This window comes from Siphateles boraxobius, unplaced genomic scaffold (assembly GCF_051911475.1).
Source record: "Siphateles boraxobius isolate OS27281-9 unplaced genomic scaffold, OSU_SipBor_1 9, whole genome shotgun sequence".
Taxonomy (NCBI): domain Eukaryota; kingdom Metazoa; phylum Chordata; class Actinopteri; order Cypriniformes; family Leuciscidae; genus Siphateles; species Siphateles boraxobius.
In genome coordinates, this window is record NW_027509219.1 from 12787928 (window position 1) to 12859071 (window position 71144).

Below are 71144 nucleotides of genomic sequence, written 5' to 3' on the forward strand. Positions count from 1 at the left end.
ATGCTGTATGCCCTTTTTTTTTTTTTTTTTTTACCACAAAAAGAGAAAAATGGTCCTTGTCCATAAAATGGCAGTGAATCAACCAGCATCAAGCTCTGTCAGCTGTGCCAATCAGACACAATTATTCATTATATTTAAAAAATAGTCCAGCAAACCTCCTGTTTAGTGTCCCGGAACATGAGTTGCCCTGATGGATGAAAGCCGTGTGTTGCACCTCACAATCAGCTATTTTATTTTATTTTTTTAGATTTTGTTTTTGGGTAACTAAACCTTCAATTTTTAAAGATTTGAAAACTGAATCTTTAAAATAATACAAGAAATGAAATGAAAACAGGCTGACATTTTTTATATATATATAAACAACCATGGAGATGGTTTTCATGCACCTAATTTTTCTATTCTTTGAAAGCATTTCTTTAAAGGGATCATGTCATACTTTTTTTTTATAATACCGCTAAGATCCACTTAAAATGTTTCTCAAGATTTTTTTTAGCTGAATGATGACATCACTGTTTTGTGCAAAGCTGCTTTACAGCTGATTTGAACTCATTACATAATTGATGAACTTTACAAAATTACTGAATCAACTATGAACTGACCGCAGCTGAATAATGACACAACTGTCTTTAGAGCTGAATCTTAGAGAATTGAATTGTGTTTGCATCATTGAACATTATCTTCCAGTTAATATGTAAAGCTGCTTTGAAACAATCTTGTATAAAGTGCTATATAAATAAAGATGATTGTCTTCACTTTTAAAAACAAATTTTGCTTTTATTTTATTGTATTTCTGTACATTTTTATATTAACAAGACATGGCTGCTTTATACAAAGTAAGAGACCAATGACATACTGTATATATATACCTGTATATATATATATACACACACACATAAGTACAAATAAAGGGGAGAAAAAAACAGCAAAATATATAGATGTTTATATATAGAAGTGTTAAATCATACTACTAAGCAAAAAATGCTTTTAAAACAAAGCAAATATGGCTGTGCTGACGTCTTGCAGTCTCTCATGTTTACTTTATTTCACTTGTTTACAGGGGCAGTGTACATTAATAAACATAGATGCAGAATTAGCCAAAAAGACCATTTTCATCTGTAGACCCTTGACAGAATGTAAAAAGTCACCCTAAAAACAAAGCATCTTACATTAATAATACAAAACAAAAAAACAATCACATTATCAAATTAAAAAATACAAGTTCACGATTCCACGCGGAAATCATGCAAAAATACACTAACAGAAAATTTTGTCAAAACATATAAGAGGTAACAAAAAAAAGTAGTGACAGGAAAAAGCAAATAACTCAGAACAATTATTACAAAGATGCTAAAATCAGAATATTAAGATACTAATGTTGACAGTGCTGACTAGTAAGTAACCATTTTTTTAGATGAATCTTAAAAGAACCAAATGTATATCCAGTCTTCTAATTATTGATGGGATGGAGTTCCATATTCCCTTGTGGCTTTGACTGAAAATACAGACTGACTAAATTGACTTTTTCTGAGAGGAATAATACAGTCCCTCTTTCTCCAGCCCTTGTGGACCGATGTGCAGTTGTTCTAACATTAACATACAGTTTTAACAGCGACGACAGGCTATGTATAATCTTAAACATAAGACAAACATCTACATCAGATTATCCCAATTTATCAAATTGTACTTTTTTAGTATTAAACAATGATCAAAATTAACTCTTTTTAATAAAAAAAAAATTGTGATTGTTTATACAGAGAGTCCAGTGTTTTTAGAGTAGTTGTACTCGCTTGTGACCGGGTTGTTAAGACAAAAAGTGATATGAGAGATACTAATGAAATACATACAACATAGCGGCCTCTGTTGACATATATCTAAATTTTGACAGACAGAATTTGACCCAGTTACAGGCCTTTTTAACCTGAGCCTTAAAAGAAAGTCTGGAATCAAGATCAATTCAGATACAACTTGTAGCCTTTCCCCTCAAACAACAACATCTGGCACTACACTTGAACTATTTGTTTTGGTTAAAAAAAAAACACTGTTTTACAGATATTTAACTGTAAACCGCTTTGTTCTAGCCAAAATGTCACATTAACTAGGGATTGTGTAAGTTCATTTGCGACTTGTGACGCACTGCTTCCGTGTATATAAATAACGGTGCCTTCCGCATTCATTCGGTGTCGGGACAAACGGATGGAAGATCATTGATAACGTAAATAGCAATGGACCCAGAATAGACACATAGGGAACACCTGTGGATATACATTAGGGAGCTGATTTATAATTCTGAACTCGGACATTCTGTGTGTGACCGGACAAATATGATTTGAATATGATAAGTCTCTGGAGAAAAATACTAATAATTTAGAAATAAGACTCCTGTGGTTTACAGTGTCAAAAGCCTTCGTGAGGTCAAGAAACACCGCCCGAAAACCCCACCTTTGTCTAAGAGAGACTTCACTTTTTCAGTGGAATAACAATTTGCCACCTAGTTGAAGTTTACTCTGAAGCCAAATTGCATTGGATGAACTAATAAAAATGAACTAGTATTTAGATAATCAGTGATTTGCAGCACCATTCATTTCTCTGCAACCTTTGAGACTATTGGTAAAATACTAATAGGTCTGTAATTACTAACAGCATGAGAATCTGCACTTTTAGATATAGGCACTACAGCAGATGATGACTTCCAAGCACACGGGAACGTCCCATGAGAAAGTGAAAAGTTGATCATTTTGGTGATGGTTTTAACTAGTGACTCATTGAGCTCTTTAAGCATTACTACATCAATACCAAATATATCCTTTGCTCTGGATGGTTTATGAGATGTAAATGGTCTAAAAATGTCCAATTCATTGACTGCTTTTAAAGGCTTGTTCCACTGTATTAGCTAGACAAACTTTTGTATAACTAATGTATAAAAATGAATATAAAAAAAGTTTCAAATTTCATAACTACTGTTTGAAGAGTGAGGACGATAAATTACAATTAATACAAAGATTCAGAGTCTGAATTTCAAACCAATACATTCCAAATCCAAACAATTTGACCAAGCGATTTCATTAGACTGGAAACCAGTTTTCTCATAGATCATAACTTGTTTGATCATAACTCCTCTTAGAACAAACTCTATCTTTCTTATAGAGTTTAAAAGCAGGCACTTCTAATGCTGCTGACGGGGAGTTTACATGAAGCCATGTCTCGGATAAACAAAAAAATCTAAATTAGAGTTCAGTAAAATATGATGAATTTGATCACTTTTTGATATAATACTTTGTGTTCAAATGATCACCTAAGAGACCCTTTGGCTTAACTTTAGGATCCCAAATTGTTCTTGATTGATTTCCAGTCCGAAAGATCCCCCATGATGCCAGGCTCTGAGCTCTCTGGAGTGGCGGCTTGACTTCCCTGTCGAGTTGAAGTTGGATTTCGGGCTTCGGGTCACGTCACGAGCTCAAGACCTCCACCAAGGACAGCAAGTATGTTATTTCCTATCCAAAACAAAGATTATATGAACATGTCAACTCATAAATGTCTTACAGCAGAATTGAATTCTGTTTGCATCACAGATTCTGTTATTTTTCTGTTTATTATCATAAAGCTGCTTCAAAACAATCTGTATCGTATAAAACACTATATAAATGAAGGTGACTAGACTATGACAACAACATTAAAATGAACTCTGTTCAATACACAAATTTGAAAATAGATAAATGATAATAACAAATGATTATAATCCTACTCTGTCCATCTGTTACACTTCCTCACACCTGAAATCACTGATCGAGTGAATCTCCTGAACTTCTCCAATCTACAAGAAGATCATTTCTAATCCATTCATGTTGTAACATCTGCTCTAACGTCGGTCGTTTAGTTGGATCCTTTGTTAGGCACTGGCTAATCAGATCACTGCATTCTGTACCAATATTAATAAGAAGAGAGCTGGTTAGTCATGACCATGTGACATCTAAACATGATTCATTTAAGGTAAAATGTTCGTTATCTTTACTTTAAAGGTGAAGTATGCAGTTTCTGTGACAAAAAGAGCATATTTTCAAAAGACTTTGCGTGCTTCACGCCTTTTTCCAACTCAAACATCACAAATGCAACTGGTTAAAAAAAAATCTTACATAGAGTACTTCACCTTTAACTGTCTCTGTACAGAGCCTTTGCTTTATGTGTGCGTTTAACAAAGATATCAATATTATTCACCTTTGGATAAGTTGGCGTTCCTAAATGTAACTTTGGCTTGTGTGATTTCCATTCTATTGCCAAAAGGAGAACATGCGTTCACCATCTCATATAACAACACTCCTAGAGCCCAGACGTTTGTTGGGACGGCGTGGAACCTCGTATCTGTGAAGACTTCAGGTGGGCAGTAAGTCATTAATCCTGTAAGAAAGACATTCGCGCATTGTTGAGCTTTCTTATTTAAAGTGTCAAATAATCAGTAAGTCACACATTCAGGTTTCCACACTGCCAAAATGCTCACCAAGGTATATTCTGCTCTCGTAGCCGTCACTACTAAGTAGCTGACCGCAGCCAAAGTCTATCAGCTTGAGCTCTAACGTGTTTTTCTTCATCAGGAAGTTTTCCGCATGAATGTCATTATGAAAAACGCCATGTTCGATGCAGTGTTGTACTGCCAGCACAGCCCGTCTCATGATGACCCGTGCCGTTGGTTCATCCAGTTCAGGGTTACGGATGATGAAGTCCAGCAAGCTCTCGCAGGGTTCGGGGTACTCCATGACGAGAGTGAACTTTCGAGGGTGTTCAAACCACTCGTAGAGCTGTATGACGTAGGGGCTTCTGGGTTCTTGCCTCATCATTAGAAGCAGCGCCACTTCTGTTACGAGAGGTTCGGGATGCCCAGGCTAGAGAAAAGTAGCAGACAGAAGATTAGCTGGGTACAAATCTCATTTTTGAATGTACTTTTCTTTGATCTTTGTAGATACAGAGCCTTTTCAGCTCAAAGTTATTTGTTGCTTCTAGGCTTATTTGTCGATAACATTAACAGCTAATGCTTCCTACAGGTGTATTGACTACAGTAATCAGCACTTAAACAACTAAATACACATTCAGGTTTTAAACAACTTACAATATCAAGATAACGATTGTTGTCAATCTTGCTGATCTGCTTGATGGCAACCTGCAAAAAAAAACAAAAAAAATGTTTCAATAACAGTAACAGTATTCAGGCACCTGACCTTGCACTAGGTATTAAACCATCTGTAAATTGTTTTAAATATGTATTTGTTTCAAAATGTTTGTACAGTTGGGTAATATTTACCTTTTTGCCATCAAATTTCCGTGTTCCCTCGTACACCCTGCCGAATCCTCCGGATCCAATCATCTTTCCTACGTTGAAGAAAGACGCAAAGGACTCTGAAAAACAGAAACAATATGATAAATATATGAGCTTGCTGGATCCTTTGAATTAATAATAAAAGGTTACACTTTATTTTAAGGTGAAGTACTTACATTGTACTTACTCAGATAAGAACTGGGTAATATTGATTAACTACATGTACTTACTATAGAGATACGGTTGGTTACTTGTAATTATTTATAATTTACTGTTATCCCTATAGTAAGTACAGTAGATGTACTAACGTGTAACTACGTCACCTTACAATAAAGTGTTACCGGTAGCACTTTATCTTACAGTCCTGTTTCCCATGTGCATACTATGTACTTATTACAGTTATTACAATAACTGGGTAATAACTAGGTACTAACCCTGAACCTTGACCTAAACCTAGGGAGAATAATATTATTATTCTCAGAAAACAAGCCTTAAGATATTTTTAGTGGAAAACAAGACGACAATACTGTTTAAAATAATGTTCAAGAAATAATGACTGTGTATTTACCATTATTTGGCTTGACGGCTGAGTGATCTGGATCAGGCTCTGGGTCCAGATCTGGTGGAGGGACGAAAGGCTCCACAACATCCACAGCACTACTGTGGCAACAGCAGCCGAAATGATGTTTCATAGCCTTCCACACGCTCACGAGGAAAGTACAAATTCCTCTCCTCTTCCTACATTCTGTAGGTTTTTTTGAAAAGAAGAAAAACAATTGAAAAGACAACTATTAGAAACATCTCTGACCTCAAACTAAACAATGACACACTTACACATTTTACTGTTCCATTCTTATTTGTAATGTTACAAAATCAAGTAAAGCAAATATTATACGAAGGCCGTGCTTCTACTTCATGCCTGCATAAATGTCCCAAAGTCTTATTTCACAATAATGCGTATTAACGTCCAGTTTTTTTCAATGTTTCAAAAATGTTTTTTTCTTGGTTATACAGATGTTAAGGGAACAGTCTGTTTTATAATTTTGCAAACATTATGGGAACGTTACTTTTGAATGTTCTGAAAAATATGTTTTTTGAAAAACAAACGTCCAACTAAAATATTTTGGAAAAACTTTCGGTAAGAAAATTTCAGCTAAATTATGCTGAGCAACGGTAAATATGACTAGACCATAACCTGTTAAAAACTTGAAGCAGTCTTATGCACAAAATAGCAAAATCTCTATCAGAGCACTTTACACCCCTCAGCCTTATTTCAATCTCACCTGTTGAGCTCTTGTTCGCAGGAGACACCTCCACGGCACCCTGAGCTGTTAGGCCATTGGAAGTCACTGTTGGCTCCACAGGAACTTGACCTGGCAGCGGAGAACACATCATCTCTTGGAGGCTGTCGGACCTGGACAACCTCCAGTCGCCACAACTGTCCTGTTCACCTGGGCCGTCCGATCCGTCGCCACTCCACCTCCACTCAACGATGTACGTCCCTCTGCTGCTGAGACTCAACTCTCCACATGACCGCCTGGACGCACATCCATCATCTGGGCTCTGCTGGCTGCCGTTCTGCCTCTTCCTCGTCCTGTGATCCTGACCTGTGAACACAGAACCAGAAAACTCAGAAGACAGAGGAGCTAAATCATCAGAACTGAGACTCCAAACCTCCAGACCAGCCGTCTGAGTGGAAGCAGCTCTCCTGGATCTGGAGCGGCCTGAGGCTGGAATATTTCAGACATCACATAGTTAGTTATGTTTTAATAATAATCAATGATCAATGTCAGTGGTCAATTACAAATTGTTACAATAGTTACTCAAATTGAAAGGTTTATTGCACATTCAAGGAATCAAATACATGTGATCACTTAGTTAGCTGGGAAAATTGGCGGATCAAATGGTTATCATAACATACCATAAACAAATGAAAAACTAGAACAATCACCTCCTTTTTCACCCATGTGAGCCATCAACGTCCTCCTCCAAACCTGCAATAGAAACAATACAAAATACAACACACAAAAAATAATACAAACCCTCCTCAGAAATACTACCAAAAGAAATCAAATAAATAAAAAAATAAACAAATAAATAAAACAAAAATAATAAAATTAAATACAAAATTAAATTAAACTACAAACTCCTAGTTTAACTCCCAGATAATAACAATTAACAGTTAGATAAAAGCTTCCTCAGAAATAATATGAAAATGAAAAGAAAAAAGGAAAGGATATATCCTCCGATCTACTCCTTGTAGAATATAATAAGTTTTCTCTCAGGAATCCTCCAAATAGCTTCAAAATCACAAGATCTGCGCAGAAAATACTCGGCAAAAATCTCTGAATTCGCCTCGTCTCTCAAACAACAGATAGCGATGTTTGAGTGTACAAACAAAAAAATCATATCACGCGTCTCTATAGCAACTAAAATTCGAATCATCATCGCACCAGACCTGAAGTCGGCATCGATTGATCTACTTATATACTTGCAAAACACCCCGATGTACATGCGAAAATGTCATCAAAACTAATAAAACTGTCTGGACATAAATACAAAAGATGAAGTGCATGCTGATGATGACTAGTGACTTTTTATGTCCGCGCTTCTGAAAGGCTTGTGTGTGTGAGAGTCGTGTGCGGCCTAGAGATTGTGCTTTCCGCATCCCGTGAGACTGCCTTTATGTCGAAGTAGTATTAATAGTGTGGAAGATTGTTTCAGCCACAAAATACAATACAATTAAAACAGGCATCCTTGTCTGTCAATCATACCTTACGAAAAATAATTTTAGTCAAGTGTTCTATTAGTATACGTTGTTTAAACTAAAAATAAGAAAGTATACTTTCAGTCTAGATTTTATATACTTCTCAGAAATATACTTAAAATTACACTTAAAATTACACTTAAGTGTACTTGACTTATACTGAGAGAAAAGTCCAATTAAATTAAATTATTTGGCCTGTACTTGTACTTTTGATCGAGATATACTTAAAGTATAATTAAGTATTCAAAGTATACTTGGCTTGTAGTTGTGTTAACTCTTTTGATCGAGTAGCCTATTAAATATACTTTTTTTACATAGTTTTTCATATACAGACTTATGAAACTCAGATTGTTTGAAAATATTGATTAGAATATTGATATAAAACGGATATGTTTCTAATTCTGTGTATCTGAATTTTTGTGTAGGCTAGTCCAATGTTAGTGTACATAGGAATTTACTTTAATTCTACTTTACCGTGTTTTCACTGTTATACGGCAGGGGCGCTGTGATACATCTAGTACAGAATCTCCTGATCAAAACACAGGAGAAGAAGAAGCTGAAGCAAGTGATAGAAGATTACTCAAAAAATAAATAAATAGAAGATTACTCACTCAAATGTAAAATAACGTGATCATCAAACATTAAACAGCGTGTAAGTCAAAACTGCTTAATGTTACCAAATGAAATGAAGCATAACCCATGAAGAGAAAACGACTGTGAAGCTTTGAGGGTGTTGGATCTCGATCTACTCCATCTGTGTTTCAATTTTATCATCGTTCTGAATCTGATCAAGGCGTAAGTTAGTCTTTGACAACAATGCGGTTTTTCACCTTTTTTTGTTTTAAATGTTGCCTTCCTTTATGAAACTTACCGACATTTAAGTGTTGATAAAAAGGGATGCATGAAGCTAATAAAATGTTTTTAAAATGTAAGTACAGTCAAAGGTATTTTTCAAGTATAAAAAAACATTTTGAACATAGAAGTATACGGCAAATGCAAAAATAATATATAAATAGTAAACTAGTAAGTTTTCTTTAAGTGAACATAACATTATACTTAAAGTATACTTGCAGTATAACTACTAAACTTCAGTGTGTACTTTCATGAAAAAAAAATGTACTACCAGTACTTGTATTAAAATATTAAACTACTACTTATAAGTTCACTTGTAGTACAGATGCATTACAAATGAGATCTTTTACTTAAAGTTTACTATTACACTTATAGTACACTTAAATGTATACTTTTATATACTATAAGTGGACCAATTTAGTCCCAAGCAGTATTGAAATAGTACACTTACAAGTTTACTTCAGGTACACATTGATATTAGTATACTTACTACATAAAGTAAACTTAAAAATATATTTGAACATTACTCAAAAATATATTTGAACATTACTCAAGTATACTTCATAAAATGAACTTGAAGTATACTTCTTTTTCGTAAGGGATTTCAGGGCAGTTATGTTCATATGCGAAACTGGAATCCGAGAGCGCCATAGAAGTTATGAAATTATTATCTGTCAACCGTAAACATAACCAAATGTCCTAAAAGAAATAAGAATGCAAGACATCGGTAAAGCTTTTTCCTCGCTGGATGGAGCTGAGAGCGCTTGAAAACGGATGCAGAGCTCGCTTAGCTTGACAGGTCGGCTAAATGTCGTTGTCACAAAGAAGTTAAAATTCAGTGTCTAAATCTGGCAAAAGTTCAAAAACAGTGCGTACCTTTTCCTGGGAGTCTCACTGGCCACGTACAAACTGCAGTTAAAGGGATAGTTCGCCCTAAAATGAGCATCAAGCATCATTTACTCACCCTGGTATTGTTTTAATGCTGTATGCCCTTTTTTTTTTCTTTTTTTTTTGGAAGCACAAAAAGATAAAAAAGGTCCTTCTTGTCCATATAATGGCAGTGAATCAACCAGCATCAAGCTCTGTCAGCTGTGCCAATCAGACACAATTATTCATTATATTTAAAAAATAGTCCAGCAAACCTCCTGTTTAGTGTCCCGGAACATGAGTTGCCCTGATGGATGAAAGCTGTGTGTTGCACCTCACAATCAGCTATTTTATTACTGATGCAATTGAAGGAACATGTGCCTCTCTGCCGGTTGATATAAGAAACCACTGTAGAATTGTCTGTTTTCACTAAAACATGCTGTCAACAATATTTTACTGCAACATTTTAAACGTGGCTGCAATGACTTTTCAGAGCTTCCGTCTATGGAAATCCTATCAGTGAATAAAAACAAGCTTTTCTCATTAAAAGCTCCAGAAGTCTTGGAATATACAGTATATATGGCTATATAATACATATGTGTCACCTATACCTTTTTGGAGCTTTACAGACATGGTGACTATATGAAAATGCATTGTATGGAAAAGAGCTGCGTAACGATTCTCCACAATTGCCCTCCCAAAACTGTAAAAATAGTGGTAGACCTATATGACTTTAGAGTAAATTTGGAGTAAATAATGATGATAGAATTTGTTTTTGAGTAACTCTTCCAATAAGCTTCAAGATTGAACTAAAATTTTCTAATAATACAATAATAGGTTCTTTCACCTAAATAACCAGTGATGATGTCATGCACCAAAAATTGTTGTATTATTATTTTTCAACAGGCTCTAGTCTCATTTATTGTAGGGTTATGTTTTAAACGGTCTACAGTGCATTGAAGTTTGCAGCAAGTAGATTGAGATTTTATTTCAGGAAACAAAAATAGGTCTTTGCCTTTCATTTAAAAACAACAACAACAACAACCGTATACGAGTTTGGAACAACATGAGGCTTAGTAAATAATGATGATAGATTTTTTTTTTTTTTTTGATTTTTAGATTTTGTGTTTGGGTAACTAAACCTTCAATTTTAAAGATTTGAAAACTGAATCTTTAAAATAATACAAGAAATGAAATGAAAACAGAGGCTGACATTTTTTTTATATATATATAAAAAACCATGGAGATGGTTTTGATGCACCTAATTTTTCTATTCTTTGAAAGCATTTCTTTGAAGTTCAAGTTCATTTTATTTATATAGCACATTTTATAGCACACACTGACTGACCAAAGTGCTTTACAGAACTACAAAATTAGAAGACACCAGCACCATGAGTAGTAGCACATCATAGAACAGTACAAAAAGGTTAAGAACAGCTTAAAACTGTAGACGTCCAAGCAGTCTCAGAGATTATCAGTAATAGAAAATAAAAACAGAAAAGACAGTAACAGGTTTAATACTAGTATCATACTCAAAGGAGAGAAATATAAAAATAGACAGAAAGGAATATATAAGTATATATATATCTACCCATACGCACACGTACACACATACATATGTGCATATACATACACACACACACACACACATACATACACACACATATGTACACATATGCACATATATATACATGTACATGCACCTTATTTATAGGCCAAAGAGAACAAGTGCGTTTTTAAAATTGACTTAAAGGAATTCACAGTAGGGGCTATCCGAAACGTCCAAGGGCAAATTGTTCCATAGCCGAGGCCCAACCACAGAAAAAGCTCGATTCCCTCTACGTTTAAGTCTGCATTGAGGGACTTGTAACAGATTTTTTTCACCTGATCTCAGACTTCTTGACGGCGTGTAAGGTTGTAACAGTTCAGTTAGATAGCTAGGCGCTTGGTTGCATAGGGCTTTGTACACAAATAACAGGATTTTAAACTCGATTCTGAGATTAATGGGCAGCCAGTGAAGAGACCTCAGAATTGGGGTGATGTGGTCACTTTTCCGACTATTTGTGAGGAATCTTGCGGCGGCATTTTGCACCAGTTGAAGACGAGCAGTTTGCGTTTTCGAGATACCGCAGTAGAGTGAATTGTAGTAATCTACACGTGTGGTGATGAAAGCATGAACAGCCATCTCAAGGGTTTTGTGATTAAGAAAAGGTTTGACTTTTGACAACAGCCGCAGGTGATAAAAACTAGAGCTTATTACAGAAGAGATTTGCTTGTCAAAATTTAAAGACTCACCCAGACAAACGCCCAAGTTCCGCACACTTGCAGAACTAAATGCCGCTAGTCTGCCTAGATCAAAGGAAGCAGCCTGGGGATTACCAGTTGACCCGAAAACAATGATCTCTGTTTTGTTTTCATTTAAAAACAAAAAATTTTGGTCCAACCAAACTTTTACTTCATCCAGACAACCTAACAATGATGAAAGGGTAGAGGGATCATTTCTCTTGATTGGAACATACAATTGGGTGTCGTCTGCATAACAGTGAAAACATACCCCATGCCTTCTTAGAATGGTGCCCAGTGGTAAGATGTAGAGGGAAAAGAGAGAAGGCGCTAAAATAGAACCTTGAGGAAGGCCACAGGTTAGATGCGCAACAGAGGAAGAGCAATTTCCTAGCTTGACTCTGAAAGTACGACCCGAGAGATAAGATTGGAACCACTGGAGGACGACACCTTTTAGCCCCACATCATATTCTAGTTTGGATAACAGGATAGAGTGGTCGATAGTATCAAAAGCTGCCGACAGATCAAGAAGGACAAGAGCCACAGAGTCACCAGTGTCAGTGGAGCGATAGATGTCATTTAACACTCTCAGCAGAGCAGATTCAGTACTGTGAGCAGACTTAAAACCAGATTGAAATTTTTCAGAGATATCATTGCGTTTTAGAAAGAGCTGGAGTTGGTCAAGAACAACTTTTTCCAACACCTTAGTGACAAAAGGCAAAACAGAGATAGGACGGAAATTATTTAACACAGTAGTATCCAGTGAAGGCTTCTTGAGCAAAGGAGTGACAGTGGCCTCCTTGAGGGCAGCAGGGATAGAACCGGTAAGGAGGCATTTATTAACAAAGGATACCAATCCTGCTCCTACTGTATCGATAATCAATTTAAGAAACTTAGGAGAGATGATGTCTAGAGAGCAGTACAAAGGTTTTATCTTTGTGATAATTTCTTTGAGGAGATTCAGAGTGATTGGCTCGAAAGCATCCCAGGTAACAGGGTTCATCAACTGACTAATTGCAGAGCGGCTGGCATTGCATCTCAAGTTAGATATTTTGTCAGTAAAAAATCTCAAGAAACGTTCACATAGCTCATCCGAAACATCATTCCATACATTTACCGGAGGATTTAAAACCAAGTTTATAACAGAAAATAAAACCTTTGGTCTAGAGTGGTTAGCCATAATCATGTTAGAGAAGTGCGCAGCTTTTGCCGTCTTTACAGCATTTTGATAGGTTGACAGACTGTCTTTAAATAACTGAAGTGAAATATGTAGCTTGTCCTTCTTCCATTTGCGCTCAGCCTTTCTGCTAGCTTGTCTTATTCGCCGAATATCCAAGTTGAGCCATGGTTCAGATTTCGGTTTAGGTTTGAAGGGCTTAAGCGGAGCAGTTTCATTTAAGGCATTTAACCAAGTGGAGTATAGCAGACCGAGATGTTAGTCAGCATCTTGTTCCAATAGTGGAGAGTTCAGCAGCAAGTGTGTGGAGGAATTCATAAAATGCTCGTTAAAATTTAAGTCAAAAAGAGGAGAGTATGATCTAGATAGTCTTACATCTTCACTGGTGGTTTGAGCAATGCAAGGAAGAGATGTAGAAAATAAAATTGGCTTATGATCCGAAAGCATAAAATCAGATATTACAACCTCACTAATCACCATCGACCATCCCATATGAAAGCACAAGGTCCAATGTGTGACCCTTCATGTGAGTGGAATCATTTATCCACTGGACTAGGTTAAAAGATTATTATAATATTACCAATGAGTTCTGTAAATTGCTGAATGAAGTCCTTGAGTGAATGTGGCGGACGGTAAATCACCCCTAATAAAATAGGGCCATTCCAGTCTAAGTGAAGTAGTTGCGCTTCAAAGCTTGAAAAAGCACTGACAGGAACCGGCCGGCATCGCACAGAAAATGAGTCTTTAAAAATAGTCACGATCCGGCCCCCTCGTCTTTCGGACGGGGGGTGTTGAAAAACGAACAGTCATTAGGAACTAGTTCAGAAAAAGGGGTTAGGTCACCAACCGTAGTCCAGGATTCAGTGATGAACATGAAATCCAAACAGTGAGAGGAAAAGAAGTCGTTGAGCAGGAAGGTTTTATTGAACAAGGATCTGGCGTTGATCAGTGCCATTTTGGGAGGATGAATCACATCGGGGAAAGCTCCGCCTTTCTTCAAAGAACGTAGATTACCGGGATTCACACCGTTTTGCTGATGACAGCTGCCAACCCGAGGTAAGCCAACCAAATGGACAGGCGAAGATCGCAGGGGAGTGATAGATAGGAGCCACCGATGAGCCAGCGCTCGCGATCGCCGGGCAACGAAATCGCCGTCCGACATATGATTTGCATCGACCCAGAGTCTTTCAGTAGCTTTCAATCTGATGGTGCGTCCACCCCGACTCCCGCGTTTCCTTCTGCGTTTCCTTTGTAAAATGATAGGCGGCCACTGGCGAATACATTCCAATGTATGCGTAGTGGTGTTTCTGTGTGATTGATTAAAAGCGTGCACTACATCCTGCTTATAAAAGTCCATAAAAGAGGTGCGAATGTTCAAGAGAGACTGTCGGTCATAGACCAGACGTGTGCAGCAATTAGAGGCCCAGATAGACATCCATAAAAATATCCAAAACAATAAGTACAAGAGAGACCGACGGCCAGCCGAACACACAGGCGCCATCTTGAATCCCTGTATCATTGAAGTAGAGGTCTGCGCGGGACACAATTTTCAGACCCGCTCCCGCCCGCTTCCGCAGTGTTCAGTCCCGCTCCCGCCCGCTCCCGCAAAGATTTGTCATTTTTAGTACCGCTCCCGCCCGCATCTGTGATATAATGTCCCGCTCCCGCCCGCACTTTCTGTCTGACGAAAGGTCTTGGGGAAAAAAATGCGTGCACACAAAATTCCTTACCAATACTTGGTAACATATTTATTGGTCCCATATTACGAACAGCATAATATTCACAACTGTACTTTATCTGAAGCACTAGAGGCGCTCTGTTCCTCGTCCATGCTGTCTATTTTGAACTTGAACTAGCTTTCGAATTCGAACTCGGAGCAGCGGGAAAGGAATTGTCTCTAAACAAGTGTGCGTGAGATTGTGCCCCGCCCTACCCGACAACATTCACAAGTTTAGGCTGCTTAAAACGTTTTTATTGCTGCCAATCAGAATCTCCCTCACAACTACAAATTATGTACGCTACTTAAAACATTTATATATTTTACTTTACACTCATATTTAATTTGCGGGAGTGCAGCGTATCATCCCTCCCGCCCGCACCCGCAAGTGCACCTCATCATCCCGCCCGCTCCCGCAATGACCTTTAAAAATTTGTCCCGCGCCGCACTGTTTTGCGTCGGGACCCGCGGGTCCCGCGGGACTCCCGCGGGAGTGCAGACCTCTACATTGAAGGGATCATGTCATAATACTTTTTTATAATACCGCTAAGATCCACTTAAAATGTTTGTCAAGATTGTTTTTTAGCTGAATGATGACATCACTGTTTTGTGCAAAGCTGCTTTACAGCTGATTTGAACTCATTACATAATTGATGAACTTTACAAAATTACTGAATCAACTATGAACTGACTGCAGCTGAATAATGACACAACTGTCTTTAGAGCTGAATCTTAGAGAACTGAATTGTGTTTGCATCATTGAACATTATCTTCCAGTTAATATGTAAAGCTGCTTTGAAACAATCTTGTATAAAGTGCTATATAAATAAAGATGATTGTCTTCACTTTTAAAAACAAATTTTGCTTTTATTTTATTGTATTTCTGTACGTTTTTATATTAGCAAGACATAGCTGCTTTATACAAAGAGACCAATGACATACTGTATATATATACCTGTGTATATATATATATATATATATATATATATATATACACACACATAAGTACAAATAAAGGGGAGAAAAAACAGCAAAATATATGGATGTTTATATATAGAAGTGTTAAATCATACTACTAAGCAAAAATTGCTTTTAAAACAAAGCAAATATGGCTGTGCTGACGTCTTGCAGTCTCTCATGTTTACTTTATTTCACTTGTTTACAGGGGCAGTGCACATTAATAAACATAGATACAGAATTAGCCAAAAAGACCATTTTCATTTGTAGACCCTTGACAGAATGTAAAAAGTCACCCTAAAAACAAAGCATCTTACATTAATAATACAAAACAACAAAACAATCACATTATCAAATTGCAAAATACAAGTACACGATTCCACGCGGAAATCATGCAAAAATACACTAACAGAAAATTTTGTCAAAACATATTGTGCTACATAAGAGGTAAAAAAAAAAAGTAGTGACAGGAAAAAGCAAATAACTCAGAACCATTATTACAAAGATGCTAAAATCAGAATATTAAGATACTAATGTTGACAGTGCTGACTAGTAAGTAACCATTTTTTTAGATGAATCTTAAAAGAACCAAATGTATATCCAGTCTTCTAATTATTGATGGGATGGAGTTCCATATTCCCTTGTGGCTTTGACTGAAAATACAGACTGACTAAATTGACTTTTTCTGAGAGGAATAATACAGTCCCTCTTTCTCCAGCCCTTGTGGACCGATGTGCAGTTGTTCTAACATTAACATACAGTTTTAACAGCGACGACAGGCTATGTATAATCTTAAACATAAGACAAACATCTACATCAGATTATCCCAATTTAGCAAATTGTACTTTTTTAGTATTAAAAAATGATGAAAAAAAACTCTTTTTAATAAATAAAAATTTTTTGATTGTTTATACAGAGAGTCCAGTGTTTTTAGAGTAGTTGTACTCGCTTGTGACCGGGTTGTTAAGACAAAAAGTGATATGAGAGATACTAATGAAATACATACAACATAGCGGCCTCTGTTGACATATATCTAAATTTTGACAGACAGAATTTGACCCAGTTACAGACCTTTTTAACCTGAGCCTTAAAAGAAAGTCTGGAATCAAGATCAATTCAGATACAACTTGTAGCCTTTCCCCTGAAACAACAACATCTGGCACTACACTTGAACTATTTGTTTTGGTAAAAAAAACAAAAACAAAAAAAACACTGTTTTACAGATATTTAACTGTAAACCGCTTTGTTCTAGCCAAAATGTCACATTGACTAGGGATTGTGTAAGTTCATTTGCGACTTGTGACGCACTGCTTCCGTGTATATAAATAACGGTGCCTTCCGCATTCATTCGGTGTCGGGACAAACGGATGGAAGATCATTGATAACGTAAATAGCAATGGACCCAGAATAGACCCATAGGGAACACCTGTGGATATACATTAGGGAGCTGATTTATAATTCTGAACTCTGACATTCTTTGTGTGACCGGACAAATATGATTTGAATATGATAAGTCTCTGGAGAAAAATACTAATAATTTAGAAATAAGACTCCTGTGGTTTACAGTGTCAAAAGCCTTCGTGAGGTCAAGAAACACCGCCCGAAAACCCCACCTTTGTCTAAGAGAGACTTCACTTTTTCAGTGGAATAACAATTTGCCACCTAGTTGAAGTTTACTCTGAAGCCAAATTGCATTGGATGAACTAATAAAAATGAACTAGTATTTAGATAATCAGTGATTTGCAGCACCATTCATTTCTCTGCAACCTTTGAGACTATTGGTAAAATACTAATAGGTCTGTAATTACTAACAGCATGAGAATCTGCACTTTTAGATATAGGCACTACAGCAGATGATGACTTCCAAGCACACGGGAACGTCCCATGAGAAAGTGAACAGTTGATCATTTTGGTGATGGTTTTAACTAGTGACTCATTGAGCTCTTTAAGCATTACTACATCAATACCAAATATATCCTTTGCTCTGGATGGTTTATGAGATGGAAATGGTCTAAAAATGTCCAATTCATTGACTGCTTTTAAAGGCTTGTTCCACTGTATTAGCTAGACAAACTTTTGTATAACTAATGTATAAAAATGAATGTAAAAAAAGTTTCAAATTTCATAACTTCTGTTTGAAGAGTGAGGACGATAAATTACAATTAATACAAAGATTCAGAGTCTGAATTTCAAACCAATACATTCCAAATCCAAACAATTTGACCAAGCGATTTCATTAGACTGGAAACCAGTTTTCTCATAGATCATAACTTGTTTGATCATAACTCCTCTTAGAACAAACTCTATCTTTCTTATAGAGTTTAAAAGCAGGCACTTCTAATGCTGCTGACGGGGAGTTTACATGAAGCCATGTCTCGGATAAACAAAGAAAATCTAAATTAGAGTTCAGTAAAATATGATGAATTTGATCACTTTTTGATATAATACTTTGTGTTCAAATGATCACCTAAGAGACCCTTTGGCTTAACTTTAGGATCCCAAATTGTTCTTGATTGATTTCCAGTCCGAAAGATCCCCCATGATGCCAGGCTCTGAGCTCTCTGGAGTGGCGGCTTGACTTCCCTGTCGAGTTGAAGTTGGATTTCCGGCTTCGGGTCACGTCACGAGCTCAAGACCTCCACCAAGGACAGCAAGTATGTTATTTCCTATCCAAAACAAAGATTATATGAACATGTCAACTCATAAATGTCTTACAGCAGAATTGAATTCTGTTTGCATCACAGATTCTGTTATTTTTCTGTTTATTATCATAAAGCTGCTTCAAAACAATCTGTATCGTATAAAACACTATATAAATGAAGGTGACTAGACTATGACAACAACATTAAAATGAACTCTGTTCAATACACAAATTTGAAAATAGATAAATGATAATAACAAATGATTATAATCCTACTCTGTCCATCTGTTACACTTCCTCACACCTGAAATCACTGATCGAGTGAATCTCCTGAACTTCTCCAATCTACAAGAAGATCATTTCTAATCCATTCATGTTGTAACATCTGCTCTAACGTCGGCCGTTTAGTTGGATCCTTTGTTAGGCACTGGCTAATCAGATCACTGCATTCTGTACCAATATTAAGAAGAAGAGAGCTGGTTAGTCATGACCATGTGACATCTAAACATGATTCATTTAAGGTAAAATGTTCGTTATCTTTACTTTAAAGGTGAAGTATGCAGTTTCTGTGACAAAAAGAGCATATTTTCAAAAGACTTTGCGTGCTTCACGCCTTTTTCCAACTCAAACATCACAAATGCAACTGGTTAAAAAAAAATCTCACATAGAGTACTTCACCTTTAACTGTCTCTGTACAGAGCCTTTGCTTTATGTGTGCGTTTAACAAAGATATCAATGTTATTCACCTTTGGATAAGTTGGCGTTCCTAAATGTAACTTTGGCTTGTGTGATTTCCATTCTATTGCCAAAAGGAGAACATGCGTTCACCATCTCATATAACAACACTCCTAGAGCCCAGACGTTTGTTGGGACGGCGTGGAACCTCGTATCTGTGAAGACTTCAGGTGGGCAGTAAGTCATTAATCCTGTAAGAAAGACATTCGCGCATTGTTGAGCTTTCTTATTTAAAGTGTCAAATAATCAGTAAGTCACACATTCAGGTTTCCACACTGCCAAAATGCTCACCAAGGTATATTCTGCTCTCGTAGCCGTCACTACTAAGTAGCTGACCGCAGCCAAAGTCTATCAGCTTGAGCTCGAACGTGTTTTTCTTCATCAGGAAGTTTTCCGCATGAATGTCATTATGAAAAACGCCATGTTCGATGCAGTGTTGTACTGCCAGCACAGCCCGTCTCATGATGACCCGTGCCGTTGGTTCATCCAGTTCAGGGTTACGGATGATGAAGTCCAGCAAGCTCTCGCAGGGTTCGGGGTACTCCATGACGAGAGTGAACTTTCGAGGGTGTTCAAACCACTCGTAGAGCTGTATGACGTAGGGGCTTCTGGGTTCTTGCCTCATCATTAGAAGCAGCGCCACTTCTGTTACGAGAGGTTCGGGATGCCCAGGCTAGAGAAAAGTAGCAGACAGAAGATTAGCTGGGTACAAATCTCATTTTTGAATGTACTTTTCTTTGATCTTTGTAGATACAGAGCCTTTTCAGCTCAAAGTTATTTGTTGCTTCTAGGCTTATTTGTCGATAACATTAACAGCTAATGCTTCCTACAGGTGTATTGACTACAGTAATCAGCACTTAAACAACTAAATACACATTCAGGTTTTAAACAACTTACAATATCAAGATAACGATTGTTGTCAATCTTGCTGATCTGCTTGATGGCAACCTGCAAAAAAAAAAAAAAAAAATGTTTCAATAACAGTAACAGTATTCATGCACCTGACCTTGCACTAGGTATTAAACCATCTGTAAATTGTTTTAAATATTTATTTGTTTCAAAATGTTTGTACAGTTGGGTAATATTTACCTTTTTGCCATCAAATTTCCGTGTTCCCTCGTACACCCTGCCGAATCCTCCGGATCCAATCATCTTTCCTACGTTGAAGAAAGACGCAAAGGACTCTGAAAAACAGAAACAATATGATAAATATATGAGCTTGCTGGATCCTTTGAATTAATAATAAAAGGTTACACTTTATTTTAAGGTGAAGTACTTACATTGTACTTACTCAGATAAGAACTGGGTAATATTAATTAACTACATGTACTTACTATAGAGATACGGTTGGTTACTTGTAATTATTTATAATTTACTGTTATCCCTATAGTAAGTACAGTAGATGTACTAACGTGTAACTACGTCACCTTACAATAAAGTATTACCGGTAGCACTTTATCTTACAGTCCTGTTTCCCATGTGCATACTATGCACTTATTACAGTTATTACAATAACTGGGTAATAACTAGGTACTATCCCTGAACCTTCACCTAAACCTAGGGAGAATAATATTATTATTCTCAGAAAACAAGCCTTAAGATATTTTTAGTGGAAAACAAGACGACAATACTGTTTAAAATAATGTTCAAGAAATAATGACTGTGTATTTACCATTATTTGGCTTGACGGCTGAGTGATCTGGATCAGGCTCTGGGTCCAGATCTGGTGGAGGGACGAAAGGCTCCACAACATCCACAGCACTACTGTGGCAACAGCAGCCGAAATGATGTTTCATAGCCTTCCACACGCTCACGAGGAAAGTACAAATTCCTCTCCTCTTCCTACATTCTGTAGGTTTTTTTTAAAAGAAGAAAAACAATTGAAAAGACAACTATTAGAAACATCTCTGACCTCAAACTAAACAATGACACACTTACACATTTTACTGTTCCATTCTTATTTGTAATGTTACAAAATCAAGTAAAGCAAATATTATACGAAGGCCGTGCTTCTGCTTAATGCCTGCATAAATGTCCCAAAGTCTTATTTCACAATAATGCGTATTAACGTCCAGTTTATTTCAATGTTTCAAAAATGTTTTTTTCTTGGTTATACAGATGTTAAGGGAACAGTCTGTTTTATAATTTTGCAAACATGGGAACGTTACTTTTGAATGTTCTGAAAAATATGTTTTTTGAAAAACAAACGTCCAACTAAAATATTTTGGAAAAACTTTCGGTAAGAAAATTTCAGCTAAATTATGCTGAGCAACGGTAAATATGACTAGACCATAACCTGTTAAAAACTTGAAGCAGTCTTATGCACAAAATAGCAAAATCTCTATCAGAGCACTTTACACCCCTCAGCCTTATTTCAATCTCACCTGTTGAGCTCTTGTTCGCAGGAGACACCTCCACGGCACCCTGAGCTGTTAGGCCATTGGAAGTCACTGTTGGCTCCACAGGAACTTGACCTGGCAGCGGAGAACACATCATCTCTTGGAGGCTGTCGGACCTTGACAACCTCCAGTCGCCACAACTGTCCTGTTCACCTGGGCCGTCCGATCCGTCGCCACTCCACCTCCACTCAACGATGTACGTCCCTCTGCTGCTGAGACTCAACTCTCCACATGACCGCCTGGACGCACATCCATCATCTGGGCTCTGCTGGCTGCCGTTCTGCCTCTTCCTCGTCCTGTGATCCTGACCTGTGAACACAGAACCAGAAAACTCAGAAGACAGAGGAGCTAAATCATCAGAACTGAGACTCCAAACCTCCAGACCAGCCGTCTGAGTGGAAGCAGCTCTCCTGGATCTGGAGCGGCCTGAGGCTGGAATATTTCAGACATCACATAGTTAGTTATGTTTTAATAATAATCAATGATCAATGTCAGTGGTCAATTACAAATTGTTACAATAGTTACTCAAATTGAAAGGTTTATTGCACATGCAAGGAATCAAATACATGTGATCACTTAGTTAGCTGGGAAAATTGGCGGATCAAATGGTTATCATAAAATACCATAAACAAATGAAAAACTAGAACAATCACCTCCTTTTTCACCCATGTGAGCCATCAACGTCCTCCTCCAACCTGCAATAGAAAAATACAAAATACAACACACAAAAAATAATACAAACCCTCCTCAGAAATACTACCAAAAGAAATCAAATAAATAAAATAATAAACAAATAAATAAAACAAAAATAATACAATTAAATACAATATTAAATTAAACTACAAACTCCTAGTTTAACTCCCAGATAATAACAATTAACAGTTCGATAAAAGCTTCCTCCGAAATAATATGAAATAATATGAAAATGAAAAGAAAAAAGGAAAGGATATATCCTCCGATCTACTCCTTGTAGAATATAATAAGTTTTCTCTCAGGAATCCTCCAAATAGCTTCAAAATCACAAGATCTGCGCAGAAAATACTCGGCAAAAATCTCTGAATTCGCCTCGTCTCTCAAACAACAGATAGCGATGTTTGAGTGTACAAACAAAAAAATCATATCACGCGTCTCTATAGCAACTAAAATTCGAATCATCATCGCACCAGACCTGAAGTCGGCATCGATTGATCTACTCACCGCCGCCGCTCCCACCACGCGCATCACGCGCTGTGCGTAGGGCACCAAGTGCTGAGGGGGGCACCAAAAATAGCCTAATGAAAAATCAATCATCATATCATAGTCATAATAATTATAGTGCCGATATTATTTCATTATAGAAATATTATTAGGCACTTTTTAGGGATGTATATAACAAGACAGGCGGAACAAGAGTATTTAATTGCTCTAGAAAGTAACGATGGTGCCGCCGCCGCCTCATTGTTCCGTTGGATTGCGCGTTAAAAAGTTAAAGTTAAACCGGCAAAAATAAACGTTTTTTTTTTTCCCGGGGGCGGGGGGCACCATAAAGGAATTATGCTTAGGGCACCAAAATGTCTAGCAGCGGTATCTACTTATATACTCAGGGCTGCCAACTCTCACGAGACACACGCAATTGACCCAATTCTCACGCTCTCACGCCACACCCCCGATTTCTCACGCTTAAGTGTAACCCGGTAGGTAAAATGCCTGAAAGATGAGTTTATCTATATATCTACCTGTTGAGCCACTCGCGATCGACTAGTTATACCGCAAATTAGTTAAATATCCCGTAATCTAGAGCAGTGTTTCCCAAACGGGGTGCCGCGGCACCCTGGGGTGCCTTCTGGCGAGAGCAGGGGTGCCGTGTAAAAACTCCATTAAACATTTTAAAATTGCTAAAATGTGTAAAAATAAATAATAAATGTATCATCAATCTCGCATCGTCGGAAGCGTCTAATAACAACAAATAATGCACACAAATTCATAATAAAAAATGCAAATCATACGTTTTCTGCGTTCGTTGAATTGCGGGGGTTCCTCATGATTTCATTCTCGTGCTTCATTCCCAGCGTCCACACATAAAGCTGGCTCTTTTTCATGGCTTGTTGCGCTTACGGTCAAATACACACGAAACATTGTCACAACGTCCGTCTTGCCGAATATTCACAAACACATCGGTTATGTCCGTGCTGCTGTCAACGGTAACGCGTGCGATTAATGTTTTTCAGTTTAACGCGTTAAAAAACATTTAAACACAATTAACGCAGCATCCGTTTTTTTCTGTCATCCTTTGGCTAGCGTTACATTATATAATCACGTTCTTATTCATGCAAATGCTTTTAAACCATGCAACCGCGAAAAGACAAAAGAGAACGCGCTGTCTGTGAGTGTCCTGCTGACACAGGACGACGCGCATCGCGTGCCAGAATCGACTTCTCTTTCGTGCTTGAACGAATAATAACACACAGTTATGCCAAAATGTCCGTTTTGTTGAGTATCCTCATGAGAGCAGTCCTAAATTAGTTAAAGTCTTAAATTAGAGTTGTGAGAAGATGGGACGCGTGTGAGATAAACAAGTGCAGCAGTGACAACAGAATCAAAGAACAGGTAACAGAGAAAATTACTCACTGTTCTTGACTTAAGAACGCTTGTAGCTTTAATAAGGATTCATCTATATTTCATTTATAATTTATGCAGTGAAGACTGTAAAGTGTTTGATAACTTCATTCAATTTCTGTGTATTTCCTGACATCAGTAGCAGTATTGGTATCAGTGATACTGGGCTTCATTCATAAAAAAAGATGCCATTAAACAATTATTTAATATATACTTCTTTATGTTGTTTATACATTAATTTGGAGATTAACTGTGAAATTATTACATTATAAAATATATTAAAAACAAGCTATCTTGTGCAATTATAACAAAGTTAGCCCAATATAAAACACAAATAGGCCTACACTGAGTGAGCAAACATTTTGGTGAGATTTGAAATGGTAATTGAGCAATGTTTTGCTGAATTATGAATAAAGCCTTAATTAAATATGTCATCATGTAAAGTGATCTCTGGAGAAGAAATTAATGATTGCCTAGACTTTAAATGGATGGACAAAAAAATTGATAATATTAAAAAATATCTATATGACAGTAGGCATATATACGGCAGTTATTCCCTGTGGTATTGAAAATCAATACATTTCAAGGTATAGTATCAAAGTAGTATCGTGACAACACTAGTGTAGGGTGCCACAAATTTTTTACAATTTTCAAAGGGTGCCTCGACTGAAAAAAGTTTGGGAAACACTGATCTAGAGTAAAGATATTGTGCTCCAAACCGCGCGCACGGCAGAGGTAAGCGAGCGAGAGACCTTGCGTGTGCAGACCCCCCCCCCCCCCCCCCCCCCCGTTGGAATAGTCTCACGCCAAGCTAAACTCAAAAGTTGGCAGCCCTGTATACTTGCAAAACACCCCGATGTACATGCGAAAATGTCATCAAAACTAATAAAACTGTCTGGACATAAATACAAAAGATGAAGTGCATGCTGATGATGACTAGTGACTTTTTATGTCCGCGCTTCTGAAAGGCTTGTTGTGTGTGAGAGTCGTGTGCGGCCTAGAGATTGTGCTTTCCGCATCCCGTGAGACTGCCTTTATGTCGAAGTAGTATTAATAGTGTGGAAGATTGTTTCAGCCACAAAATACAATACAATTAAAACAGGCATCCTTGTCTGTCAATCATACCTTACGAAAAATAATTTTAGTCAAGTGTTCTATTAGTATACTTCTTTTAAACTAAAAATAAGAAAGTATACTTTCAGTCTAGATTTTATATACTTCTCAGAAATATACTTAAAATTACACTTAAGTGTACTTGACTTATACTGAGAGAAAAATCCAATTAAATTAAATTAAATTATTTGGCCTGTACTTGTACTTTTGATCGAGATATACTTAAAGTATAATTAAGTATTCAAAGTATACTTGGCTTGTAGTTGTGTTAACTCTTTTGATCGAGTAGCCTATTAAATATACTTTTTTTACATAGTTTTTCATATACAGACTTATGAAACTCAGATTGTTTGAAAATATTGATTAGAATATTGATATAAAACGGATATGTTTCTAATTCTGTGTATCTGAATTTTTGTGTAGGCTAGTCCAATGTTAGTGTACATAGGAATTTACTTTAATTCTACTTTACCGTGTTTTCACTGTTATACGGCAGGGGCGCTGTGATACATCTAGTACAGAATCTCCTGATCAAAACACAGGAGAAGAAGAAGCTGAAGCAAGTGATAGAAGATTACTCAAAAAAAAAATAGGAAGATTACTCACTCAAATGTAAAATAACGTGATCATCAAACATTAAACAGCGTGTAAGTCAAAACTGCTTAATGTTACCAAATGAAATGAAGCATAACCCATGAAGAGAAAACGACTGTGAAGCTTTGAGGGTGTTGGATCTCGATCTACTCCATCTGTGTTTCAATTTTATCATCGTTCTGAATCTGATCAAGGCGTAAGTTAGTCTTTGACAACAATGCGGTTTTTCACCTTTTTTAGTTTTAAATGTTGCCTTCCTTTATGAAACTTACCGACATTTAAGTGTTGATAAAGAAGGATGCATGGATTTAATAAAATGTTTTTAAAATTAAAGTACAATCAAATATATTTTTTTAAGTAGGCCTTTAAAAAATATATACATGTGAACATAGCAGTATACTGCAAGTGCAAAAATAATATATAAATAGTAAACTATAAGTATACTGTTATGTTCACTTAAAGAAAACTTTGCTTGCAGTATAAACTACTAAACTAGTAGTTTGCTGAGTAAACCAGTGTGTTCATAAACAAATGATGTACTACTTGTATTAAAATAGTAAACTACTACTTATAAGTTCACTTGTAGTACAGATGCATTACAAATGAGATCTTGTACTTAGTTTACTATTACACTTATAGTACACTTAAATGTATACTTTTATATACTATAAGTGGACCAATTTAGTCCCAAACAGTATTGATATAGTACACTTACAAGTTTACTTCAGGTACACATTGATATTAGTATACTTACTACATAAAGTAAATTTAAAAATATATTTGAACATTACTCAAGTATACTTCATAAAATGAACTTGAAGTATACTTCTCTTTCGTAAGGGATTTCAGGGCAGTCATGTTCATATGCGAAACCGGAAGCCGAGAGCGCCATAGAAGTTATGAAATTATTATCTGTCAACCGTAAACATAACCAAATGTCCTAAAAGAAATAAGAATGCAAGACATCGGTAAAGCTTTTTCCTCGCTGGATGGAGCTGAGAGCGCTTGAAAACGGATGCAGAGCTCGCTTAGCTTGACAGGTCGGCTAAATGTCGTTGTCACAAAGAAGTTTAAATTCGGTGTCTAAATCTGGCAAAAGTTCCAAAACAGTGCATACCTTTTCCTGGGAGTCTATTTGTTGTCGTCTCCCGTTCACTGCTATAGAAGTTTACACAACCTATGACTTCCACTTCTGAGAACCCTGGAAATGTAAAAAGTGTCCATATAGTCTTCACAGTTATTACAATAGAAGTAGAAGGCAGATTTGAAATATTTATGAATTACACATGATGAGCTTTTTTCTCTTTAAGGTTATATATTAATACTCTCTCATAAAGTGCAGTTTAAAAAAAATTGTGATGTGTAGCCTATATGGCGAAACTAAAACAAATATATACATTTTTTAATAAGAATTAGCTATTATGAACTAACTAAAACTAATATATATGAATTCTTTGCAAATTGTATTTATACATTATACATACAGACAGCTGCATCAAACAATACAAATCTTAACACTCTTAAAGGGATAGTTCACCCAAAAAAGAAAATTTGGTTATTATTTACTCAACCTCAAGCTGTTCCAAGCCTGCATGAGTTTCTTTCTTCTGTTGAGCACACGCAAAAAATATATTTTGAAGAATGTTGGTAACCCGAGAGTTGACGGTAGCCATTGACTTCAATAGTAAAAAAAATAAATAAATACAAAGGAAGTCTATTTTGACCCAGGAGGGGTAAAAAAGTCTTTTTTAAACTCCATACTTTTTGGTACGAAAATGAAACATTTAAAAAATTACACCTCATTTATTTTTTTCAGATTTTTTAAATAAAGAAATGTAAGAAATATAATCATTTAAACAACATTGTTACACCTTTTGCCTTCAGGTCCGTTTTGAGTGAACTGTGGTTTTACATGTGAAATTATGCTGATTATCCATCTATTAGTTGGATTTGTCTCAAATTACTTCTGTAAAATACATTTAGACTCTTTCTTACACTCACATGCACATTTCTTCCTTCCCACTGAGCCTGTATTTTGTTTCTAAACATGCTTACACACACACACACACACACACACACACACACACACACACACACACACACACACACACACACACACACACACACACACACACACACACACACACACACACACACAATAATGCTTAAATTAAAGTAAAATGATAAATAAAATGAATGTCTGTTTGTATATAAAAAGTTCATACCAAATAGTCTAAATTTAAAAAAGGAAAGAGTGACAACATTTCACTCTGCTGCCACCTAAGGATGAACTATTGCAGCATGAAAAGAAGATTCAGGCTGTTCTTTGTCTTCTTTTTTTTCCATTTATGCAAGTAAAATAAATATATTGTTTGAAAACAAATCGGAGTAGTACTGATGTTGGTTTGTTAGCAAAAGTTGTTAGGAATTTTTTTTTTTGATGCTCAATGAAAAAGTTTCCAGTATTCCAAAGCATTCTTTTTTTTGTTATTTTGTGTTTGAAAAATAACAGATTTGAGGGTTAGATACACTTCCCATGAACCAGTGCCATATAGGACAAAGGTTTACATAGTCGTCCTTCAGGAATATCAGTTAAAGCAACTGGATAAGGTAGCTTCAGATTGATGATAAGATTAAACATGCAATTCCATAAACTGATACTGAACATGCAAAAAATAAGCTTGCAAACACATTTGGAATCAATTACCCCTTGTAATACATAAAAATATGGAATATAAGCTTATAAAACATAACTTAATATTTTTCAACTTAAACTGTATCTGATCAGTAAATGCACATTTTTATTTCAAATAAAGTTTTGAATGTTAGCACAATTTTTTTACCATGACATTACTTCATTTGGTCCCTTTTTATTCATAAAAAAATTGGAAATTCTTTGAGATTATAAATATTACAAGAACTGGCAAAACCATTGTGATCTTTTAAATTTACATTTATTCCTTTAGCAAACACTTTCATTTGAAGGAATGCTACAACAAGAGCGATTAAGCTTCTTACCGAATAACTATTGTAATTAGTATTGTAATAAAATAATTATAAAGCTTACTTTTAGATTATATTAAAGCCTCTGCTTAGAAGTAATGCCATGGTCAGCTTCAATAGACATGGCATATCATTAATTCAGTTAAAATTATTGTCCATAATTTTTAATTCATGCATTTTTGTTCAGCAAGGATGCTTTAAATTGATTAAAAGTGACAGTAAATACATTTATAATGTTACAGAATATTTATTTTTCCAAATAAATGCTGTTCTTTCGAACTTTGTTCATCAAAGAAAGAATCCTGGAAAAAAAACAAAAAAAACAATTGTTTCCACAAAAGAGCATCAAATCAGTAATGTTGTTGAAAATTCAGTTACGCCACCACAGCAATTAATTTTACTTTACAATATATTAACATAGAAAAAAAACCATTTATCAAATAAATGCAGCCTTGGGGAGCATAAGAGACTTATTTCAAAAACATTATATTTTACAGACCCAAAAACTTTTGAATGGTAGTGTACAATAGGATATGGTCAATTGTGATTCCCTTTCAAGGGTACTCGAGCTGCGTTGAGACGCGGTGGGAACGCTCTGCGTGATTGCGTCGTGAAGCACGTGTATAATCAGTCCAAGGGAAGAGCGAGACGTCATAGGCGGGTGACGTCATAGACCAGGAAGCTATAAAGCACCCCTGAAAACAGACCGCGACAGCTTCTGTTGCCTTCAGCAAGTGCTCTCTGTATACTGTCCTTGTCTATTTACTGTTGTCTGTCACAAGCACATTATATCTATCTATCTATCTATCTATCTATCTATCTATCTATAATATATTATGGTGAAACAAGAGTTCAAGCATTGTGTTGTCCCTTGCCCTCATTTCATCACGGGTGGGGACACACATCAGCTTTGTGTTGCTTGTTTGGGAGTGGAGCATGCCCAGTCAGTTCTCGAGGGAGCTGACTGCGAGCATTGCGAGAAGCTGCCGTGAGGACGCTCCACTCTCGCCGGGGGTTCTTTGAGGAGGACGGTTCGGTTCGGTTCGCGCTCCCCGAGGTGCGGGTCCCGCTGCTGCCGAGGCACAGCGAAGGCCTTCATCTTGGGGTTCGCATATGGATCTAGTAGCGGGGCTTGAGACGGGCCCAGCCCTTTCTCAACCCTTACCTGCTGGATCCGGTGCCTCTGCCCAGGAAGGAGCCCGCGCTGCGGCTTCTCCTTCCCAGGTCGGGGCACCATTGCTGAGACTATCCAGTTCTGAGGATCTGGATGTCGTCAGTATTGATAAGGGGGAAGATGAGTCTTCGCCAGCTCATACCCCCGGTCATGATGCGGAGCTTATGGAGGTTTTATCTCGTGCTGTAGCTAGATTAAATATTGAATGGCCAGACGATGATTCTCAGAGTGTTATTAAAAATATTTATTAGATGAAAGATTTCTACCATCTAAAACACAGCCTCCACGTCGGGGACTCCCGTTTTTTCCTGATCACCACAATGAGGTTTTGAGATTTGAATAAACCGGCGTCATTCAGAGTGTTTAACCCACAAACTTCCAACAATAGTAATGTTTTGGGTGCATCTGATTATGGTTATTTGACGGTGCCTCGGGCTGAAGAGAGGCTCGCGAGCTATCTCTCTCCCGAGGCAGCGTCATCATTAAAAGCCCCGACGTTACCCACCAAGCACTTAAAATCTACATCTTCGCTGGTGGGTAAAGCTTATTCGGCAACAGGTCAGGCTGCGTCATGTCTGCACATTATATCTATACTGCAGGCATACCAGGCTGATCTGCTGAAGGATATCGATGAACGTAAGGAAGTCAGTGCTGACGCAATTCGAGAATTGCGTCGCGCAACAGACCTGTCTCTCCGGGCACCAAGGAGACGGCCAAATCAGTGGGCCGTTCTATGGCAGCCCTGGTGGCCACGGAGCGGCATCTTTGGTTAAATCTGTCAGATATAAAAGATAAAGATCGGTCTGTTCTTCTGGACGCACCACTGTCACCTTCAAGTTTGTTCGGCGACGCTATCAACTGTGTCGTCGATAGGTTTCAAGAATCGAAAAAACAATCTGCTGCGTTCCAGAGGTTTCTTCCTCGAGGTTTCGATGTCCCCTAGACTGCTGGGCGGAAAGTGATTATTAAATCCGAGCAGTCTCGTCCGAGTACAAGCTCCTCACAGCACAGAGTGCATCAAAAACAGAGCGTCGCCACTCGGGCTCCTCCACAATCTGGGGAACCTGGGTGGCGGTCGCAGTCCAGGCCAGCTAGGGGTAGGAAAGATCTGAGGACTGTCATATCTAAGAAAGCTTGGGCTAAGAAGAAGTCCTGATGCCCAGGGTGTCAGGCTTCTGAGGGTGGTCCCCTCCGGGGAGGGACGATTTCGAGAAATCGTTCAGTCGCAGCGCTGCCACATCGGTTGTTCCCTGCTGGTTCGCCGCTTCAGGGCAGCGAGGTGTCAGCGTCACCATACGATTCTCCGAGGAGGGTCGTAGAACGGTCATTTCGGTTGTTCCCTGCCGGTTCGCCACTTCAGGGCACCGAAGTGTCCATACAACCGAATCCCGAGACCAGTCTCGAGAGACTGGTTCCCTTAGTAGAATTTCTGGCAGCGTGGAAACTACTGCCAAATATTTCTCAGTGGGTCCTGCATATAATAGAAAAGGGTTACAAAATTCAGTTCGGTTCTCGTCCGCCCAGATTTCAAGGGGTCCTTCCCACAGTGGTGGACCCAGAGCAGGCTCGGGTCATGGAGCAAGAAGTACTGACGCTTCTGCAAAAAGGGGCTATAGAAAGGGTTTCTCCTCCCAGCAGAGAGTCAGGGTTTTACAGCCGTTACTTCATCGTTCCCAAGAAGGATGGGGGGTTGCGTCCTATTCTAGATCTGCGTCAGTTAAACAGCAGAGTTCAGAAACTCAAGTTCAAAATGCTTACACTCAAACAGATTGTATCACAGATTCAGTCCGAGGACTGGTTTGTCACAATAGACTTGAAGGACGTTTACTTTCATGTATCCATTCATCCTCATCACAGGAAGTTCCTGAGGTTTGCTTTCGGGGGCGAAGCATACCAATATCGGGTCCTTCCATTCGGCCTAGGTTTATCACCCCGCACCTTTACGAAATGCGTGGATGCAGCGCTGGCTCCTCTGAGACTCCAGGGCATTCGCGTATTAAACTATATCGACGACTGGGTGATCCTGGCTCGTTCCGAGCAGTTGGCAGTTCTGCATTGAGATGTCATTCTGTCTCACATAAAGAGGTTGGGGTTACGGCTAAACACCAAGAAGAGTGTGCTCCTCCCAGCCCAGAGGACCACTTTTCTAGGGGTGATGTGGGATTCGACAACTATGCAAGCACGATTTCTCCAGCACGTATCTCTGCGATTCTCACAGCCGTAAAGAGGGTAAAACTAGGCCAGTCACTCACTGTGAAACAGTTCCGCAGACTGGTGGGTCTCATGGCAGCTGCATCCAGCGTAATTACTTTTGGCCTTCGTTACATGAGACCCCTGCAGTGGTTGCTCAGGACCAATGGGTTTTCTCCGAGGGGAAATCCGTTTCGCACGATCAAGGTCACGCGGCAATGCCTACGTGCCTTGGTCATGTGGAAGAAACCTTGGTTCCTCGCCCAGGGCCCAGTATTGGGGGCTTCTTGTCGACGCGTAAAGCTATCGACGGATTTTTCCCTCACAGGCTGGGGGGCGGTCATTAGTGGCCGCTGGGCGACAGGTGTCTGGCAGGACCATCAGCTTTCGTGGCATATAAACCGACTAGAGATGATAACGGTATTTCAGGCTCTCAAATACTTCCTGCCAGACCTGGGAGGCCATCATGTGCTTGTCCGCACAGACAACACATCGGTGGTCTCTTACATCAACCATCAGGGGGGTCTGAGGTCCCGATTATTATGCAAACTGGCTCATCAGATCCTCCTATGGGCCCAGGGGAAATTACTGTCACTCAGGGCAGTTTATATTCCAGGGTGTTTGAATGTGGGAGCAGATATCCTGTCAAGGCAGGGGCTGAGGCCCGGGGAGTGGAGACTTCACCCCGAGGTGGTGGAGCTCCTATGGGAGAACTATGGTCAAACTCAGGTCGATCTTTTCGCATCTTACGATACAACCCATTGTCCGTTTGGTTCTCCCTCACATATCCAGCTCCTCTCGGACCGGACGCAATGGTGCAGGTGTGGCCAAGGCTGCACCTGTACGCTTTTCCCCCGATATCATTGCTTCCGGGAGTTCTGGAGAGGGTTCGCCAAGTAGGGGCTCATCTATTATTAGTAGCCCCGCACTGGCCGGCCCGAGTGTGGTTCTCGGACCTAGTACCCCTTCTGTACGGCTCTCCCATGGAGATCCTGTCAGAAGGGACTTGTTATCTCAAGCAGGGGGCACGATATTTCACCCTCGCCCGGAGTTGTGGAAACTGTGGGCTTGGCCTCTGAGGGGGCCCAGCTGTTAGAATCCGGTCTCTCGACTGAGGTCGTTGAGACCATCCTTCAATCCATAGCTCCTTCCACGAGGAAACTATATTCATTGAAATGGAAACTGTTCCCTGCATGGTGTGGAGAACGTTTTTTAAATCCTGTTAACTGCCCGGTTAGTACAGTTCTTGATTTCCTACAAGACCGTTTCTCTGCTGTATTATCTCCCTCCACCTTAAAGGTGTACGTAGTGGCGATATCTGCTTATCGCTCCCCTCTGGGGGCTTCCTCTCTTGGGAGAGATCCTCTTATTATTTGTTTTCTCCGTGGTACATTGAGGCTGAGGCCTGCACTGCACTCTAGAGCACCGGCTTGGGTTTTGGCCATTGTACTCGAGGGTCTGGCCCTGGCTCCCTTCGAGCCTATTGAAGAGGTTTCAGAGAAGTTCCTTATACTAAAAACTCTTTTTCTACTCGCTATTTCTTCTATCAAGAGAATTGGAGATCTGCAAGCCCTGTCGGTGGCTCCTTCATGTTTGGAATTTGCACCTGGTATGGTGAAAGCATTTTTACACCCTAGGCCGGGTTATATTCCTAAGGTCCCCACTAATGTGGCGAGCCCTATTGTGCTGCAGGCTTTTTGCCCTCCACCTTTCAATACCCCAGATCAGGAAAGTCTCAATCTGTTATGTCCCGTAAGGGCTTTGGATGCCTACGTTCACAGAGCTGCCCTGTGGCGTAGATCAGAGCAGTTATTTGTCTGCTACGGTTCAACCAAGAAAGGTTGCCCTGCATCGAGACAGGTAATGAGCAAGTGGGTAGTTGAGGCTATCTCACTTGCTTATGAAGCGGCCGGACAGCCTTCACCTATTGCTGTCCGCGCCCATTCTACAAGGAGTATGGCTGCCTCTAAGGCTTTAATTTCAGGTGTTTCCCTTCAGGACATTTGTAATGCGGCAGGCTGATCCTCACCGCATACATTTGTCAGATTTTACGACCTAGACCTCTCCACTCCCGGGGCTAGGCTGCTTGTTTCCTAGTGTGTGCAAGGACTCCACACAGAACAGGGCATTTCTCATTATGGCGTAGTGGGTAGGTGGTTCCCACCGCGTCTCAACGCAGCTCGAGTTCCCTTGAAAGGGAACGTCTCAGGTTACGTATGTAACCCTGGTTCCCTGATAGGGAACGAGGCGCTGCGTATTCCTGCCATACTTCCTGCATGCCCTGATCGACTTGCTTCAGGCTTTTTCAGAAGCTGTCGCGGTCTGTTTTCAGGGGTGCTTTATAGCTTCCTGGTCTATGACGTCACCCGCCTATGACGTCTCGCTCTTCCATTGGACTGATTATACACGTGCTTCACGACGCAATCACGCAGAGCGTTCCCACCGCGTCTCAACGCAGAGTCTCGTTCCCTATCAGGGAACCAGGGTTACATACGTAACCTGAGACGTTTTATGCCCAAACCAAACCTTCAAGCTTCTTTAGTATTGTCATAAATATTACATTACAGTTTTTCAGCACTGATGAAACTCCTCCTGAGGTCTTGATTGAATGTCTTTCATTAGACTCTCTACCAATAAATGTTTATGGGATTTCACTGCAAGAAAATTTAATTTAAAATTTAATTTTTTTTTAGATTATTTGAGTTTTTTTATTTTATCTTAGTTTTTGATACAAAAAAAAAGAGCAAGCACTGGAGGGACAGAATTTAATGTCACACAGTGTGTACAAAAACGATTCACCCCACTGAAAAAGGAAAATAAAATTGTAGTTGTTTTGCAGTTGCTCAGACATTTTATTAATGAGGGTCATTGGGTGGTTATCAGATTTTGGTGGGTGTGATGTGTTTTTTTCTTTCGAAATTCCATAGCGTCTGTTTAACACACCTTTGGTTTAGTCTGCCCATAGTTAATGATTAGTGAGCTGGATTGGCTTTTGTCCATTCTAGTTGGTTGTTGAAACATCAGGCCAGATAAGACTCTGGTCATCATCAGTATCACTTATGTTCAGCCAATGAGAGTGAGAAAGCCTTTTATTTCCTCCTGTCTTACTCTACAGAATCATCACAGGCAGAAGTAGAGCTACCCAAAGCTCCTGACGTCCTCCTGCCTTCATCTCTCCCCTGGAACTAACACTCCATACACAGAAGAGCAAAGACTTAGGAAGAGAAATGTATTCCCATAGAAAGGGCTTGGAATGGTCCGTTACATTGTTGTCACTTGCTGTTTGCTTGGTGAGTCTTCACTTGTCATATTTTGTATATCTAGATCCTCTCAATGGCAGAATCATTCTACAAAATATCTGAAACGGGCTGCTTTAAATATTGAAATAGCAAAGGGGAGAGTTTTGTCTTCCACAAGTCTCCTTTATATGCAGGATAGGGATCAATAGTATGAGTTGAGGTCATACTTAATTGTTTCATTTTCCGAAATAGAAATTTGATCCACAAATAAATGTGAAGCATTCCATAATAATGAGATATTGAAATATGTATGGAATTTGGACCATACAAAATCGTCTGTCAGCATGTGGAGAATGAATATTGTCTATAAATGAAAAATGATCATTTCAGGTTTAAACATTCATGCCCATGGTTTTTGCTGATGGATTCTGGTTGTCATTAAATTCAGAACAGTTGACGTTATGCTTTTTCCAACGATACCCATCCAGACTCTGCCACCTCTAGCTTTATTAAAAGTTTTCTGGCTATAATTGTGGTACAAAATATTATTGGTTGATTGGTCAGAGGCATTGGAAAAAGATTAAAATCTGTTGGCATGAAACACAATACATTTATCAATGTATGCTTGCTAATCTCATTTTATTTATTTGTGTATTTGTTTGTGATTTTTGTTAATCACTTTAGATTTATTTGTGTTTTGTGAATATGAGATAAATATCACCTCATTTGATCACATCCACACTTTTTCTCGCTGTGGAATATGTGTGAGCCAGAGTGATATAAACTGTATACTTCTGAAAATTATTTGTTACAAATTATAAAGAAAACATTTAATTTCCTTTCATTGTCAAATAAAAAAAGGATATGAAAAAATAGAATAACTAATTTAATACATTACCATTCAAAAGTTTGGGGTTAGCAATTAATACTTTTATTCAGCAAGGATGTATTAAATTAAACTGTTGCTATATATATATATATATATATATATATATATATATATATATATATATATATATAATACAATGAATCCTGAAAAAAAATATTTAGACAAAAATATTAAGCAACACTGCTTCCAACATTTATAATAATAAGAAATGTTTATTGAGCAGCAAATCAGCATATTAGAATGATTTCTGAAGGATCATGCGACTGAAGACTGGAGTAATGATGCTTAAAATTCAGCTTTACCATCATATGAATGATTTAAATATATATATATATATATATATATATATATATATATATATATATATATATATATATATATACATAAATTAAAACAGTTCTTTTAAATTGTAATTACATTTTGACATTAGGATAAGAACTTTCTTTCAAAAAACATTGAAAAATCTTTGATGTAAATGCAGGCAAAAAACTGAACTCAGCAGGAAAAATCCTTATTGTTGAGTTCTGAGTGCTAAATATTCGATGCAGATCTACCGTATAAGACACTTGACTAAACTACAGATTGTTACATCCCTATCTATGTTATATCTCTGTCTTTTGAAGGTTCTCACTGGTGCTCAGCATGAACCAGGCTATTGCTTGTTTTATGAGGACTGTGGTCTAAATCCTGCTGTGGAGGGGGCTCTTATTCCACCTAGGGTACCCTGTAAGGACTACAGAAAAGCCATTAATGTGACGGGAGACCACTATGAACTTTTCAAATCTGTGTGCCCAATGTTTGCCAACGGTGATGGTGAAACGCTGGGCTGCTGCTCCATCAGGCAGCTCACAGCTCTACAGGGCAGCCTGATGCTGTCCAAAGCCTTGCTGATCCGATGCCCATCCTGTGCAGAGAACTTTGCACATCTACACTGTGCCACCACCTGCAGTCCCAACCAAAGTCAGATGTTAACAATCACCAAAACCGCCAACATCACGCAGCCATCTGGCATTGTCAAGGAAGCTGTGGTAGGTTACGAGGCTTACATATCCACCAACTTCTCAGATGCTTCATTTAGATCCTGCAGAAACGTACGAATCCCATCCACCGGAGGGTTCGCTATTGCCACGATGTGTGGCCGCTATGGTTCGACTCTGTGTTCACCGCAACGCTGGTACGATTTCCAGGGTGACTCAAGCAATGGACTGGCTCCTCTGGATATTAATTTCATGCTCTTGCCAGAAGGACAGACCGCTGAACTCCCACAAGGAGCGTTTCCGTTTGCAGGAAGAGCATTGAATTGCAACGAGATGACACCTACAGGGGGGGAGGCCTGTTCCTGTCAGGACTGTGAGCAATCCTGTCCAGTTGTACCACCGCCACCACCTTTACCAAAACCATTCATGATTGGTAGACTTAACGGCGTCCTTGTCATCTGTATCACAGTCTTTGCCTGCATCTTTTTCCTTTTTATCTGTTACTTAGTTTTAGAGTGCACTACCTACTACCAAAAGTCAAGGAGCGCTCAGAAGGGCAAGAGAACCAAGGACCAAAACGAAAATGAGATTAACCATAAAATCAGTCCTAAAGATGTTACGTGCTCTGACAAAGCCAGTCTTGCCACTCAGGACTTCCTAGGGTCTCTTTTCCAGACCTGGGGAACCATGATGGCACGGTATCCTCAGTTTGTGCTTCCGGTCTGCCTTGTGGTTGTGATAGCATTCACAGTTGGAATAAAAAACATAGAACTGACTACAGATCCTGTCCAGCTCTGGTCAGCACCCGAAAGTCGTGCAATGCGTGAGAAGGACTTCCATGATGCACATTTTGATCCATTTTACCGCACCAATCAGCTGATCTTGACCGCTCCAGACCGGCCCAGCCACTACTATGACTCCTTACTCTTTGGGGAACAGAACTTCAGTGGCATCATCTCTAAAGGTAAAACTTCCTATTCTTTCACTTGTTAGTTAAAATAATTAGTTTGATGGCTACCCAATCAGTAAAAAAAAATTGTGATTACCAATATGGTTGTCAAAAATTAAATCATTGTGAAACGTGTCAAATTTTTTATGCATACAATTTAGATCTAGAGAAGTAGCGACAGATCTTTTCCGTATTGTAATGTACAATGGATTTTTGAAAAAAGAAAAAAGGTGTAGGGTGGGTTCTACCTTGGTTCTATCTATCAGTTGTTGATTGAATGGAGATAGATCTGAATGTGAGCTTACAGTCCATTGTACCACATGACTGCAAAAGTCCAGCATACTGTACGTCAACAGTGAGAATTTCACTGGAAAAAGGTTTTGCTTATAGCTTTCTGTATATTATCCAATAACCACTGTAAAGTTGGGATGTGTAGCCTCATACACTCATACAGTGTTTTAATGTAGCAATCTTTTCATTTTTGAGAATTTTCTGTTCCCCTGAATCTTAGGATTCAGTCATTAAAATATAGGCATACTGAGTACCTATGTTTTTTGTTTTTTTTGCTCACAGATTTGATCATAGAGCTGCTGGAGCTTCAGGAGAGAATCCAGGCAATTGAATTCTGGTCAGATGATCTAAACCGAACTGCAAGCCTTAAAGATGTTTGCTATGCGCCACTCAATCCAGACAACCCCTCTTTAACAGACTGTGCTGTCAACAGTCTACCACAGTACTTCCAAAATAGCATGGACAACCTAAATGCCAAAGCAAACATGACAGAGCTTGGCGTGACTAAGGAGGTGGATTGGAGGGACCATTTCATCTACTGTGTAAAGTAAGTCACATATCCATATCTGTAGATGTTACATTACCTTAGGAGCATTTCCATGTTTTTTGAAGTTCCACTGAACAAGTTGTTGTTTCAAGCACTTGGGACTTTTCACGTTTTTGCATGCTGGGTCTTTCTGTAGTTTACATCATAAACAGCATCAACTGACTCTTTATGAGTCAGTCATTTAATCATTTGCTCACCGATTGATTCAAATACATGATTCATTCAGGAACGAAATAAGAACTGGTTCAATTCAGAATTCTGTAGCATACTCTTCTCTTAAGCTAATATGTACTACTTCTACTACAATATGCAATATTTTATGTTAATATAATTAATATATGCTAGTATGCTACTCCAAAGTCAGTCACAGTCTTTATGACATACTCACATACTCTTGAGTAGGTAATTCTTTAAAAAAAGTACTTACTCTGAGTCTGAAACTTTTAAAAATAAATGTTTTGTATGAATGTGTATGAATGTAATCCGAATGGATGAAATACTACTTCCTCATATTGTCATTGTCATCTGACCTACCAGCATTAGTTGTGTCACTATATGACTATTCACAAATCCTCTTCTATGGCCTCATGGCATAGTAAAGTATCCATAGGATGTACACTACAGGAGCAATAGGTCATCCGGGTGCTTTGTGCATACTGTTTTATGAATACTGTGAATTTGAACACTACTCTTTTCATCTACTGTTTTTGCCAACTCTATAGGGAAGCATGCATATTCGTTGAAGCCAGAGACTGGCTACTAAATAGCATACCACTACTACTATAAAGAAATAGTAAGAGTCGTATGCTATTTCAAATGAAGTCTTTATGAGAGAGTCATTGAATCCTTCACTCAACCAATTTCATCATTCAAAATCATTGAATCATTCAGGAATGGAACAGCACCTATTGAGCTTCTTTTAAAACCAATTTTTTGTTGTTTGCTGCAAAAATAGACATAGTAACTCAGTTATTCTTGTTTATTGAACTGCTTTATAAAAACAATATCCCACATAACATAATTACATTCCCCTTGCCCACAGCTCTCCATTATCATTTAAAGACATCACAGCTCTTGGCATGAGTTGCATGGCAGACTATGGAGGTCCTGTCTTCCCCTTCCTGGCTGTAGGAGGATATGAGAGTAAGGAACAAAGCTGTCTTCTAGCATCTCATCTTTGTCTTAAAGATTTACTTAGCTAACTTTCAGCTTTCCATTACATTTTCAGATGAGGCATACACCATTGCTGAGGCCCTGATCCTCACCTTCTCTCTGAACAATTACGCACGATCCGACGTTAAATTTAAGGTGGTTCAACAGTGGGAAAGCATGTTCCTCAAAATTGTCCAGGAATATCAGAAAAACCCAAACACAAACTTCACATTTGCCTATATGGCTGAGGTGAGATTCTGGTTGACCATATGCTGTATAGATCAAAGATGTCAGTTTTTAACAGTGTCATAATCGAATGATCTGGTGCTCCGCAGAGGTCTTTGGAAGATGAGATTAACAGAACGACTGCAGAGGATATCCCTATATTCATGATAAGCTATGCTGTCATCTTCCTCTACATTGCTGTGGCTCTTGGGGAATATTCATCCTGGAAGCGTATCCTGGTGAGTGAGTAACTGAATGGTTAATGGCTTACTGGGAATTTCCTAATTTCTGATAACAGGGAATAAAGGATGAAGCATTTATTTTCTCAAAATGAATGGAAACTCCAGTATGTTTTATCTGTTCTGAGCAATTCAAATGATACATTCTGGACATCAAAAACTAAGTCGCATACCCATTTTTTAAACGTTTTCTGTTTTTAATGGCTTTTTCTCAAAATATTTCACATTTGTTTCTCAGTTGATGTAGAATGAGTCGGAAAAAAATAATGAATAATAAGCTTAGTTTTAGATTTAGTATACACATCTCAAAAAAATATATAATATAAATATATATATATATATATATAATAAGTATTGAACTATCCATTGGCCTAGTTTGACAAGTAAATATATTCTACTGCTGCTTCTACAAACCATGGTTGTATGATTGTCTTCTTAGGTAGACTCAAAGTTCTTGGTCGGACTGGGTGGTATTCTGGTCGTCGGCTGCTCGGTCTTAGCCTCGATGGGTTTCTATGCCTGGATTGGGCTTCCGTCCTCACTGGTCATTCTGCAAGTGGTGCCCTTCCTCGTGCTTGCTGTGGGAGCTGATAACATCTTCATTTTGGTTCTAGAATATCAGGTATGTTTCTTTCTTCATTCTGTTTTTCTTTGTTGCTTATCTTTCTGACATACGGTCTTGGGGTCAGCTTTAAATGGTCACTCTAATCACTTTTTTTCACTTACAGACTTCTTTCACAGTTCTTCGTTTAAATGTTTGGGGTTTGTTTTTTGTTTCTGTTTTTTAAATAAATGTATACTTTTATTCTGCATGGATACATTAAAATAAATGTGCAAAAAAAAGTTTTAAACTGTGATAATAATATAACGTATTTTCATATTATAATAATTTCTGAAGGATCATGTGACACTGAAAAGTAATGATGCTGAAAATTCAGCTCTGCCATCACAGGAATAAATTACATTGTAAAATATATTCACATAGAAAACAGTTCTTTTGAATTTTAATAATATTTCACAATATTTATGTTTTTATGTGTTTTCGATCAAATAAATGCAGCCTTGTTGAGCATGAAAAAAAAATCTCACAAAATCTTACCAACCCCAAACTTTTAAATGGTAGTGTATATCCATCCATCCATCCATCCAAATACACATACATAAATATACAGTCCATAGACATATACATATACACATACATGCATATATATATATATATATATATATATATACATGCATACATATATCAGAAGTAGAAGATATTACTTTGTCTTCACTACTGACTATAACTTCATAAACCACGCTTTCTTTCTGTCTTTTCCATGTTGAATCTCAATCAGAGAGATATGCGCAGACCAGGAGAGCATAGGGAGGAACATATCGGGAGAGTTCTTGGAAATGTGGCTCCCAGCATGCTCCTTTGCAGTTTGTCTGAATCTGTTTGTTTCTTCCTGGGTGAGAATTTCCCATTGATCTTAAACTCTGCTTCATCCCATAAAACACAAGAATAAGAGATTTTTTTTAATTTTGTAAAGTTTTTTTTAATAAAATTATGAATAGAAATGAGGAACTCTTATTATATTGCCTGACCTTTACTCACTCGCATGTCAGTGAAACATAAAGCATCAGATATGTACCACCCTAATTAAATAGAGATATGATTGATGTATAGTGGCAATAATGTACTTTGAATGAGTCATATATTATGCAGTCAATGGGTTCAGATTAATTCCATGCATGAGTAAACATGTATGGCTGATTTAACACACCCTCATTGTCTCTTTGCAGGTGCTTTGAGCACTATGCCGGCGGTGAAGTCGTTTGCCCTATACGCAGCATTGGCTGTGCTCATGGACTTCATTCTACAGATGACTGCCTTTGTGGCTCTGCTCTCACTTGATGCTCGACGACAAGATGCAAACCGCTGTGAGATAGCTTGCTGTGTTACTGTGACAACTCCACACCCATCCAAACCCAACCAGGGCATCCTGCTCCCATTAATGAAAAAATACTACGCCCCTGCACTGCTCAACCCTGTCAGCAGGGCAATAGTGGTACGCTCCTACTTTACAGTATTATGGTTTCTTTAACTACAGTCATTTTTATGTTTTTTATTACAATAGCTACCTTTCAAATGTCTTTTATTTATAGATTCAATGGATTTACCAGTTCTAGACTTTCAGTCATAAAATATGAAAATCCATCAAAAATATATAAAATAGGAATTTTTTAAAGCTATAGTAATAAAAACAATGTGTAAAAAATGATTGTGCTAACCTTTATGGTAACACTTAAAACCTTAATGTTTTAATGCATTATAAAGGTATTCATAATGTACATTATAATGCATTAAAACCTTTCATAATTTTTATTTTTATAATATTTGCAGATTCCTTGTTACATCTGAAAGTGGTTGTCATATGTTTTAATGCTTTCTAAAGGTTTAACAATGAATAGATATGTATTATAAATGTATTATAACTGTTGTTACAATTATTAATATTGACCATACAATGCATAATTAATGCATTAAAATACTTCTATAATGAATCATATATAAAGGCTTTCAGTAAAGCTTTACCATTTATATACATTTTACAAATTCCTCAGCTATCCTTGGCGTGATTTCCAACACAACCAACCATTTTGGCACTAATAAAGTTATTAAAAGCTGTCATTTTCACAAAATGTTCATTCATTTCATTTTACTATTTTTAGGCTACATAAAAATATGAAATCAACCTTAACAGCATAAAGGAATCAGACATTTTATTCCAGTATAAATGTAAATTTACAAAGTAAAAGTATGTGTACATGACTAAAACAAGTGTCCATTGTTTAAAACACCCACCCATACTAGAATTTCATGCATATATAAAAAAAACAAAAACAAAGGTATGGTGTTTTTTTTTGTGGTTCTTTACATGCTTTTATATGATACAATTAGTAATAGTTTAATATCATGATGTCTTGTTCTCTTAGATGGTGGTGTTCCTTGTGATGTTCTGTGGCTCTGTGTTCCTCTTGTTCAATGTAAAAGTGGGCTTAGATCAGGAACTGGCCATGCCATCTGTAAGTACAGAAGTTTATTTAACACCCTTCTGGCCTGCCAATAAAAATACATGAGCAACTATGCCAAAATGCCAATTAAAAACACTTTCAGTTATTCAATAATTAGTTACAGTGTTGTCTCTCTCTTCCCGTGTGTGTAAATATTACCAGGATTCCTACATGTTGGACTACTTCGCATACCTCTATAAGTATTTTGAGGTTGGCGTGCCAACGTATTTTATCATGACCAAAGGGTTCAATTTCACCAGTGCGGAGGGCTTAAACGCAGTGTGTTCTAGTGTGGGATGTGATCAGTTCTCTTTTACCCAGAAGATCCGATACGCCACTGAGTACCCTGACCGGTGAGCACTATACATCTCCCCTGTATATCTCCACTATATGTCTTTCCGCTTTCAATAAACTAAAAATGTAATTTGGTGTTCTGCACTCCTCTACAACTCTTTACCTCCCTTTGCAACACATCAGACCTTGAACTTACAGATTTGTGTTATCGATCTTGAAAGTCCACAGTGACACGGTCCTGGCAAGATACCATTATTAATGTTTGAGAATTATACAATGAAATGACAAAAAAGCTTAATCATTTCTACCTCTTGGTATTCTTGGAATACTGCCTCTGCCGTCATTCTAATTATAATGTTAGAATAGAGACAAAGATCTTTATAATACTGGTAAAGAACCAGATAAAATATGAGCTATGGCTTTACTACCATACAAAAGTTTGGGGTTGGAAAGATGTTTCAATATTTTTGAAAGAAGTCTCTTTTGCTGACCAAGGATGCAGTTATTTGATAAAAAAACAAACAAACAAAAAAAACAGTAAAACAGTAACACATTTTCTATTTGTTGTTTTTTCTATTTGAATATATTTTAAAGTATTCATGTGATGGCATTGCAGAATCATTACTCTAGTCTTTATTGTCACATGATCCTTCAGAAAAATCATTCTAATATGCTGATTTGCTGCTCAAGAAACATGTTGAAAATAGTTGTGCTGCTTCATTACAGCATACATTTTTACAAAATACGAGGAGTTCAAGATCATAAAATCACAATCTCGCTGATTGCTCTAGATCTTATTTGGCTATCCCAGCATCCTCCTGGGTGGATGACTATATTGATTGGCTTAACCCTGGATCCAAATGCTGTCGTATCTATACAACTGCCCAAAAGAATGGAACATTTTGTCCTGCCAATGAGAGTAAGTGTTTATTTATAAATTACCAGTTAACTATTAAAGCTTTGTTGTTTATGTATATTGTTCAATTAACTAAATTTTAAACTTTTTGACAGCGGGTATTTTAACTTGTGCCAAGAAGTGTATGGAAAAACCCGAAGATGGGGTTCTGCGGCCTAGTGTTGAAGAGTTTAACAGATTCCTGCCAGACTTTCTGAGCAACAGACCTGACCTACAGTGTCCAAAAGGGTAAGAAATACTACTACATCTGGTCATCTAAAGGACTGAATAGAAGCTTTGAATGTTTAGAATAAAACACTTCCATGATTATTGTGTATTTTCTAAAAATGTTTTTATTTCATTTACAGTGGTTTGGGAGCTTATGATAAAGCTGTAATTAGAGACAATGAAACTGGGGAAGTAATAGGTGAGATACATCAGTTTGTACATGTAACATTTTGCATTCACCTTCTATAGTGGTTCTTAACGGGGCCAGGGTCCACTCGGGGGCTTCAGCAAACTTTCAGTGGGGCTTTCAAGATGCCTTTAAACGATTTAAAATAAGACAAAGCAAGCTTTAAAATAAACCAAAACAGCTAAAAAACAACAACAAAAAGAACAAAAACACAGGTTCTTTCTTATTTGAATTCACCGCCTCAACAACAGTTTTTGAAAACATGGACATATGAAGTAGCATAATTTTAATAGTGTGATTTCTAGACTTGGAAATAGCTGTGGTAATTAATAAAAAATTAAAACGAAATGGTAATTTTTCAAATGAATATACATTTCCCTATGATGAGCTCTAAAATATTTTATTGGGTAGAAATTGTGAATGAAAATATGATGTGCCCTTAATTTTTATTCGATAAATCATGGGGGCTTCAAAATATTGTTGGTGTCAAAAATATTGAGAATCACTGTTCTATGGAGCTGTTAAGTCATAACATCAATTTGTTGGCTTATTCACAATTGGTTCCCTTAAGAAATTTAAGATTAGCAGTTTCGGATTTGTGAGTAAAATGTATTACTAATATTACAACATAAATGACTTACTTTGATAAGGTATGCCTACCTCAATCGTGATTCTTGAAACTGTTGTTTTTTTAAAAGCTAAAAAGACTCTAAGCTACAATGGCTACAACAGTTGTCTCAATTCGTTATACACGTCAACTCACATCCTTATGGTAGTTGAAGCCCTTATTTGGTGAATTGTTCTCAATGTTTGAGGTATGACTGTAATTTATGTTATAGAATAAAATGTGAAAAAACCACAGACTCTATTTTACTCATAAACTGAAAACCGCTAATTGCTAAAATGCTGATTCTCTTCCAGGTTTTAGGGCCTACAAACAGCTAATTTAAGAGACATTTAAGTGTTTCAGTCCATTCACAATTTCATCATGACATCTCTCCATTTACAGCCTCTCGGTTTATGGCCTACCACACTCCTCTGGTCAACTCGCAGGAGTTCACGGGTGCACTGCAGAAGGCCAGAGAACTGGCGCATAATATCACGCTGACCATGAGGGAAATCAACGGCACTTCACCTGACTTTGAGGTCTTCCCTTACACGTAGGTGTCATCTTCTAATCCTCCCTTATCCTACCATCCTCACCCTTGCTGTTTCTTCTACGGGATAAGATAAGAAACGATAATCAGGAAATGTAATATTATTGAATGATAACGCGTCCTTGAGCTACTTCATAAATTGCAAAACTACATAACAAATCCTTGAGCGACTTCATATATTTCTTGCAATTCTAGGATAGAACAGGGATGTCACACATCCATTTAAAGAGTCTTGAAACCCTTAAACACATTTTTTGAGATGTTAAAAGATATGTGCTGGTGGCACATGAATGAATACAGCAATACCACTCATTACATTTTATTAAGGTAAATGTGTCTTTTTTCTAATTTTTCTGAGCCATTTCCTCCTTCCTGTTTAAAAGTCATGAAAAGTGAGATATATGCGTAAATTGCAATAAATCTTCGTATATTGAATGTGCACTTGTAGAGTACTTCAGATCTTTGAAGTATATTTTTAACTCTACTTGCTTTTAATATATTGTTAATTAAATAAAAGGCCTCTCAAGTGTATTTTAAAGAGATTACACTTTCATGACTGTTTCAATTTTAACTATAGTATGTTATTCAATATTACATTTAAAGTTAAAAAATATTTTAAATGTACTAAATTGCAACTTCATTATTACAAATGTGTATACAAATGTGTATTTATAAATACATGACATACATGTTTCATTAGAAATGACATTAAGATATATTTTAATTTGCATAAATGCTTGTCAGTACATTCGGCAGTACACTTTAACCATATAAACTGAACAAAATTATAAACGCAAAACTTTTGTTTTCGTCCCCATTTTTCATGAGCTGAACTCAAAGATCTAAGACTTTTCCTATGTACACAAAAGGCCTATTTATCTCAAATATTGTTCACAAATCTGTCTAAATCTGTGTTAGTGAACCTTCTCCTTTTCCAAGATAATCCAGATAATCCACAGGTGTGGCATATCAAGAAGATTAGACAGCATGATTACTGCACAGGTGTGCCTTAGGCTGGCCACAATAAAAGGCCACTTTTGTGCAGTTTTACTGTATTGGGGTGGTCCGGGGGGGTCCAAAAACCAGTCAGTATCTGGTGTGACCACGATTTGCCTCACGCAGTGCAACACATCTTCTTCGCGAAGAGTTGATCAGGTTGTTGATAGTGGTCTGTGGTATGTTGGTCCACTCCTCTTCATGACTGTGCGAAGTTGCTGGATATTGGCAGGACCTGGAACACGCTGTCATATACGCCGATCCAGAGCATCCCAAACGTACTCAATGGGTGACATGTCCGGTGAGTAGGCCTATGCAAGAACTGGGATGTTTTCAGCTTCGAGGAATTGTGTACAGATCCTTGCAACATGGGGCTGTGCATTATCATGCTGCAACATGAGGTGATGGTCAAAATGTCATCAATAAAATGCACCTGTGTTCGTTGTCCATAACATACGCCTGCCACCATGGGCCACTCGATCCACAACGTTGACATTAGCAAACCGCTTACCCACACAACGCCATACACGTCTGCCATCTGCCCAGTACAGTGAAAACCACAATTCATCCGTGAAGAGAACACCTCTCCAAAGTGCCAGACGCCATTGAATGTGAGCATTTGCCCACTCAAGTCGGTTACGATGATGAAATGCAGTCAGGTCGTGACTCCGATGAGGACGACGAGCATGCAGATGAGCTTCTCTGAGACGGTTTCTGACAGTTTGTGCAGAAATTCTTTGGTTATGCAAACCGATTGTTGCAGCAGATGTCCGGAAGGCTGGTCTCAGACGATCTTGGAGGTGGAGATGCTGGTTGTGGAGGTCCTGGGCTAGTGTGGTTACACGTGGTCTGTGGTTGTGAGGCCGGTTGGATGTACTGCCAAACAAAAGTGTTGCGTTTATAATTTTGTATTTAAGAGAAAATAAGTAATTGTGAATTTGCATATAAAGATGTACTTAAGTCCTACTCAATAATGTCAAAAAGCATTCTTAAGCTCAACTAATTGCATTTTAATATATATTTAAACTTTGTTGCCATTAAGTAAATGGCATGCAGTTAATTGTGCAAAAACTACATTTAGTACGCACTTAATATTATTCTTTTAAAGAATATTATATCAATAATAACTTTTTTTAAAAGAATGCTAAAGTGTACTTCTTTCACAAGGGTGTCCAAGATTAAATATGGCCAAAGAAAAAAAAATTAATTCTTAACAACTTTATACAAATAAAAGAGATGCGTTAAAATTTTCATTAAATGCACAAGAAGACCCAGTTTCAAAATTCTCTGTGCCCTGACTCTGTGATCTTTCTTTTCGCAGTGTGACGTACGTGTATTACGAACAGTACCTGACCATCGTGAATGAGGGTCTGTTCAACATTGCCATGTGTCTTCTCCCCACATTCGTTGTGTGTTGTATCCTGCTCGGCATGGACTTGAGATCAGGCTTTCTGAACCTGCTCACCATAGTGATGATCACTGTGGATACGGTTGGCGTCATGACGTTGTGGGGTATCGATTTCAACGCTGTGTCGCTTATTAACCTTGTGACTGTGAGTGTGTCGGAGAAACGCATTAGCAAGTTTGCATTTCATAATGATGATTAGTGATCCCTGACATTATTAACAGATGGTTTGTTTTGCAGGCTGTTGGTATATCAGTGGAGTTTGTATCTCATATAACACGCTCATTTGCTCTCAGCATTGGCCACACAAAGGTGGAAAGAGCAAAAGAAGCCACAGCTAACATGGGCAGTGCTGTGAGTACCAGAACAACAAACATGCTAGACTTGATGAATTTTTAAGACCTGCTCAGCTATGCTATTCCAGTCGTCTAGTTGTGGTGCCATTACATATGTCTATGTTCTCTTTTCCAGGTGTTTGCTGGAGTTGCAATGACCAACCTACCTGGAATCATTGTTTTGGCATTTGCTAAAGCCCAGCTCATCCAGATCTTCTTTTTCAGACTCAATCTGGTCATCACTCTACTCGGCATGGCCCACGGCCTCATATTTCTGCCTGTGCTGCTCAGTTTCGTCGGTATGTTGCAAACATGACTGCAAGCACATAACTACATACTCAGTCTTCATGTCATTGGTGCTTAATCTAGTTCAAAGAGACTAGTTCTAATTCTAAACAAAGGCTGTGTTCAGATTTACCTGGCCTCAAGAGGCGCGGTAGCTACTGATAATGGAGACTAGGGTCTTTAGCATCATTGATAATGCGCTTGCCTTCCATGCCAGAGATGGTAATTTGAATCAATCTCGGAACGAGTCGAGTAGAGTCAAGTGGCAACCTTCTGATCTCTCTCTAGAATCCAACACGAAACTGACTTACACTGCAATTCATCGACTGGCCTCTGGAGACAGGCTCCAAAAGAGAGTCAATCCCATATACCCCCATGTTAAAATGCCCAACTTTACAGCAGAAAAAAATGTTTACAGCCTGCTACAAAAAGTGGTTTTGGTCTATATAGCTAATTTTGCCCTTCATGACAACTGGGAGGGGGGGGGGGGGGGGCAATTTTTTATGCCTCATTCATTTAAATTGTATTAAGCCTTTAAATTTCTGCATTAATTAAGGGCGTGGCCAGTTGAGTGACAGGTGGATTGCTGCTGCTGTCACTACTAGCCGTACCAGCTTATCCCGCCTTTTTGCCCATTTTCTGTTATCCGGGAGTGAAGCGCAGTGATGCGCTGCAAGTTGGTTATGGCCGTCTCCGCTCACTTTGGGCTTCAAAAAAGCTCTTGAGAAACTTACGGGTGACGTCACGGACACTACGAGTCTATGAGTAAGACGAGTTCCGTTTGGTGCCGTGACCCGGGTGGGAGTGAGGTTTAGGGGGGTTGAGTGTTACAGAGGCAAGCTAGTAAGAGCTGTGCGTGTAAATCTCACTCACCTGGTCTCAAGAGGTGAGCTAGAGCGGGCTTTAGTGTCCTTGTCAGCGTGCCTGCCTCCCATGCTGCTTCAGTCTCGCTGATTCAAATCCCACTCAAGCAGGTTGAGTAAGACCGGTTATATACTCAAAGGGTTAGATTTGTTATGTTTTGTAATGGTTTTGAAAAAGGTCTGTTATTCAAGTTGTTATTCAAACTGTATTCAAGACAATATAGCATTTTTTAAATATTTGTCCATTTGTGTTGTACTTGCAGGTGAGATACAGTACATACAAATAAAACAGTTTTATGAAATGGTGCAAATAAAGTATCTAAGAAAAGTTAAAAAAATGTATTATGTTAAATAAAATATGATACAGTCTAAACTATATGCAGTACACTAGTATTCAATTCCAAATACCTGAACAAACCAAACAATTTTTTGTGTACTTCTTTGTACATGTGGTGTTAGAATTTGGGAAAAGAGAACATAATTGTATATAAATACATTTATAAAAAAAAAAATTAAAAAAAAAAAATATATATATATATAATATCTGTGTGTTAGAACAGGTTTGGATTAAACAAAATGGAACGGTTTTATTAACTCATAAAATCGACTGTCTGTGTTGCTCAGGTCCTGGTGTGAACAACGCAGTTCTGCTGCAGATTCAAGAGAAAAAAGCCAAGGAGATGGAGCTCAACAGCAAAGCCACATATGACAATGTTAGCTTCGAAAACCACGAAAAGTCGAACGGCGAAATACCCGTAGAGCCTTCATGTCCAGTAAAGGCCGACACCATCTTCAACACCAACCAAGAACCCATCCAATGGGATATTGCTGTATTGTAACCTAAGACCTCTTACAAACTGCTCTTCCTCTTCCTTCCAGTTCATTTACCTATTACACAGAATTGGCAATCATGAAAGAAAGACATAAGATTGCCATTACATACACTACTGCGTGTAAGCATTTGAGGGAAAAACAACCAATCAACATTGCAACTTTCTAAGCAGAATCACCTCATGCTACAGTATGTCAGCTCTATACCTCCTTATGTGTGCTTCTTGATAGCATTGCGTGACTGCTATCAACCGTTCCGTCTCCTTCTTAAGATGTTCATGAGTGAGATCGACATCGACTTGCCCAGGTCACACCTTAGACAAATTTATATGGATACAAATGAGGAGCTCAGTTTTAGAAATAAGGAAATTACCACAATAGATAAGAATTATTTTAGTTTTTTATTATGTAAAATTTGTTGAATGTTATATTTAATTGTTGCTGTTTAGGTTTTATATTGTCATTTTTGCCAGATAGTAATTGTCTTGTTCATGATAGAAACACAACTCTGAAAGGAGGAAAATGTAGCTCAAATAACACTCCTGTTTAAAGAGTGTCCGCTCTTGTATTATAAGCATTACTGTAGTAAAAAATTAAATGCACTGTGTGTATTTCTACAGTCTGCAAAAATTCATTGAATGTTCAGTAGATATCAACTTTGCATTCAAAGTTTACACTTACTGTTAAAGTAACTATAAAGCACTTTTACAACAGTTTATTGACTGTATTATTGTAGGCAACCCCATTTCAGAGGCAATTAAGGAAACTATTTTTGATTTTTAAGGATATTTATTACGGAGTATATATTTTAAAACATGATTGTAATACTTTCAAACACTGTCGAATGACACATTAAATGAAAATAGTTGTATTTCTGTTGCAGGAAATGATATGAATGAAATAAACTATACAGTAATATTGCCTTTTCTCACAAGTATTAAAATGTTTAAGCTTGTTATTAAATAAAGCAATAATCCCCATGAAGCAGTCGGTTAAGGTGAATTAACATTGTAAGGCCCGACGCGGAGTGGTTGGTCCATAAAAATATTTATTTGGTGTATGTTTGTAGACTAGAGTAATTTACAACGGCTTTGAACGAAGCTCAAGGACCAGAACTAACCGTTTAATAAATGATTTTAATGTGATTGTACAAACTCATATCAAAGATCACATTTACAGGCACATATCAATTTTAACATTCTATACTAAACATTTGTGCGGTAAAAATTTTGTTTTATACAGCCACACTTACAGAGTCTTATACTGAATTGACTTAACACATTCATCCAAAATAAAAGGAAATCCAACCTTCACAATGAAAACCATTGGAATTAAAACAAAAAAATAAAATAAGTAATAGTACGGCACTTGTGCAAACAAAGCACCTGCGATTAAAATGCAATCTGCATCTCCCTTTTCTTATGTTAAACTCGCACGTACCCAAAGACTTTAACCCAGAAATGTGCTGTTCTCTGGCCAATACTGCTGCATAAGGGAAATCTCTCTCACTCCCAGACAGACTCGCACGCACACATACATACATACACACGCACGCACTCATTCACTGGTGCAGAGTTCACTATGGTCAAAGGAGAAGTTTGGAGGAAAATAAGGGCCTAATCTCTTAACATTTATTATATCTTCCATGGATTAATTAGCATAGCGCTATGAGCAATAAAATAAATGTCCCAAAACACATACGTCTATAAAGATAAACCAACATCCCGTATATTTATACGGTGATTTCTTTGTTTAATCAAGTGAAAAAACACAGAGCCCTCTGCCATCTGGTGGACATTTGTTGTGTTGTGCCATAGTATTGCTACACCTACATTATAGGCTACACTCTGGATCTATACTCAAGTAAACTATTCATACGTATCTCAAGAGCACATAGGGGCTTGTTATTTTCTATATATACACACATATAATATACACAAAAGTATTCAGTTTAATGACTAAATTCCACATTATCAAGACAAATTCCAAAATGGAACTCCCCCTGTCCAATTGGATAATGTCTGGTGATCAGCCAAGCAGACTGATTAAGAACCTGATGGGTGACTTATGAAAGACTGCAGATATCGATCTGTTGAGGACCATGTAGAACTGTAAAACAGAAGCACCTCAAAATGTTCCCTCAAATAGTGTGCGTTAAGACCTGAACACAGTTCATGAGGGTGCTGATACAGAGCAGGAGAAGATCTGACCTAAGATCAGTAACTCAGAATCTCTGGTAGACAGGCGGGACGTCCCGTCCAGGGGTCAGCACATAAGAGACCGCTGTTCACGAGCCTTCAAACTTGTTCTTTTTTTCCTCCTAACAGAGACACTGAGACAAAACAAAAATTAGTTATTAAAATACTATGGTTTATTTATTTTTACAGTGGATCCGAAATTGTTGGCTGCTTTACTTTTACAAAAAAATTCCATTTCTTTTTTTTAAATGATATCAGTATAACAACTTGAAAAAGTTTAACTGAAAAATTATATTATTTCAAAATGTCATAACATTTGATTTGTCCTTTTTTAAATGAGAACAACAGTTTTTGAATGAATACGCCACATTCATTTAATGTTATAATGTTGATTTGTTTTACTTTTGAACCCCACAAACTGCAACACAACAAAAACAAAACAAAAAGCAACAAAAACACAAAACAAAACACAGCATTAAACTTTGCTACAAAGTTTGTGTGGTTCAAACCTTTTCGGTTGGGGTACTTTTGGTATATGCAAAACAATATGCGAAACAAAAAAGAAAATGCTAAACAAAATGCAAACAAAAAACAACAAAAAGTATAATTCTAAACAAAATGCAAACAAAAAACAACAAAAAGTATAATTCTAAACAAAATGCAAACAAAAACCAACAAAAGTATAATTCTAAACAAAATGCAAACAAAAACCAACAAAAAGTATAATTCTAAACAAAATGCAACAAAACAGCATTGCACTTGCACCTTGTGAAGGATTTGTTTGGTTTATACCTTTTCGGTTGAGGCACTTTTGGACACCACAATATGCTAAACAAAATGCAACAAAACATAAAAAAGGTAAATGCTAGACAAAAAGCAACAAAAAACAAACAAAAAAATCCTAAACAAAATGCAACAAAGCAAATCAAAACAAAAACCGTAAAATTCTAAACAAAATGCAACAAAACAGCATTGCACTTGTACCTTGTGAAGGGTTTGTTTGGTCCATACCCTTTCAGGTGCAAAAAAAGATGCAAGCAATATGCAAAACAAAACAAGTAAAATGCTAAACAAAACACAACAAAACAAAAAAGTAGCATTGCACTTGCAGCTTGTGAGAGGTTTGTTTGGTCTATTACTTTTCGGTAGGGGTACTTTTGGACCCCACAATAAGCAGAACAAAACAAATAAGTAAAATGCTAAACAAATTTCAACAAAACAAAATCAAAACAGAAAAGTAAAATGCTAAACAAAACGCTACAAAACACAGCATTGCACTTGCACCTTGTGAAAGGTTTGTCTGGTTCATACCTTTTCGGTTGCGTAACCATGCATTTCCAAAGAACAGTGTAGAGGGCTAACAGAAGGCCTATGAACACTGCTGCAGCGATCGCACCTGCAAACACAACAAACGCCTGTTAAACCGCTGTCTGCAGTCTTGAAAACATTTGTCTGAAGAGGCACATAATCTGCATCTTGAGAGAACACTGATATAGAGTATGACCGAATGAGAGGCCGCAGTTTCATTGTCCGCAATCCAAAGTCACTGGTCTTTCTAGTGAAAAATCCAACTTGGATACATTGGTACTGTTAGTAAACATCTCCATACCATATAGTCAGTTTATATATGTATCTTAGGCCTGTAAAAATGAGAAATTACAGTCAGTTTTAATTTGTGTTTTTATTCAAGAATCAAGACATAGAAAGTTCCATTGATGACATGGAAACCTGTTTAAACATGTGAGCGGGTAACAGGAAAATCAGCCATGAGCAATGATTTAATACTCCATACATTTTAAAAATTTGTATTGGAAACATAACAAAATCATATTAGTTCTGAGACAAGCTCTAGCAACATTTTTTTCCAGGTGAGTTGCATGATTTAATCTCTTTTATGTAATGGAATGAAATGAAATATTTAAATCTGATATATGAGTCCAAATACTTCTGGGGCCAACCTGTGTAGTCAATGAATGATATTTCCATAAAATTTTTGCTAACAAATTAGGTTATGTCCCCATTTCAAATGATCAGCTCCGCCTCTGATATTCTGCCCTTGTCCAGAAATTCCAAGTGTTTAATAACGATACACACACACACACACACACACTTTTTTGAGAATTAATTTTGATATTTCTACAAAAATACTGTAACCCCTTGTTGTATTTCCCAGGCAAAAGGTCATACAAGTTGTGAAATCAAATGATTATTTTCACGCTTGATTTCCACTCTTCTCGGAAGATGAAGAGAAAAACAAAAAAATGTGATCCATAGCAAAAAGAGCAATTAGAAAGGAGAGCTCTTAGATAAATCATGTTCCCTGAGATGTAATTTTGACAGGACTTGTATGTTTTAAAACATAAAAGAAAACTTCTAGAGAGTTTGGTCAGACTGATTAATGTCTGCTTGATAAGAAAGACATGACAACATTTATAACTGTACTTCTTTTGTAAAAAGGTAGGACTGAGGAAAATTGGCTAAAGACTGACTGAATGAGACAACATTCAATAAAAGGAAGACAACAGCAATAAAAGAGGAAGGGCAGGTCAAACCTCAGAGAATCAACTTCAAATGTACGAGCAGAAATCAATGGAATGTGCTGATCTGCTGCTCAAGGAACATTTCTTATGATTATCAACATTGAAATTCCAGGATACTTTAATATATTGAGAGGGGAAAAAAGCATTAATTTAAAATGGATTTTTTTGTAACATTATATATGATCACTTTTATATCCATCCTTGCTGAATAAAAGTATTAATAAAAAAACTGGCTGAATGGTAGTGTATCTGAAAAGGCGGCACTTTTGCACTCTATTGGGACCTCAGATCTTGGGAGATCAGACAGAGAGTGAAACTCTACCTGGAATGATTCCAGTCTCTCTGTTCACGGGGGTCTCAGCAAGAGGGGGTGGACTGGCAGTTACTGAGCCTGTGGAGACAATGAAGATTATGTTAAAGCATGTACACCATCATTAGCATGATGTAATTAAGGCTGTTTAATGCATTACCATTTCTATCAGAGTTGAAGGGGAGCCATGAAGACACTTGGGAAACTATCTGGGGAGAGAAAACAACAGGTTATTCAGTGAGAAAATAATGTGTGGGGCTTGTTTTTTCCTTTCAAGAATTGACTGAATTGGGAAAAGTGGGTGTTAAATACTATAATAGAGGGGGTGAAGGAAGAGTTAAATAAATAAGCATAAGGTGACGTGACATTACATTGATATATAATGTCCTGTTTGCTGTAACTGTATGACATCTACATATATCATTTTCAATATTACCTTCTCACAAGTAGCATATATTTCTCTGCCATGATTTATTTATTCTGTATAAGAACATTTCTGGTAAAGGAGATAAAGCGGGTAGTATTTGGGTAGTCATGTGATTCCAAAATGGCAACTCCCGTGAGGGGGGACTTGCCCCATCATGTAGAATAAAACTGCATTTTCTAGGCCACTGATATAGCTGCAGTAGTCATCATCAAATACAAGTGTACATCATTTTAAACGTATTAGACAAAAGTATCAACAGAGCCTGTCTATCCAAGTACTGCTTTGTGCTTAAAGTCAGCTTGAAACAAAGTTACAATGGTCATTTCTTCCCTATTGCAACGAATCCAAGTGAAACTGCTTTTCAAACAAGAAAAAAATGTAAGGCCTTCCGCTGAAAAAAGTGTCATCAGAGAAGATATGTCATTCCAGTAGGGAGGGGAAGTTATTTCGAGTAAAGATTACATGGGTAAGTGAATTTGGAAAGAATTTCTTTTATATAATAAATACTGCAACACTCAATAAAAAAAATAAAAAAGAATAGTCCATTTTGATTTCATGGTGGCTTTAAAGGACAAAGAGGGAGGGACGGGGCATGTCCCTGCACTGTTTAGCAAAGATAAGAAACTATGCCATGACTGAAAGTTTCCAAAACATGCTGGAAGACAGGAAATGAGAGAGAGAGAGATTGAGAGAGAGAGAGAGAGAGAGAGAGAGAGAGAGAGAGAGAGAGAGAGTTTACTGTTTCCCAAGAAGTAGCTTTGCTCCTCAAAACAAGTTGATCTGTGCTGTAAATGCAGTCATCTGTCTTGCAAAATGTAACTTTGTCAATGAATAGGCTACTAACAAAAAATGGTTTGCTATTCTGATACACTGACCTATTTTGTATATTTGCAATGAAACATAATGCAATGAAACATAACTACTTTTCTCATCTTAAAAAGATACTGTCTTTATAAAGCAATTCAACAAGTGGAGCATTTATAACACATACTGCAGAACAGAGTTTAGTATTGCATTGAATTGCATTATTTCTCATGCGTTTGCTTTACCTGTTTGAGACTGTATTCCTGTGGTTCTTCGTGAAGAGAGCTGTTGTTGTTGTTGTTTCTTACCTCCGTCCACATGTTTCAGCGTGTTTGTGTGTGTCCTCGTTTGATCATCACGAGGAGCCCAGTGTGAAGAGAGCGAATGAGAGTTAGACAACCAAAACAATGTAAAATCGCTCCTAGTTTGCTCTTAAAGTGGTCGGGGTACATAAATCTAATGGGCGGGGCAACAATCCGCCTCTACAATTAAACTTATCTATATCTCTTATTAGCTATTATCTGTGAATGCGCGAGACTTCATTTGCATTCGGATTCATTAGGTAAAATAATAATAAAGTAAACTATAAAAGTGTTTGAGCTACGAAACATATAGGCTATACTAAGAAATATTTCTCAGAATGAGTACTAAAATCTAATTCTGAGGGGGGAAAAAAACTTACTAGCACGTGTTATAAAGTCAGAATTGATAGATATAAACTCTCTAAGTCTGAAAAAAGTCGGAATTGCAATAAATAACTAGCGAGGGAAAAAAGAGTCAGAATTGTGAGATAGGCTAGAAAGTAGCAATTGCCCCCTTTTTTGTCTTTTATTCAAAGGAAAAGGAAGTCTCACACATTCAAATGGCCAAACCCGCGTTTTTGTTTCTTTTCAAAAAATTGCAAAATAGGCTAGACTAATCCTGACTGATGTGAGCTGAAATTTAGTAAATAAATAAAACTGTGGAAAAAAAGACATTTGAAATTGCAGTGGAGAGAAAGATTTCTGGGATTAACGATTTAAATTTCGGTCTGTTCATCCCAAAAATCTATCTGGTTACTTTCTTAACTTTTTTGGGGATTGACATTCTGATACGAGTGTGGTGTATGGGAGAGAACTGCGTCTAAAGGTGCACTAAGCGAAGTTGGGTGACGTCACTTCTTGTTGACCTTCGAAGTAGGATTTGTCAAACAAAACGGAGGCTAGACGACAATGTATAATTAATAATTAATTTTATTAAAAACTAACATCTATTATTGCAATGGACATCACACTTTCAATAAATCCTGTGTTCTACTATAAAAGGTCTTCAAATTAACTTTGAATATTATCACTTGATTCAATTAAGATTATAATAGGTGTAAGTTGATGATGCTATCATGCACATAAATCTGCATATAAAAGGTAAAAACGGAGCTCCTCCTCCTGTCTAGTTGGTTAGCCACGTCTTTTGTGATGCCTCAAAGCTCAATCAGATTAAGTTATGGGTCATGCTTTCATTGTGATTGGTTGATCAGGGGCTAATCAGTGACCAGGCTGTACTCATATTATAAACACAAAATATAAAATCAAAAACCATGTGATGTCCATTCTAATGGTCACACAGTCTGAAGGGGTTAAATATTCTGATACAGTTATGGTTTATATTGTGTTACACTGCCATCTAGTTCCAGGAACCCTCTGTTGCATAATATAAAACGGTTGCACCTAAAGCTTGCTATTAAAAAAAAACTACATTACTAACATTAAACATTAACTTTATTTTATATAATAATGTGAGGAACAATGAAACAATTACCTTAAATGTAACTTACATTTTTGTTTATTAATCCCCCCCCCCCCCCCCCCCCCACAATAATTAGTTTGAGATCAAACAATAATTAACCCCCTGCAGTATGATTACTGTTGGCAGAATGATTACTGTTGAAGTTTTTCCTTGACAGTGACACTATAACATATTTTTGATTTTGCAGTTTGATACAAAAATGATTCACAGAGACATTAAACAATTGATTATGACACTGTCTACAGAATCATTCAGAGGGTGAATTATTTTTGCAAGTTGCCCATTACATCAATTTGCTTCATAATTTCTGTTTTCACACAGTTCTGCTTTTGATGGTCTGACATCAGAGAAAAGCAGTAATGAAAGAGTGAGAAACGGCCCATGGCCACAGGCTTTTACTTTCAGTGACGTAATCATACACACATATAGCAATATTAAGTAAAGCCAAAATTACCGGTTCTCCCATGCTGAAGATTGCATTTTGCAATGCTAAATGTAGCAGCCTGCCAGGACTTGTATGTCTTGGGCAACAAGCTTCTTTCTCTATTTCTTCAGATGTTAAACAATTTATCATAAAAATGAAAGAAGTTGTTAAAGCTCACAAAATGTACAGAGTGATGTTAGCACAGTGTGTTGGTAAGTGTATGGGCCAGAGAATGTTTCTGAATAGGTCAAGATTTTAAAAACTGGAACAACTAGTTTGAAACTTAAACAGTGGTCTCATTAATCACATCTATTGATTGTGTCCATTCTCTTGTAAAAGAAGTGCATAGAGTATTGTTTTTACCATGGCTGATATGATTTTCATAATATAATTCTGCCTTTTCAGTAGTAGATGAAAACCTAGAATAAAATAAAATTATTTAGCTTCACTTGTTCCAAACCTTCTTAAAGCTACAATATGTAATTTTTTTTGACACTAGGGCTCACTAACCTCTTACAATAACAAAGGCGTAGGTTTATGACGCAGTGATAAACTGAATGATGGGACTTGCTGTCAAGCTGATGGATCTAATAATGTTTATGGAAGAGTGAAAACATTCATGTTTTTTAACATTACAGTGGTGTGAAGCAGGGCGCGATTGCTAATAAGAGACAGATATCAGCGCCACACGCGAGTCCCGCGGATATAAAGGAATAAGGACATTTCATTCTACCAAACTACCCGCAAGTGCTGGATTACTACTCACACAGGTCAGTTTATTAGACTAATTAAGACTAATAATCCCTTGCTGTCTGGTTTTTAGATTTCGTTCGTGTGAACATCCATACGCAGCACAAAAGTCTGGCATCATCCATGTATTCAGCGTTACCTAGCTACTTCCTATGACAAGACCCCTGTTTCAAGATGGCACCGGTTTGACGCATGCTTAGAACCCCAAGGCGACATCTAGTGTGTATATCTATGGAGGGAACTGAGGATAGCGCGGATATTGCGTAATTGACAGGCGGCATTTTTTTTCCGGGACGGCCAAATATTTAAAATTGGAATTTCTCTGAAAAAAATAATCTTTGGAGACTTTTGGGATATTGTAAGTACACAACTGCAGGAAATATATCACACTGTGCAAGCGATTTTTGGATATTTTAATACAATATTCACATATTGTACCTTTATGTAACACATCAACGCATGCATAAGATGTGAACAGACATCACACGTCATCAGCGTGTTTCATGTTATGAGTTAGAGTTAGACGTCAGTCACTTTCCGAGCACCAAACAGCAGCCGTCAGTTCCTCCTGAACCAAAATAACGAGCTTATGCTGCTTTCACGCCATACTGTAATATGGAAGAGAAAACCATGTTATACTCGGAACGGTTTGTGACTCGAATGTATGCATTTCAATGGCAACATATCAACCGAAATGAATCTGCAGCAGTCATTTAATGCAGTACTTTTTAAGTTGTTTATGTTCATTATTATTGTAATGTTCATTCATAATGTATTATTGTAGCTCATATGGCGCCCTGGGCGAACCACCATTTAGTCATTCATTAGCTAGTTAGACAGAAAAATGAATTTTGTTTTGTAATATGTGTAATAGCAACCAACATATAGTATAACGTATGTGATTTAAGCCCATTTTATGATATGCATAATATTATACTCATAAACGCAACCCGATATCACGGCAATTCGTACGAATTTTACGAGGTGGCCAATTCGTATAAATTCATATGACCTCACTCATATGAATTTGTAAGATTTTTGCTAAATCAGACATATTTTCAAATTGCCAAATCGTTGTACGAATGAGTACGAATGACCGACCCCTGACCCCGCCCCTAAACCTACCCATCACATGGGTTTTGACAAATAGTAAGAATTCAAATGATGAGGTCGTATGAATTATCCACCTTTTAATCACTCGTACGAATTCGTATGAATTGGTTGTGAGATAGCGTTACATAACGAGATGAGTGATAGCTGCATAGGCTACATACCTTATTTTTTTAAATTTAGGCCTTTTCCTAATTCAGGCTCCTGTTGCTTACACCGTGTCTACACCATATGCTACCGTTGTCGCTTGCGTCGCAACAGCTAAAAACTATCTACACTGGACACAACAAAGCTCCCGTTACAAAGCATTTGTCCTTCATGTCAGTACGTCATAAATAGAACGAGGCATCAGTTTACTATCGGAGATTTGTTGTTCACGTCGCAAGCTGATATAAACCAAACCCCTCTCAAGTGAGAGTACTTCTCCAGTCTCACACTAATTAATTGACACACATGGTAAAATGGTATAATTGACGTGATATGCAAAAGAGCTGTTAAACCCCAATCACGCATTCCTTTTCTCTTCTTTTTTTTTTTCACTGGCGCTCTGTGCAGCCTCCGTCAAGATGCTGCCCAGGGCAGTTGCCCATGTTGCCCATGCCTAAATCCATCACTGATGTAATGTGCTTTGAGACATGAAGTACATTTCAAAGCTAACTTGCTATTGCTAGCCACTCTGAAAATTGCCTACCCTACCTTTAAGCAGCATCTGGTTGGAGAGAAAAAAAACGCAGAGATGTAAATTCCTGAAGAAATGGGATAACCTTTTCACGGGTGAGAATGTACGTGTTGTTTCTGTTTTTATATGTATTAACATTTACTCAATATTGCAGGCTTTTAAACTATGGTAACTTTTTAATGTCGTGTTAGCTAACGTCGTCGTCTTGTTGTATTATGTTAGTTTAGCAAAACCATCCGCTGAAGTCTATTGCAGGTATAGATATTCAAACTTGCATATACCTAGGTTGCAGACGCACAGTCAAAGCTTGCTCTCGAGTGTTAACGGAACGGCTTTGACCGTTCCAATATGGCGGATGGTACAATTATTTATACTTAAGAAGCACCAGGTGGCAGTAACACATCACTTCAATTAGGACAAGTTTTGTAGCCTATTTCTTTCTGGAACCTATACAATGAAACTTATTGTAAAGTGTTTACATTTTATTTTAAACCAAAGTCCCTTTCATATTATAATTTATTTAAAAAAAAAGATTTGCTCCACCAATAACAAGATGCATTACATTTTCACACACTCAAGAGGGAGCTTTAGCCTTCTTTTTCCCTATAAAAGGCTGGATCAGGATAGATAATTAAATTTATTGTGATACATATTTTTAATTTACTTTATGTCTTTGAGTGTAATGTTCATGTAAACTTCACTAGGGTTACAGACCCCTAAAAAACAGCAATTTGAGTGTATCAGTCAATGGTACAACAGCTTTATTTACAATAATTAATCATTTTCACATGTACAAAGTATATTAAAGTCCTGCATTAAATAATTTAACAGTTCTGATTACCACTGAATACAAACATAATTTAATAGTTCATAAATAAACAATAAACAGTGCACAATTACCTTGCTGGACCTGAACAGTTAATTTATATACAATCACATCTACTGTAGTTTCCTCCGCTTCTCTCCTAACCTCCAAAACAGCTATGAAGGTGCAATATATGTGACATTACCTGAATGTGCTCAGGACAATAGCGATAATAAACGATGTATGTTATCTCTAAAAGCACATTTAACGGTAAATATCTGGCTTAATGGCTTTAAATGATACAAAGCCTAGTTAAATATTTCAATGGGCTTTATGCACATGGTTAATAGATGTTCCCAAACAACCCTGTAGCCACCCACTTCATATAACGCAATGCAATGTTCAAAAGGAGAAAAGCACTTTCACCCTAAGGAAGGCTTTCCGTGCCCGCTCCAACATTGCGGGTCAGTGGTGATTCTACAGTTCCACCTCACAAAGACGAATCATGTGGTTTCTCATGGTGTCAGCATGCAGGCGGCCATCTTGCACGCCACAGCAGAAATGAGAGCCGCGCCACGACCGCTCCCTTCTTCTGATTGGATGAAGGTAATTTTGCAGTGAGGAGTCATTTCCCACACAAGCTTATGGAACCTCTCCTTGAAACTGAATGGAAGAATTGGAAGGTCAAAGCCGGAACGGTAACACTTTACAATAATAGTACATGAATAATCATGTACTAATGCCTGAATTAATAATTACTTTACTATGAACTAATGATGAGTTAAGACATGTACTAATGAGGACCTAACCTTAACTACGACATGAGTCATATGAATTCCTGCATGAATATACCATCTTAACTACACATTAGTACATGCTTGTTAATTAATGCATTAATTAACATTTCGGGGTAAACTAAATCAAACTTGCTCTAGAAAATGGACACATTTTGTGACCCAAAAGAAGAGAACCCTAACTGACTAACATCCAACTGCATTATGATATAAAGACAGTAAACCAATCCATAAAATAACCACATAAATAACCATCATCTGTGCTAAAACTGATTTTAATTAGCAAATTGCATCTGTTAATGAATATGTTAGTGTATATATTTCACTCTTGATGGCAGCAGTGGAATCACTTAAAACAGAATGAGATTAAAGTTTTTAATGATGAATGCATCATTGTGTGTTCAATGAGTAAGGTTAAATGTAAACATTGCAAGACATCTAGTGTCATTCACTGATGTTTGTGACAGTTGCTGGTGTCAAATTTATGAACAATTTTACATTGTGCCCTTTTAATACATCTTTCTTCTGATCTAGAGCAAGTTTGATTTAGTTTACCCCGAAATGTTAATTAATGCATTTATTAACAAGCATGTACTAATGCGTGGTTAAGATGGTATATTCATGCAGGAATTCATATGACTCATGTCGTAGTTAAGGTTAGTTCCTCATTAGTAGCCTTCATGTACTATTATTGTATTCATGTAGGCTACTATTATTGTAAAGTGTTACTGCAGGAACACACATTTTAATTGTGTTTATATCTCTTACTCATCATGTCAAACTGCTTCCTCTTAATTTCCCCCTCATTTATCTTTGTTTGCCTTGCCTCTCTCTCCTCTTGTACTCACCAAGGATGTAGTTTGTAGACAGAGCCATCGACCCCCACAGTGATCTTCAGTTCCTCTTGACAACGCCGTTCCCTCATTTGGTTGATGACGCCAGCGAGTCCGGCTCCGCACATGTGTGCGGCTCGCGTAGACACACTCTCACATGCCAGACGCACAATGTCACAGTCCAGCTCGGACGGCAAGATTCCCAGTGAACTTAGGATGTTATAAATCTGCTTTCTGTCCCCTGTGTCACTGAAATGAAAAATAAATTAATATTATAACCTTTTATTCTCTTTGGGATTTCCCTTGTGAAAGGTACACTTTAGCACGATTTACAGATATAATATAGCCTACTTTGAAAGAAGATACTTAAGTGCGAACTGGATGTAATGTTTTTTGGCACTTAAAGTCAGAGAAGGTGATTTGTTCCAGATTTTTTAGTTAAGAAGTTAAGTCAAGTTAAGTGGTCTAATATGTATATATCTCATCTGTGGAAGCCGAAGGACCATAAAATGTTTGCCCAGTTATTGTATTCGGATCAAATGCAATGATTTGACGAACATTTTATGGTCCTACTATGTCCTACCTGCCTGTTAACATATGTATTTTTATACCACCCTGCTCGCGCAGACATCACATGTCATCAGCCCATTTCATGCTATGAGTTAGACGTCAGTAGCCGAGTATCTTTTACAGTTCCTCGTGAACTATGCCAGAATTACAGTAATTTGGAAGAGCAGAATTTGGAATCATGCAGCAGTCAGGTGGTAGGCTACAGGTAAGTGCTCTTTAAGTTGTTTATGTTCATTATTATTGTAATGTTATGTGCTTTGATACATGAGGTAATGAGGTAAATTACATTAAACTGTCTTAAAAAAATTAGTTGAATCTTGTATAACAAAAAAAGTAGAAAATCTCTAAACTTATTTTGTTAAAGCATTGTAAAAAAAATAATATTTTTCTTAACTTATTGATCAAATATATTTGTTTAGTGTACACTTTAATTTCAGTAAAATTATAATATCGGCAAGTAGCCTATAGTTAGCCTATAGTATATGACGATTTTACCACAAGTGCACATTCAATACAATCAAGTGTTCTTCTTCACAAGGACTGTTAGAGATTCTGAAAACGGAATTAGTTTTGAATTGTTTTTTTGAAAAGTCATTTTGCTTCTCAAGTAAATGTACCTTGATTTAGGAATGTTTAAATATAAAAATCTCTCTTTTTATTCTCAGCCGTTCAGTACCTCTCAATCTGGGAGACAAAGCGAGTTTCAAAAGCTCCACGTGTTTTCAGCAGGTCTGAGGCTTCGCCGTTAAACAGCAGATCTTCATTCACTAGTTTTAGCAGCACCAGACGCACAAGCTCCCCCATATACTTCCCACCAATCAGCTTCTCATACCTAGAGATATGAGAGAAGAATATGGGCATATTAGATCAACTTTGTCAAAACATTGTGGCTCAAGTTCAGCAGCAAAAAGAAAAAAGTGAATGATAGAAGCCTGAGGATAATCATGAAATACAAATGGCCTAATGTGACATGGACATAGTAGCAGCCCATTGAGCTCCACTGTATCTTCTAACATACACTGTAAATACCCATTAAGCGAGCAGCTTCACTAATGATCTCCTTCCCTGGCCATTAATCCAGCCGTGTGTATTCCAGCACTGACGTGGCTACCGTCAGTGTCTCCACATGTACAGAAAAACAACCCTTGTCACCTGGAGACCACATAAGAGCTCCAGGTTGCTGATCTGACTAAGCTCTTCATGAATTTGGAAGCAGGTAAGGACATCTGCGTTTCAGATTCGGCCACTGGTCAAACTGCTGATCAGAAAGTGTGTCTAGTCACAATAAGATATCTGAGAAAATTTATCTTTGAATATAACGCAAAGTTGTACCTATCAGCCTGCGCCATATAGAGTTTCATGCCAGAACTTGGTATATATAGAGTGGGACCCAAAAGTCTGTGATCACTAAAAATGCATCTGTTATTTCATTATCTTATGTGCAATCAATGGAAGCAATAAATAGTGCAGAAATATTTAAGAAATATTTCTTAATCATTTTACTTCCTTTTTTTATTTTTTTTAAAATTAATCGTAGAACTTTGTTTATTTCCGGATTTAAATATTAATTTAAATTCCAGAATATCAGTGTTCTCAGTGGCTTATATTTTACATTTTTATAAAAAAAAATGTTATGACATATCACTATATCATGTTCTAAAGAACATCTTGTGCATAGTTTTATCTCATAATCTTCCTTTGTTTTTAATTTTTTAACCTTACTTTACATTAACTTTGTTTATTTTCAGATTTAAATATGAATTTGAATATCTGATTATCAACTCCTTTGTTTTTATTTCCTTTGCTTAGTGGCTTATTTTTAGTAAATAATTTAGTAAAAATTATGATATATTATATCATTATATATCATGTTCTATGTTCTATATATATATATATATTATTTAAGAAATATTAAGAAATATTCAGAATATCAAAGTGGTCTCAGTGGCTTCTATTTTACATTTTTATAATATTGTCAATTGTTTATGACAAATTATATCATTATCTCATGTCCTAAAGAGCATTGTGTGCTTCATTGGAAGCAATAAATAGTGGAGAAATATTTAAGACATATTTCATATTCGTATTATCTCCTAACCTTCCTTTGCTTTGAAATTGTAAAAGAAAATGTAACTTGGGTTATTTCCAGTTTTAAATATGAATTTGAATGTCAGATTACCAACATGGTCTCAGTGGCTTTTATTTTACATTTTTATAATATAGTAAAAATGATGACATATTATATCATGTTCTAAAGAGCATATTGTGTAAGAATTTCCTTTTTCTGTCAATTCATTTTACCTCATAACACTTTTTATTTATTTATTTATTTTGTTAATTTCCAGATTTAAATACCAATTTGCCGAATTGTTCAAGATCACTTACAGCTGATGTCCAGGGTTTAGTGACGACTCATCAACAACCCGATCGTATTCCAGCCGGAAGTCCTCCAGTTCACCGTTGTCCCCGAACGCTCCCCACTCCGTGTTCACACACATCCTCCCCTCCTCTCCTTCCACCAGCTCCACCTTACGCATCTCCTCCATATAACACGCATTACAGCCTGTCCCTGAGAAACCATGAAAAAATGAAAACAACACAAAAATATTAGACTAAAAGCTTCAGGCATATTGCTTTATAGCCATGATGTTTTTTTTCCGGAATGGCTGTTAAAAAACCTCATCTTCCTGTTATAAAGTTTATGTCCGAGCTGTAATTATATTTACATGGGTCTAAATGTGTGCGGTCACTCTCTTACCTACTATCATCCCAACTTCACAGCTGCGGTCTTCATAGTAGCAGGAGATCATGGTGGCTACTGTGTCGTTCACCATGGCTACCACATCCATTTCAAAGTCCTAAAAAAAAAAAATCGATCACTTTTATAGGACAGCCGTTTAAGCCGTGCATTTTAAGCTTTTAAGATGTCTAATAAACTTTTAGTTTGAGAACAGTTTTCCATTACCAGTTAGACAAGATCCCAGAACAGAATTTGTGCTGGAAATTTTTAGTATGAAAGGTAACTCATGCATACTAACCCCTCTCCTTTTAATGGCATCTTTCAGTAGACCCACAATGTTATTGCCCTCAGCGCCAGAGGCCTTGAAGCCTTTAGTCCAGTTAAGCAGAATGCCCTATTACAATATAAACATAAAAATAATATGTTACACAACGTTGAAAAAGCACGTCCACATTAAAATGCAGCAATTAAAAATTCCATCTCTTCTCTTCAATGATGACGTGTTTAGTTATAAGAGGTTGGGACAACCTGTCACTCACATGACATCACAGCAATAACAAACCACAACCATCCAATCAATTCCCAATCGACAAAATCTAGTCCCGCCCTGCATTTATTCTTGTTCGAGAAGCCATTTCACTCTGATATACGTCACAATAGAGAATCATTTTTTTTTCGCAACTTCCATTTTAATGCTGACTTTAAGTGGTAGCGGAATGAATGCAGACACTGACCTTGTCCAAATCCTCATGACGTACTGGAAAAGAGAAGGTGAATCCCAGTGGAAGCTTCTTATGTTTCAGATTATGTATGTCCAGGAAGTCAGATATGCACTCGGCAATGTAGTCAAACAACTTTATGGAGAGAAAATGGGGTACAAACTGAGACAGAGGAGACTAAAACGTCAGAATATGTGTATGTCTATATTGCATGTAGGCTACAGAGTGTTTGACCTTTTTAATATCTCACCATTTCAGCTGTGCCGGTCATTGCGTCTTCGGGGATGGAGTACATGTGATTATTGGTCTCCACCTTCCAGACTCGCTCTTCATCCTCACCCACTTTCACCAGCATCACTCGAAAGTTTGTCCCTCCAAGATCCAGGGCCAGGAAATCACCCACTTCTGAGACGAGTCACATGAATCAACATCAGCAATATTATTAGTCATGCGAATTAACATCAGGTTCCAGGAAAAGACTAATTTACTTTTTGTCAATGTACCCCTTCCGTTATTACATAAACTAACCTAAAAGAAACTGATAATTAAACTCATAGCAAATAACAATATATTTACTTCATGCAGGGATAGATGACCCAAAAATGAAAATTCTTCATTTTTGCATACAAGTTGTTTCAAACCTGTATGAATTTCTTAATGGCTAAACCATATCCTTCAAAATATCTTCTTTTGTAAACAAAGAATAGTCATAAAGACATAAAGATTAAGGGCGAGAAAATTATGACAGAATCATCTAGGTCCCTTAAAAACATCCCTTAAAGCTGAATATGTGCTTAAAAACAGCATCAAATGTCTGATGCAACATAAAACATAAAAAAATGACAGAAAATATGAAAATCATAAACAAAACTTTTTTATTTCAAATTTTATTTATAAAATACATTTGTTAAACTAAAATATAAAATGCAGCACATACATTATACTACTCATCCACTGAAAAAAATGTGAAATACAGCCCTTTTTTGTTTCATTTGACTATTTTGTATTTAGAGCTCTTACCAGAGCCTTCAGGTGTGGAGCGGACATAAGTGGGCAGCATTTTGACGCTGGCTTCATCATGTGTTTCCACACGCAGTCCCCTTTCCATCTCTCTTCGCATTCTCCTCATCACTTCCTCTAGGTCTTCTTTACTCAGAACGAATTCAGACAGAATTTGGTCCACCTGTAGAATATGTCAGAGAGAGAGAGAGAGAGAGAGAGAGAGAGAGAGAGAGAGAGAGAGAGAGAGAGAGAGAGAGAGAGAGAGAGAGAGAGAGAGAGAGAGAGAGAGAGAGAGAGAGAGAGAGAGAGAGAGAGAGATTCAAATAAGTGAATAGTTTTTGACTATAGTTTTTTTCTGAGAATACATAATTTGATATTAACATATGATTAAGATTATCTCAAATGTCTTTGTAACAATCACAGTGCCAAAATTAGCAGGTATAATGATTCATTCCCATTATTTGGGAACCCTTAAAGTCAGGTCTCTTACCATGAGAATTCTCTCCAGTACTGACTCAAAGTACCTCGGTATCCTCTGCCTACGAGCTGAAGTAAGACACGGCATCTTTGCAAGTCTTTCCAAATAAATGTAGGATGAGCGTTGATTTGCTAAAGTTTGAATGTGTGTGAGGTGCATGGAGATGCTCAGCTGTTTTTATGCTCCAGTGAAGGAGGTGGAGAGGTGTGGTCAAAAGAGATCATTGCCCTCTGTGCACACACACACACACACACACACACACACACACACACACACACACACACACACACACACACACACACACACACACACACACACACACACACACACAGACACACACACACACACACACACACACACACACACACACACACACACACACACACACACACACACACACACACACACACACACACTTAATCTCAACAATCACCTTGGCAACTTAGCTGTCAAGGCCACATGCGTCGATTATGCGCTTCACAGTGAACATGACCTAAAAAGTTCGAATTGTGATTGATACAATTGATACATTTGATGTCTACAATTTAAATAAATATGTATGAAATAAAAGAAAACATATTAATCATTTTCTATTACACACACACACACACACACACACACACACACACACACACACACACACACACACACACACACACACACACACACACACACACACACACACACACACACACACACACACACACACACACACACATATATATATATATATATATAGGCCTATATATATAATCAAAGGAAA

General features: G+C 37.4%; 5 protein-coding genes and 4 long non-coding RNA genes across 12 annotated transcripts; 3 read left to right on the top strand and 6 right to left on the bottom strand.

Annotated features, from left to right (window-relative positions):
* Positions 1-3362: 3362 nt before the first annotated feature.
* On the bottom strand, positions 3363-5193 carry LOC143732884 (serine/threonine-protein kinase pim-3-like). Its single transcript, XM_077224340.1, has 4 exons — positions 5099-5193; positions 4493-4874; positions 4213-4392; positions 3363-3491 (listed from the first exon to the last, which is right to left on the bottom strand). Exons 2-4 carry the CDS (start codon positions 4827-4829, stop codon positions 3442-3444), a joined length of 567 nt encoding a protein of 188 aa, XP_077080455.1. The 5' UTR covers positions 4830-4874; positions 5099-5193; the 3' UTR covers positions 3363-3441.
* Positions 3418-7277, top strand: LOC143732885 (uncharacterized). Its single transcript, XR_013201193.1, has 4 exons — positions 3418-3479; positions 4279-4371; positions 4587-4907; positions 6610-7277. It is a non-coding gene; the product is annotated as an uncharacterized LOC143732885 (long non-coding RNA).
* A 10943-nt stretch (positions 7278-18220) lies between these two features.
* LOC143732003 (uncharacterized) lies at positions 18221-19663 on the bottom strand. Its single transcript, XR_013201036.1, has 3 exons — positions 19593-19663; positions 19313-19492; positions 18221-18591 (listed from the first exon to the last, which is right to left on the bottom strand). It is a non-coding gene; the product is annotated as an uncharacterized LOC143732003 (long non-coding RNA).
* LOC143732004 (uncharacterized) lies at positions 18455-21790 on the top strand. The gene is made up of 4 exons (XR_013201037.1): positions 18455-18579; positions 19379-19471; positions 19687-20007; positions 21707-21790. It is a non-coding gene; the product is annotated as an uncharacterized LOC143732004 (long non-coding RNA).
* A 3-nt stretch (positions 21791-21793) lies between these two features.
* On the bottom strand, positions 21794-27198 carry LOC143732677 (uncharacterized). Its single transcript, XM_077223974.1, has 4 exons — positions 27120-27198; positions 22354-22395; positions 21839-22132; positions 21794-21807 (listed from the first exon to the last, which is right to left on the bottom strand). Exons 2-4 carry the CDS (start codon positions 22376-22378, stop codon positions 21794-21796), a joined length of 333 nt encoding a protein of 110 aa, XP_077080089.1. The 5' UTR covers positions 22379-22395; positions 27120-27198.
* Positions 27199-35340: 8142 nt separating this feature from the next.
* Positions 35341-52810, top strand: npc1l1 (NPC1-like 1). Its single transcript, XM_077223981.1, has 19 exons — positions 35341-35659; positions 37121-38438; positions 38997-39261; positions 40304-40404; positions 40490-40662; positions 40749-40877; positions 41317-41499; positions 42218-42332; positions 42666-42931; positions 43860-43949; positions 44100-44290; positions 45023-45150; positions 45243-45375; positions 45495-45553; positions 46551-46701; positions 49016-49247; positions 49340-49453; positions 49571-49733; positions 51207-52810. Exons 1-19 carry the CDS (start codon positions 35597-35599, stop codon positions 51419-51421), a joined length of 4089 nt encoding a protein of 1362 aa, XP_077080096.1. The 5' UTR covers positions 35341-35596; the 3' UTR covers positions 51422-52810.
* Positions 43601-50895, bottom strand: LOC143732687 (uncharacterized). 2 transcript variants are annotated; one of them, XR_013201156.1, is made up of 5 exons: positions 50593-50895; positions 49853-50003; positions 49602-49750; positions 45595-45670; positions 43601-43947 (listed from the first exon to the last, which is right to left on the bottom strand). It is a non-coding gene; the product is annotated as an uncharacterized LOC143732687 (long non-coding RNA). The 2 variants fall into 2 exon arrangements; XR_013201155.1 differs by having other exon boundaries at positions 49853-50893.
* On the bottom strand, positions 51499-58841 carry LOC143732686 (uncharacterized). 3 transcript variants are annotated; one of them, XM_077223984.1, is made up of 5 exons: positions 57938-58841; positions 56622-56670; positions 56474-56542; positions 54923-55007; positions 51499-51727 (listed from the first exon to the last, which is right to left on the bottom strand). In XM_077223984.1, exons 1-5 carry the CDS (start codon positions 58010-58012, stop codon positions 51661-51663), a joined length of 345 nt encoding a protein of 114 aa, XP_077080099.1. In that variant the 5' UTR covers positions 58013-58841; the 3' UTR covers positions 51499-51660. The 3 variants fall into 3 exon arrangements, with proteins under 3 accessions (XP_077080099.1, XP_077080098.1, XP_077080100.1); XM_077223983.1 differs by lacking the exon at positions 51499-51727 and adding an exon at positions 52530-53745; XM_077223985.1 differs by lacking the exon at positions 51499-51727 and adding an exon at positions 52530-53745 and having other exon boundaries at positions 58001-58215.
* A 4345-nt stretch (positions 58842-63186) lies between these two features.
* On the bottom strand, positions 63187-70525 carry gck (glucokinase (hexokinase 4)). The gene is made up of 10 exons (XM_077223982.1): positions 70394-70525; positions 69922-70084; positions 69152-69306; positions 68917-69036; positions 68481-68576; positions 68201-68300; positions 67828-68011; positions 66119-66274; positions 64888-65121; positions 63187-63908 (listed from the first exon to the last, which is right to left on the bottom strand). Exons 1-10 carry the CDS (start codon positions 70466-70468, stop codon positions 63761-63763), a joined length of 1431 nt encoding a protein of 476 aa, XP_077080097.1. The 5' UTR covers positions 70469-70525; the 3' UTR covers positions 63187-63760.
* Between the last annotated feature and the right edge of the window lie 619 nt (positions 70526-71144).

What these genes read in the sequence shown, in the direction of transcription:
- LOC143732884 (XM_077224340.1), bottom strand. Translation starts at nt 4,829, where the DNA reads ATGATGAGGCAAGAACCCAGAAGCCCCTACGTCATACAGCTCTACGAG. An exon ending in CGAGAGCAGAATATACCTTG is followed by an intron (nt 4,393 to 4,492) that starts GTGAGCATTTTG and finishes TCTTTCTTACAG; the next exon opens with GATTAATGACTTACTGCCCA. An exon ending in GAACGCCAACTTATCCAAAG is followed by an intron (nt 3,492 to 4,212) that starts GTGAATAATATT and finishes TGTTTTGGATAG; the next exon opens with GAAATAACATACTTGCTGTC.
- LOC143732677 (XM_077223974.1), bottom strand. Translation starts at nt 22,378, where the DNA reads ATGGCTCACATGGGTGAAAAAGGAG. An exon ending in TCACATGGGTGAAAAAGGAG is followed by an intron (nt 22,133 to 22,353) that starts GTGATTGTTCTA and finishes GAAATATTCCAG; the next exon opens with CCTCAGGCCGCTCCAGATCC.
- npc1l1 (XM_077223981.1), top strand. Translation starts at nt 35,597, where the DNA reads ATGTATTCCCATAGAAAGGGCTTGGAATGGTCCGTTACATTGTTGTCA. An exon ending in ATCTGTTTGTTTCTTCCTGG is followed by an intron (nt 42,333 to 42,665) that starts GTGAGAATTTCC and finishes GTCTCTTTGCAG; the next exon opens with GTGCTTTGAGCACTATGCCG. An exon ending in CTGTCAGCAGGGCAATAGTG is followed by an intron (nt 42,932 to 43,859) that starts GTACGCTCCTAC and finishes TTGTTCTCTTAG; the next exon opens with ATGGTGGTGTTCCTTGTGAT.
- LOC143732686 (XM_077223984.1), bottom strand. Translation starts at nt 58,012, where the DNA reads ATGTGGACGGAGGTAAGAAACAACAACAACAACAGCTCTCTTCACGAA. An exon ending in AGGAATACAGTCTCAAACAG is followed by an intron (nt 56,671 to 57,937) that starts GTAAAGCAAACG and finishes TTCTCTCCCCAG; the next exon opens with ATAGTTTCCCAAGTGTCTTC. An exon ending in ATGGTTACGCAACCGAAAAG is followed by an intron (nt 51,728 to 54,922) that starts GTATGAACCAGA and finishes AATTTGTCTAAG; the next exon opens with GTGTGACCTGGGCAAGTCGA.
- gck (XM_077223982.1), bottom strand. Translation starts at nt 70,468, where the DNA reads ATGCCGTGTCTTACTTCAGCTCGTAGGCAGAGGATACCGAGGTACTTT. An exon ending in CTCCACACCTGAAGGCTCTG is followed by an intron (nt 69,307 to 69,921) that starts GTAAGAGCTCTA and finishes GACTCGTCTCAG; the next exon opens with AAGTGGGTGATTTCCTGGCC. An exon ending in GTCATGAGGATTTGGACAAG is followed by an intron (nt 68,577 to 68,916) that starts GTCAGTGTCTGC and finishes ATATTGTAATAG; the next exon opens with GGCATTCTGCTTAACTGGAC.